General features: G+C 43.9%; 3 protein-coding genes across 3 annotated transcripts; all 3 read right to left on the reverse strand.

Annotated features, from left to right (window-relative positions):
• Window positions 1–17,610: 17,610 nt before the first annotated feature.
• Window positions 17,611–18,501, reverse strand: LOC132570067 (taste receptor type 2 member 8-like). The gene has a single exon (XM_060236508.1). It carries the CDS (start codon window positions 18,499–18,501, stop codon window positions 17,611–17,613), a length of 891 nt encoding a protein of 296 aa, XP_060092491.1.
• A 1,714-nt stretch (window positions 18,502–20,215) lies between these two features.
• On the reverse strand, window positions 20,216–28,904 carry LOC132570068 (taste receptor type 2 member 140-like). Its single transcript, XM_060236509.1, has 3 exons — window positions 28,710–28,904; window positions 20,641–21,094; window positions 20,216–20,586 (listed from the first exon to the last, which is right to left on the reverse strand). The coding sequence occupies exons 1-3, from the start codon at window positions 28,902–28,904 to the stop codon at window positions 20,216–20,218; spliced, it is 1,020 nt and encodes a 339-aa protein (XP_060092492.1).
• An 11,158-nt stretch (window positions 28,905–40,062) lies between these two features.
• Window positions 40,063–40,956, reverse strand: LOC132570069 (taste receptor type 2 member 8-like). Its single transcript, XM_060236510.1, has one exon. The coding sequence runs from the start codon at window positions 40,954–40,956 to the stop codon at window positions 40,063–40,065; it is 894 nt and encodes a 297-aa protein (XP_060092493.1).
• Window positions 40,957–72,089: the final 31,133 nt, after the last annotated feature.

The following is a 72,089-nucleotide window of genomic DNA, read 5'->3' on the forward strand; positions in this document are numbered from 1 at the left end:
AGAAGGCAATGGGAGCTGCCAAACACAGCATTATTAAAGCAATAATGAAGATAGTGGATGAAAAAATAACTAATTTAGCTGAGGCCGTTGAAGCTATGGCAGAGACTGTGAATAGTGCATGGGAAATGGCGCAGCTAAATGAGAAGAAAATTAACTTGTTGCAAAAACAGTCCAGACAGTTGGAAAAGCAAAATAAATACTTTAAAGATAAACTGATGGACTTGGAAAATCGGGCCAGAAAGTCAAATTTGCGGTTGAAAAATATTCCAGAAACGGAGGATATGGATAATGTGATTAAATGGATGGCTGAAATGCTCCCAGACTTAGAAATTTCAAGGGAAGTTTTGGACCGTATTCATCGAGTTGGGAAGCAGACAGCTGAGTGGAGGTGGCCGAGAGATGTGGTAATGTGCTTTGGAAAATATATATTAAAGGAGCAGGTGCTTAAAGGCATGAAGGCCTTGGATAGGCAAGATAAGTTACTGTATAATGATAAAAAAGTGTTGGTTTTTGAAGATTTATCACAGGAAACAATTAACAGGAAGAAAAAGTTAAGAGTGTTTACCAAGGTGCTGCAGGATAAAGGAATGAAATACAGCTGGAGAATGGCACCCTTTGCTCTGAAAATGGTGCATGAAGGAGTAGAGTTGTTTGCAGAAGATCAGAAACAGATGGAGGAGCTATTTAAACGTGTGGGACTGCAGCTGCCTAAGGATTACAAGCATTTCCCTGACCGGGACTCAGAAGGGGAAAATAGTTTGGAAGAGGAAATGGGGAACACTCAGAAACAGAAGAAGGGGGAAAAAAAGGAGGAGGAAAAAAAGACTTGGGACTTCAGGGAAAGGACTAAGACTAAGAAATGATTAAGGGAAGAAGGATTAAGGAAGAAGGAAAGAAGATAGAAGGACCGGAATAGCTCAACATGAACAGTTTTTTTTGGGGGGGGGGTTATTGTTGCTGTTGCTCTTTTTGAGTTTACAGTGTGGGAGAGATGTCTTTTTTCTCCCCCCTCCCCAATATGGATGTCAGTGGTAGCTGGATGTCTGATGTGTTTAGTGGTATGATTGGAAAGAAGATGTGTAGATGGTGGCTGATTGGGATGATGTTGGTATGTTTGGATGGTGTGATTGGGGTATGGATGGATGATTGGGATCTAAGGGGTGAATGGGTCGATTATGAATGGAGTAAGAAGGTGAGTGAATGCATATTGGGTAGAATTTTTTATACAAGAGATATGCCACGAGCATTGGCATATTGCATTTCTCTTGGATGGGTAGAATTGGTGATGGAGGGTAGGTGGAGGGTAGATAAGCAACATCAGGTGGGGCTGGTTAAGGGTTGTTGGGGTTTAGAATTCCAGGCTGGTAGAGAACAGAAGAGATATGGGGAAGAGATATGGTTAGGTATAATATGATAAAAAATGTTAATGTTATATGTACAACTCTTAATGTTAGAGGGCTAGGAAATCCAGTGAAACGGGCAAGAGTTGGGAGATATATTCAAGAATTAAAAGCAGATGTGCTGTTTTTGCAGGAGGTATATAATGGGGGGGAAAGAGAGATGAATTTCCCTGGATTTGGGAAAGGTAAGAAATTTATTGCTCCAGGCTCCTCGAAGAGCAGAGGGGTGGGAATAGTATTTAATTCTAAAATAGATTTTGTTGCAGATAAGGTAATGAGAGATAAGGATGGAAGGTTTATTTTTGTACAGGGTCATTTGGAGGGTGAGCCGGTGGCTTTAGCTTCTTTGTACCTCCCTAATGTGCATCAGTTGAATGTATTGTATAGATTTTTGCAGAAGTTTGAAAAATTTTCACCCTATACTAAAATAATAGGGGGGGATTTTAATATTGATTTGCAGGGGAAAGGCAATGTTAAAAAAAGAAAGGCAGAGAAATTTAAAAGAGTGTGTGGGAAATTTGGTCTGCTAGAATTATGGATGGAAATGTTTCCTAATGATGATGTGTATTCTTTTTACTCTGCCGTGCATGGAACTTATTCAAGATTGGATGGAATCCTAGCCTCTCAAGAAATGAGGAATTGGGTTAAAGATATGGAGATTGGGATGATTAAGATTACTGATCATGCCCCTGTTTCAGCCTTTTTGCAAATAGGTCATTGTAATAGATCTTATAATTGGAAGTTTAATCCATGGTTAGTGGCAGATGAAGAAAGTAAGTGTAATATTAAAAATGCAATGGAAAGATATTTTGAGGAGAATAGGAAATCAGATACTTCATTAACAATAATATGGGAAGCAATGAAAGCCACTATTAGAGGTGTGTGTATACAGAATTTGGTGAGATTGAAGAAAGGTAAAGATAGGAAAATTAAAGAAGTAGAAGAAGAAGTTAGAGTATTGGAGGAGAAATTTAGGAAATCTAAGAAGAAGGAGGATAAAGAACAAGTAGTTAGGAAAAGGGAAGAGTTGAATGTATTGGATGTTAATAGGACTACGTTAAAATTATGGTATAACAGACAGAAGTATTATGAGTTTGAAGGGAAAGGAGGAAGAATTTTAGCAAATAAAATTAAGAATTTTCAGGTTAGGAAAAATATTAAGGCAATCAGGAACGATATAGGGTTTTTGGAAACTGAACCTAAAATGATACTGGAGAATTTTATAGAATTTTATAATAAATTGTACGCAAACAAAGGGATTAAAAAGGAAGATATAGAAAAATTCTGTGAGGGGTTGGAATTTTTAGAATTAAGTGAAGATAGTAGGAAAGAATTAGATAAGGATATAACGGAAGAAGAAGTTAAGGTGGCTATAGATTCTATGAATATGCAATCTGCACCTGGACTGGATGGTTTTAATGCGGTATTTTATAAGCATTTTAAGGATATATTGGTGCCTCATGTGACTGAATTGTTTCAAGGAATTTTGGATGGATCTCCTACACCGCCTACATGGTTGGAGTCGAGATTGGTGTTAATTCCGAAACCTGGGAAAGATCAGACTTTAAGGGATTCTTATAGGCCAATTTCAATTACCAATATGGATTATCGAATATTTGCAAAGGTTATGGCAATGAGACTTAAAAAATGTATAGCACAATTGATAGGGAAAGAGCAATTTGGGTTTATGCCTCAAAAGTATTTAGTAGAGGCAGTTAGGAAGGTGATGGGTATGGTTTATTTAGCTAAAAATAAGGATTTGCCGCTTACGCTTTTGGCGTTGGATATTTATAAGGCCTTTGATTCTGTGGATTGGGCATACATGAAGATCATATTTCAAAAGTATAGGATTGGGGAGAAATTTCAAAATATGATTGAGGCAATATATTCTAAATCTAAGGCGTTGATAGGAGTTGGTGGATCAGTAGAGGGTTATGTTCAGGTAATGAGTGGTACGAAGCAGGGATGCCCTTTATCCCCTATGTTATTTATTTTAGCATTGGAACCGTTAGTGAATAAATTAAAAAAGGACAAAAGAATTATAGGCTTTGAAGTTCCAGGGAAAGGGAAAATAGATGGGAATCTCTTAACAATGTATGCAGATGACATGATGGTGACAATTAAGGATGTGGAGCCCGCAGTGGCACCTTTAAAAAAGATACTACAGGAATTTGAGGAAGTGTCAGGGTTAAAAGTGAATTTTTCAAAATCTTCGATGATGTGTGTTAATGTAAAACCAGGGTTACAATTAGCAGCTTCAAAAATTTTGGGTATTCCCATAGCAAATAAAATGGTGAAATATTTAGGGGTTAATATTCCTAGGAATATTAAAAAAATGTTTGAGTATAATTATAAAAGAATCTGGAGTGGAATTCAAGTTAAAATGAGAGACTGGAGGAAGAGGAAAGAGTCAATTAGTACAAGGAATGCTATGGTTAAAATGTTTCTAGTTCCTAGGTTGACTTATTTATTTTATGTATTGCCTTGGCATATACCAGAATACGTACTGAAGAGATGGCAAGGAGATATAGATAGATTTGTTTTTGCATCAAAGAAACCAAGGACAGCTAATAGGTATAGATATTATGGTATTAAAGATGGGGGATGGGGGATTCCCAATATAATTTACTATTATGATGCATATCAATTAAGGCACTTAATGATTTGGTTGGAGGGAGAATTAGGAGAAGAGCTGAACGGGATAGAAAAGGAAAATTTAGAGGTAGTAGGAGGAAAGGAAAGTTTATTTGAGAGAACGAAAAGGAGGAAGAAGGTAGGTGATAAATTATCAACCTTTATGGGGCCCAGTAGGGTATGGGGGAAGTGGAAAAAAGAACTCGCTCCGGAGATATCATCTATTACTAAAATGTGGTATTATGATAAATTTGCTCCATTAAGGGGATCGCTGTCAAAGGAAGTAGGAGATAAACTGAAGAGGATTACGATTCGAGAATTGAAAGAGGTTTGGGGTACTGATGGGGTGAAGAAAGAGGAGTATAATATTTTGAATAATATTAATTGGTTGTTAAAAAGTCAAATCTCCTCATTGCTGAAGGAGGAAGAACTTAAAAATATTGGTAAAAGAATTAATACTCCCTTTGAAAACTTGGTGAAAGAGTATAGCGAAGATAAGTCAAAAATAGTTTCAAAATTGTATAAGATTTTATTAGGTACAGGGAAATCCCCGAGAGAATTTTTGAAGGAACATTGGGAAACAGATATTGGAGATAAAATTTTAAATGAAGATTGGGAGAGGATGTTTAGATTACCTCCCTTTGTTACAACATCTAGGTTAGTGCAGGAGCAGGGATTGAAGATGATACAGAAATGGTATTATACACCCATTAAGATGTATTATATCTCTAAATCAGGGAGTAAAAATTGTTGGAGGAAATGTGGAGAAATTGGAACTTTCAGTCACATGTGCTGGGATTGTCCCTTAGTGAAAAAATTCTGGTTGCAGGTTGGCATAGAGATGACAAAGATTATGGGATGGAAAATAAGTATATCTAAAGCAATGGCAATTATTAATTTGGATGGTGTGGGATTAAGATCAAAAGAGGATAGTAAATGGATTAATTTGATGTTAGTAGCAGCAAGACAAGTGATAGCAAGGAATTGGAAAGAAGCTGAGGAATTGACAATTAATCACTGGAGGGATAAAATGAATTATATAATTATTTTGGAGTATTTAACGATGAAGATACGAAGAATGAATGGATTAAAGGTTAGGGAAAAGGAGGAGGGGTGGTTTAGGAAGATGGTGAGATATTTGGAAAAGTTTAAACAATTTAAGACGATTGGTTGGTTAATAAGAAAATGAATGGATAAGATGTTTAAATAGAGTGATGGAGTTGTATTTGGATGAAATGTTAATAGTTATAAATTTATGGAATATTATAATGTATCTATGGCCTGGGACTCTCACAGAGGTGGATTGGTGTTGGACTATATAACAATAAAAATTAAAAAAAAAAAGATTAACTAATGCTATAGAAAATAGTTTTACATAAAAACAGTCTTTATTCCGCACTTTCTAAAGGAATAAAACTGTCTTACAAATAATTTCCTTGACTGCAAAAGAGGGGGGGAAATTAAAGTTTTCATTGGTGTTTCCCCAAATGTCCATTTTTTTTCCTTTAGAAATTGGGGGAAGAATGTCCTCTGGGAAAAAAAAATATATTTTCCCAAATATATATATTTCAAAAATATTTTCCAAATAGTTTTAATTGCAATTGAAAATATATATTGCTTTGTCCAGACCTTCATACCTCCAGCTGGGGGTGATTCATAACCCACCTGGATGGTGCTTTGAGCAGTCAATACCTCGTCTTCATCATTAACTCACAACGGCTATACCTGTCTTCACCTGCTCCACTGAGCCTCGCGATCTGCAGGAGAAGAACTGAAGAGGTGGGCAGAGAGGGACCCCAGGGAAGGAGTGGCCATTGTTCCTCCAGTTGTTCATTTGCATTTGGTTTGTTGCCTATGTGAGGTCTGCTTATAAAGGTAGGAAGTCTACCAACTATATCACTCCATGATGAACCCTAGTAAGAAATCCCTCTTTATGCACAAATTAATATTTTGCATTAAGTAGTCAACTAACAAGAAGAACTTTCCACACAAAGTCAAGAACTTCATTGAAGTAATCCACTGAGAGTCTTTTCAACCTCATTGAACAAAAGCTAATAAGAATATTGAATTGGGAAGAGGCTGTGACTCAGTGGTAGAGCCACTGTTTGGCATTCGGAAGATGCCCGGTTCAATCCCTGGCATCGCCAGTTCGAAGGATCAGGAAGCCAGTGATGTGAAAGACCTCTGCCTGAGACCCTGGAGAACTGCTGCCAGTCTGAGTAGACAATACTGACGCTGGTGGATTAAGGGTCTGATTCTATATAAAGCAGCTTCCTGTGTCCAATAGATGGAACGTCAAAAATATTCCAAGTCAACAAATCTCTCAAGAATACCACATCAACATATCTGACAGCAAATGCAAAGATCATGTTTACCATCACTGCAGCATATGCAAAGATGACATTTCAGAAGAGGGTATGGGTTTACAGTGCAATCCTAAAAAGAGTTACTCCCATCAAAATCCATTAAAGACAGTGGGCTTAGAGAAGTAGAACTCACCTGAGGATTGTTGTGCTAGTAATCAAGTTCTTCCTGATAACATTTGCATCTCCATATGATCAGCAACGCTTGAAAATAGCTCCAGCCTCTGCAGATTTTTTCCCCCTGTTTCTAAACAGAAGGCTGATGTGTTGTACTCCGTGGTGCTAGCATTACTGAAAGAACAGCGCTGGGAAACACATGAACATCACACACTTTCCTTTGGCGCTCAGAAAGATGGCTACCCTATTCATAATACTCTGCTTTGTACTTCTGGTTCTGGAAATCCTCATTGGGATGGTGGCGAATGGATCTATTTTCCTCATTAATTTTATTGACTGGTTCAGAAGCAGGAAATTGTCCCCGACAGACCTGATCCTGATCTGTTTTGCCTTATCCAGACTTTTGCTGCAGGCAACAGTGATTCTTCAGGTAACTCTATTTATTTTGCTTAACAATACACTGGGCAACGCACCATATATTCTGACGGGCATATGGATATTTGTGAACATTGTGAACCTTTGGTTTGCTGCCTGCCTCAGTGTTTTCTACTTAGCCAAGATCGCCATCTTCTCCCACCCTCTTTTTCTCCAAGTCAAGCGACGGTTCTCTGGGCTGGTACCCTGGCTCCTTCTGGGCTCAGTGATCTCCTCAGCTGTCAAGACTATTATTCTTACTACAAGCTGGAACTATGGCATCTATACCTGCAATCCCCTCGTATCACTTTCAAACAACAGGAGCAATGCAGAAATGAACATCCCATATGAATGTAGGAATGCCATTGCTCTATTAGGTTTCTTCTATTTTATCCCCTTAGTGGTGTTTCTGTCATCATCCATCTTGTTAATAAGTTCTCTGTGGAAGCACATGAGAAGAGTTCGATGCAATGGAACTGGAACGGGGGATCTCAACACACAGGCACATTTGAGTGCCATCAAAGCTCTGGCTTCCTTTGTAGTTCTCTACCTGATCAGTTTGGCAGCGTTTGCTTTACAAATAATACTGGTCTGGAGCAACAAATACACCTCGACAGCTCTGCTCTTTAATGTGAGTGCTCTGTATCCCTCCGGACATGCCATAATCTTGATATTAATTAATCCTAAATTGAAACAAGCATGGGTCAGGATGATACAGCACTTAAAATGTTGTGTGGGTAAAGTGCCATTTTAAAACCAACCAACCTATCTTTGGGAGAGGACATTCTCTCCTGCAAGATGGAGCTTGATGTACTCTTGGGGAATGATACACTGAGGAATTCTTCGGGCAAGCACCATTGAATTATGACAGTGGATCTCCTCATAAGCAAATGATTGTGGTCATCAGTAGAAATTAGATTTTTTAGCTGGAGAAGGTCTGGATTTTTTATTAATATAGTTAAAAATGTACTTTTCCCCAAAGTACTAAGGAATTGTGCATTGTACTTTTACTTTTTTCCCTTTTTTCACAGTAAGAGAATGCATGGACATTCAATGAAATTGCTGAGCAGTCGGGTTAGAACTGATAAAAGGAAGTACTTCTTCACCCAAAGGGTGAATTCACTGCCACAGGAGGTGGTGGCAGCTACAAACATAGACAGCTTCAAGAGGGGATTGGAAAAAACATATGGAGCAGAGGTCCATGAGTGGCTATTAGCCACAACGTATTGTAGGAACTCTCTGTCTGGGGCAGTGATGCTCTGTATTCTGCGTGCTTGGGGGGGGGCACAGTGGGAGGGCTTCTAGCAGTCCTGGCCGCACTGGTGGACCTCCTGACGGGACTTGGTTTTTTCGGCCACTGTGTGACACAGTGTTGGACTGGATGGGCCATTGGCCTGATCCAACATAAATTATAAATTTATGGAATATTATAATGTATCTATGGCCTGGGACTCTCACAGAGGTGGATTGGTGTTGGAATATATAACAATAAAAAAATTAAAAAAAATTTTTAAAAAAATAGAGGGAACATTCGTCTTTGAGCATCTAGGTGCTGCAGACTGCTCATTCTTGACTTCGTGAAAGGAAACAAATAACAGCCCACAACAAGGAAATGTCAAGAAAGGGTTTCTTGCCAATGATATTGTATCGGCTGATCTCTAATGATGATATCTGATTCTGGAAATATGCAATATGATTTTGTATTTTCTAATATCATTCGCTGTTCTGTTATGATTTTACTTTCCTTGTTATGCTTGGTGTTCAACACATGTAATTAGAGCTGCCAATCAACAGGTGGGGGCAGGGGATCCCCCGGTTTGGAGGCCCTCCCCCTGCTTCACAGTCATCAGAAAGCACGGGGGGGGGGAATATCTGCCGGACACTCCATTATTCCCTATGGAGACCAATTCCCATAGGGTATAATGAAGAATTGGTGTGTGGTATCTAGGACTCTGGGGACTCCTAGACACAAAATTTGTGGGCAGAGACACAAAATTTGTGGCATAGCTTCCAGTGCTTCTCCACAAAACACCTTCCAAGTTTCCAAAAGATTGGACCAAGATGTCCAATTCTGAGACCCAAAAGAAGGTGCTCCTATCCTTCATTATTTCCAATGGAGGGAAAGCATTTAACATGTGTATGGTCCCTTTCAATGTGATGGCCAGAACTCCCTTTGGAGTTCAATTATGCTTGTCACGACCTTGCTCCAATGTCTCCTGGTTCCACTCCCAAAGTCCCCAAATATTTCTGGAATTGGATCTGGCAACCCTAGTGTGTGTGAAATGATAACAAATCCCTCTCCAGTCCAGTTGCAGTTCTCAGAGACATGAACCCTCCGGAGTCTATGGGTAGAAGGCCCTACTTCTGCAGGGGAATTCCTCATTCTGCAAACCATTGACAAGCCAAAAAGGCGCTGTTCTTCTTCAGTTGTTGCCATCTGTTCTTGCTGTATGTGAGTCAACTAGCCAAGTGACAAAGATTCATAATTGCAGTAAAGCTAAAAAGGGCATCTAGAAGTGAAGTCACATGAGCAAAAAGAATTGAACTCCCCAGCAGCTATTGCTGTTATCCTGCCAGGATACTAGTGAACTATTAAGCAAGCAGAGGAGGTATCATCTGGGTGGAAAATGGATGGCCTCAAGGCACAACACATGGGGAAATACTCATAAGAAGATCCACTATCAAAGCTCAACAGGGATTACACAGAGAATTTCTGTAATCAAGTCGTTGCTGGACTTGATCTGCCAGTTTTGTGTAGTAGTTAAGTGTGCGGACTCTTATCTGGGAGAACCGGGTTTGATTCCCCACTCCTCCACTTGCACCTGCTGGGAATGTCCTTGGGTCAGCCATAGCTCTCGCAGGAGTTGTCCTTGAAAGGGCAGCTTCTGGGAGAGCTCTGATGTGTCTGTTGTGGGGGATGAAGGGAAAGGAGATTGTGACCGATCTGAGATTCAGAGTGAAGGGCAGGATATAAATCCAATAACATCATCATCACCACCATCATCACTACCACCACCTCCTCCTTCTATGAATTTTTCCCCAGGAGTAACTCAGCATCCTTCTTGCAGAAGAGAATGTCCTCTCCCTAAGATAGTTTGGTAGGTTTTAAGATGGCACTTTATTCAAATGGTATTTGATGTGATGTATCATCCTGACCCATGCCTGTTTCAGTTTGGGATTCATTAATATCAGGATGATGCCATGACCAGAGGCGTACACAGCACTCACATTAAAGAGCACAATCGCCGCAGTGTCTCGGTTGCTCCAGGACAGCACAGATTCTGCAGTGAGCACTGCAAAACTGATCAGGTGCAGAACTCCAGAAGAAGCCAGAGCTTTGATGGCACTCAAGTGTGCTCAAGTGCCGCCCTGAGCCATTTGGTGGGAAGGGCGGGATATAAATCATAAATAAACTAAACTAAAAACTAAACTTGTGTGTTGAGATCCCTGGTGCCAGTTCCATTACATCGAACTCTTCTCATGTGCTTCCACAGAGAACTTATTAACAAGAGGGACGATGACAGAAACACCAAAAAGGGAATAAATCAAAGGTAGCAATTAGAGCAATGATATCCATACATATGTGTGGAATGTTCATTTCTGCATTGCTCCCATTGCTTGAATGTGATCTGTAGGGATTGCAGGTAGACAAGCCATAGCTCCAAATGGTGAGGACAATCATCATCACAACAGCAGAGAAGGCCACTGAGCCCAGAAGCAACCAGGATACCATCTCAGAGAATCGTCTCTTGACTTGGAGGAAAAGAGGGTGAGAGAAGATGTTGATCTTGGCTATGTAGAAAACACTGAGGCAGGCAGTAAGCCAAAGGTTCACAGTGTTGATAAATAGCCATATGCCAGTCAACATGACCACAATGTCATTCAGTTTATTCTTTTGCAAATTAAATGCAGTTACCGCCAGAATCACTACTGCCAGATGCAATAGTCTGGAGAAGCCAAGAGAGATCAGGATGAGGTCTATCGAGGACAGTTTCCCTCTTCTGAACCAGTCAACAAAATTAATGTATACAATGGATCCATTTGCCGCCATTCCGATCAGAGTTTCTATGACCAGCAATGGAAAGCAGATTATTGTTAATAAAGTAGCCATCTTCCTGGGCACAAAAGGAAAGTGCGCTTTCTGCAGTGATGTTCACACTTTTTCCAATGCTGTCCTTTCAGTGATACTAACACCACTACACCTTAAGCCTTTTGTTTTGGAACAGAAAAATCTTCTGGAGAGGCTGGAGCTATTTTCAAGTGTTGTTCATATGGAGATGCAAATGTTACCAGGAAGGGCTTGATTACCAACCCAACAATCCTCAGGTGAGTTCCACTTGTCTAAGCCCATTTCCTTTAATGGATTTTGATGGGACTAATTCTGTTTAGAATTGCTCTGTAAATCTATATCTTGTTCTAAAATGTCATCTTTGCATATGCTGCAGTGATGCTAAATATGATTTTTGCATCTTTCCTCAGACATGATGATGTGGTATGCTTAAGAGATTTGTTGACTTTTGTTGATGTTTATGTAGCTGGCGGAAGGTGGGTTCAGGTAGCTGGGTCATGGTTGATTTAGGCTGATTCCACACTCATCTTTCTCCGGGGCAGGCTTCCGTTTCTGGGTGGAGCAAGCTGGCAATATCACACCAGTTGCTCCGTGCCGCCATTTTGCGTGGGGCAAACCTGCGATTTGCTGCACCACAGTGTAAACCTGTTTTGGGTTTACACTTTGGGTTTACACTTTGGTGTGACAAATTGTGGGTTTGCCCTGCTCAAAATGGCAGCATGGAGCAACCAGTGCGAAATCGCCAGCTTGCTCTGCCCAGAAACGGAAGCCTGCCCCAGAGGAAGGTGAGTGTGGAATCAGTCTCAGCCTTCCATCCTTCCCCAAGGTCAGTAAAATGAGTACCTAGCTTGCTGGGGGTAAAGTATAAATGACTGGGGAAGGCTATGGCAAACTGCCCCATAAAAAAAGTCTGCCATGAAAACGTTGTGAAAGCAACGTCACCCCAGAGTCGGAAATGACTGGTGCTTGCACTGGGGACTACCTTGACCTTTATGTTAATATTTTTCCAGTTCCATCTATTGGACACTTGAAGCTGCCTTATACAGAATCAGACCCTTGGTTTATCAAGGTCAGTAGTGTCTACTCAGACTGGCAGCGGCTCTCCAGGGTTTCAGGCAGAGGTCTTCGACATTATCTCCTACCTGATCCTTTTAACTGGAGATGCCAGGGATTGACCTTCTGGGATCTTCTTCAGTCCAAGCAGTCGCTCTACCACTGAGCCACAGCCTCTCCCCCAATCAATATTATTATTGGTTATTATTTCATGAGGTTGAAATGCCTGTCTGTCGATTGCTCTAATAAAATTCTTGACTTTGTGGGGATGGTTGTTCTTGTTTGTTACCTACTTAATTTGAAATGTTAATTTGTGCATAAAAATAAAAGAGGGTGATCTTACTAGAGTTCATGATAGACTGAAGAAGCTGGGCAGACTTCTTCCCCTTAAAACAGGCCTTGAATATGTAACAAGCTAATCGCAAATGGACAACTGGGAGAACAAGGAACACTTCTTCCCTGGGGTCCCTCTCTGCCCACCTCTTCAGTTCACTTAACCATTACACCACTTCAGTTCACTTAACCATTACACCAAACTGGCTCTCCATGAAAGCCAGAACTGACGTAAATGAGACCTTGTTGGGCCGGTCCGTGTTGGGTTGGGCCGGGTCAGGCCCTGTTGGGCTTGGTCATGTCAGGCCAGGCCATGTGTGTGCCCAAGTAGTCTTTGCTGACTTCTGGGCTTGCAAGGAAAATATGGAATGGATTTTCCATTGAGGTCTCTGCACCCACAGATCTTAATGGAAAATCCATTCCATGTTTACCTTGCAACTTTGTGCTGCAATGTATTTCAGTGGATTGGAGCTAATGCTGGGTTTTGCAGTTTTTTGCAGCATTTATGGCCAGTTGAAGCTCCTTGAAAATAAAGGGTTGCTCCTTTGAGCCAGCTTATCTCTGATGAATGAACTGATGCTTAGTGAGTACTCTAACCTGGGAACCCACATCCAAAGGGGGATATTATATTGGAGAGAGCCATTGCTAATCTGAGTAGACCTGGGGGGTGGGGGAGAAGCTTGCAATACCTAACCATTTCATGTTTTCTCAGGCTCACAGCATTTTATATTGTTAGTTTATATTTTTAGTTTCTGCTGTGATTTTTGTGCCTTTTCTTCATGTTTTAATTTAAAAATGCATTGCCTAACCCCACTATTCCTCCACCTTTCCATTTTAAACAAAATATAACAAGAGTTTTAAGCATGTTTGTATTTTATGTTAAAAATGATATCTTTAATTGTGTTAATCTGTATCCTTTATAAAGTTTATATCTCCACTACCTGGCAATGCATTTTATGACACACATGGATCAGCCTCAAAAAGTCTCCTTTGTGTCAAATCTGGCCCATGTAACAAATGAATTCAACACCCCTGCTTTAATGCTCCCCCCTCCATTGGAAATAATGTAGAATGGGGGCACCATATTTTTGGGCTCATAGAATTGAACCCACTATTGCGATCTTTTTAAAACTTGGGGATTGTTTTGATGAAAGGCACCAGCAGCTTTGCTGCAAATTTGGTGACTCTACCTCAGCAAATAACCCCCCAGAGTCCCAGATGTCCCCAGACTGATTCTCCATTATAGCCTGGGGGGGACCATTGACTATAGGCAGGGCTTTTTCGTAGCAGGAACTCCTTTGCATATTAGGCCACACACCCCTGATGTAGCCAATCCTCCAAGAGCTAACAGTAGGCTCTGTAAGAAGAGGCTACATCAAATGGGTGTGGTCTAATATGCAATGTGTTCCTGCTACAAAAAAGCCCTGACTATAGGGTATCATGGAGCCCCCCAAAAATTGGCTATCTCAATTCTTTCCTGAATTTGAATACCATACCAATATTGGAATTCGAGAATATCAGGGAAAATTGTATTTTTGGGGTTCAATATAAACAAGTACCCAAAAAGTATATACCTGTCCTTGGGCAATTCTAAGTGTTAACTAAAAATAATTTTTGCCCAGGACCAGAAGGCAGTTTTGGAAAATCGCTAAAGGTCATGGTCAGACGCACCATTAAACCTACCGGTGCCCTTATTCTAAACGCAGTTGTTTGATCACTTATCCGGACAGTCATCTGCCTTGCTGTGTGCTTGTCCTGTCATTGAATGATCAGATGGCCCAGCCCAGCAGCAGTGTTGTATTTTTTAAATTCCTTTGCACAAGTGCAGAAATGGATCAAAGGATCACATGGAGCAGCATCAATGACTGATTGGCTCCCCCATGTAGGGACAATTTTCTTTTTGTGAGGACTAGTCAATGACTAGGAAACTCCATCATTTCAACCCCACAAAATAAATGAAAGCTTTTGTGGTTGTCTGAAATGCTTTTTCTAGCGCTATTCAAGGCGACAGCATGCCTCTGTTGCATTTTGCCAAATATGTGTTTATGCGCACATTGCTATCTTTTTAAAAACATGGCGCTGAATGAAGCATGACCGGAACACCAGTTGCGGCAGCATAATAACGCTGGGTTGATCAGACATGGAAAATCCATTCATGTCCCATCAACAACCATTTTGGACCAGATTTCGCGCGCGCTGTCAAATTAGTCTGGAAATAAGTCGGGGCAAGATGGGCTGCCTGTGACTTGACGTCCATTCCCAGATGTTGCTCTCTGGAGGTGCGCTCAAAATCCAACATGTATCTATGGCTATGTTGGATGTAAATGCACGTCTAGCAGCTTGATTGGGCCCTTCCAACCCTCTACCTAGTATTCATTTCCCTGGACCAGAACAGGGCAATGGGGGTAGGAACAGCATTTTAGTTTCCTAAGGGGACAAAAATACATGTTCTTATAACATCCCCAGTAATTCCCAAATTATTGCCCTTTCATTTTTATTGCCTTGTTTGTTTAAAACATTTGTATGCTGCCTTTCTGCTATAGTAGGGAAAAAATAAGTCCCCAAACCATTAAAAAAAACCCCAACTCCCCTGTTCCTTTGAATCAGAGAGGATTGAAGGCTTTGGATGTCTTTGTAACATTCGTTTTATTTATATGCAAGATGAACTTCAGTGGAGGCATATGGGAGGTGGGCATATAGAGGCAAGGTTCAAATCTTGCTTGCCATGAATGAGAGGATCTTGGATCAGTCAGCCTCTAATCTACCTCACAGGGTTGTTGTGAAGATAAGACGAAGGAGGAAAAAACAATGTACACCATTGTAGTTCCTTTGTTGAAGGTACACGTGTTAGCTATATTATGAATAAACAATCCAGACCTACTCCAGCTAAAATATCTAATTTCTCCTGGTGACCACAATCATGTCCTCATGAGAAGAGCCACTGACAACTCAACAGGGATTGCGCATATAATTTCTCAACAATCACAACAATCTCCAGGTAAATTCTATGTATCTAAGCCCATTTTCTTTAATGGGTTTCGATGGGACTAACTCTGTTAGGATTGCAGTGTAAATCTGTATCTTCTAAAATGTCATGTTTGCATAGTCTGCAGTGATACTATATATGACCACAGTAAATCTATATCCTCTTCTCAAGTGACAGGTTTGCATATGCTACATTGATGTTAAATATGAGCTTTGCATCTGTCCTCAGATATGGCAATATGGTATTCCTGAGGGATTTGTTGACTTAGAATATTTTCTCAGTTCCATCTATTGGACGCACAAAGCTGCCCTATACTGAACCAGACCCTCAGTTCATCAAAGTCAGTATTGTCTACTCAGACTGGCAGCGGCTCTTCAGGATTTCAGGTCATTCACATCACCTGCTTCGTGATCCATTTAACTGGAGATGTCAGTTTAATTTTATTCTTTTATATTTTTATTTTATTTTTGGGATTTCTATCCTGCCCATCCTACCAAGCCAGGTTCAGGGCAGGTCACAAGAAAAATAAAATACAATATACCAGTACAAACAGACTATAAAAATAAGATTCCTCAATATAAAGCAATGTACATCGCAATGTAGAACAACAAGATGGTGATAACTTCTTCGTCTGCTCATTGATTTTTAAGATTTAATTCAGTTCAATTCCATCATTCATGAGCAGGTAAAAGGGGTCTGGGCTAATAATGGCAGGAGGGAGCAATCTATCAAAATCTAAAAGCTTGGCAAAAGAGCTCTCTCTTACAGATCCTGCAGAGCTATAGCAAGTCCACACTGCTTCTCTTTCATGCATACAGGGGAAACAAAGGATTCTCCATAATGCAAAACCCAGGAATGGTTAACGTCTGAACTAACCTTTCATTTTTCCATACCTGCTTTGTATATGCTATGTATAGATACATCTTATGTTGTTAAAGATGTAAAATAAGTTAATGTTGAAAACACAGCAAAAATTGGATGGATTTCAAGTTTCTTTGCCCCTCCCCTCAAAAAAAAAATTATTTCCCCCACCACCCTTTTTTGGCAAGGGTTTAAAATGTCCAGAAATTTTATACCTTGAGCCACAATGTTTTCAAGCGCCAACATGCCTCTGCTTTGTTGGCATCGTTTCCTATAATTTTGGCTAGTGCCTAGCCAGGCCTACCCTTGGCAAAGACACGATCCTGTGTTAGGTTTTACCCATAGGGAATAATAGCAATGTGCTGGCACAAGGAATACAAAGCTCTGTTGTCCACTCTCAGCATGACTAAATCTGAGTCTTCTGTGACAAGGGTTGGTTTATCAAAGCAGGAGATGTTACGCACAGGGGTGGAATTCTAGCAGGAGCTCCTTTGCATATTAGGCCACACACCCCTGATGTAGCCAATCCTCCAAGAACTTTCAAAAAAGAGCCTTGTAAGCTCTTGGAGGATTGGCTACATCAGGGGTGTGTGGCCTAATAGGCAAAGGAGCTCCTGCTAGAATTCCACCCTTGGTTACGCAGAGTCCTGGAACACTGATTCAACCCAGTTGGACCAAGGCACCATGCCTATCATGATCAACAGTATGACCTCATCAAGCAATCAAAGTTTGGTAAGAACCCAGTCAAAAAGACACAGGCAATGATTTTAATTGAAACGACTTGAGTGGTTTAGAGAGGGTACAAAACTACAAAGAAGCAGAGGACTGAGAAGAGCAGAAGTACACATGGATATACAAAATTGGACTTTTCTTATCTCTATAAATGCCAATATGTGCAATCTTATCTAAACTAAATTACAAAAATATTCTAAGCCTATAAAGCATCAACACCATAGTTACCAGTTCAGAGGCCTCAGTTAAGGCAGCCAAGTTCACCCTGGGAGATTTCTGGAAATTTTGTGGAGGTTTCTGAGGAAGGCAGATTTTGGGGGAGAGGAGGATACTCAGGCAGGATCTGATTCCATAGAATCTACCATCCAAATCAGCCATTTTTCCCCCAGATAAGCCAATCTCTGTAATCTAGAGATCTTCAGGCTGCATCCTGGGAGATATCAATGCCACACAAGGAGGTTGGCAACTCTATACCCTCAGGAAATCTGATTTCTACTGGTGACCACAATCATTTGCTCACGAAGAAATCCCCTGATAGAACTCCATGGAGCTTTCACAGAGAATTCCTCCATGGATCATTCCCCAAGAGTAGTTCAGGATCCTCCTTGCAGAAGAGAATGTCCTCTCCCTATGATAGTTTGGTAGGTTTTAAGATGGTACTTTGCTCAAACAGCATTTGAAGTGATGTATCATCCTGACCCATGCCTGTTTCAATTTGGGATTAATTAATATCAGGATGATGGCATGTCCAGAGGGATAAACAGCATGGACAGTAAAGAGTACAGTCGCCCAAGTGGATTGGTTGTTCAAGACCAGTACTGATTGTGAAGCGGCTGTTGCAACGTTGATCAGGTAGAGAACTGCAAAGGAAGCCAGAGCTTTGATGGCACTCAAGTATGCTTGTGTGTTGAGATCCCTGGTCGCAGTTCCATTGCATTGAACTCTTCTCATGTGCCTCCACAGAGAACTTATTAACAAGAGGGATGATGACAGAAACACCATTAAGGGGATAAAATCAAAGGGAGCAATTAAAGTAGTGATATGCTTACACACGGGTGGCATGTTCCCGTCTGCATTGCTCCTGTTGCTTAAAAGTGATTTGAAGGGATTGCAGGTAGAAAAGCCATAGCTCCAAATGATGAGAACAATAATAGTCACGACAGTAGAGAAGACCACAGAGCCCAGAAGCAGCCAGGGTACCAGCCCAGAGAGTCGTCTCTTGACTTGGAGAAAAACAGGGTGGGAGAAGATCGCAATCTTGACTAAGTAGAAAACACTGAGGCAGGCAGTAAACCAAAGGTTCAAAGCATTTGTAAACAGCCATACACTGCTGAATATGAAGAATGCTTTGCTAAATATATTCTTAAACCAAATAGCTATAGCTACCTCCAGAATCACTAGTGCCAGCTGCAAAAGTCTGGATAAGCCAAGGCAGGAAAGGATCAGATCTGTTGGAGACAGTTTCTTCCTTCTGAACCAGTCCATGAAATTAATAAGGAGAATAGATCCATTTGCTACCATTCCAATGAGAGCTTCCATAACCAGAAATATGAAGGAGGCTATTTTTAATAAAGCAGCCATCCTTTTGAGCACCAAAGGGAAAAGTACGTTTTCTGTGGTGATGTTCACACTTTCCCCAGTGCTTCCTTTCTGTTACACTAACACTGCAGAGTACAACAGAGTACATCTTCTGTGTAGGAATGTGGGGGAGGGGCATCTGCAGAGGCTGGAGCTATTTTCAAATGTTGAACATATTGAGATATAAATCTTACCAGGAAGGACTTGATTACTAACACAACAATCCTCAGGTGTCTTCTAGCTATCCATTTCTAATGGATTTTGAATGGGACTCGCTCTTTTAAGGATTGCACTTTAAATTTATATCCTCTTCTAAAATGTCATGTTTCCATATGCTGCAGTGATGTGCGATATGGGTGCAGCGCATTTTGAAAACTACTTATCGATTTCTTATAGCAATATCATGTCAGTATTAGCAGAAATGGCAAAACACAGAATATAGAGTCTAGAGTAAAAAGCACACTTTAAAATATTTTCCTCGTAGAAGTTTGAGCAAGCTTGGAAAATGAAACCGCATTCCATCCTTGCAGATAGTCCTTTGTTGTGAAGATAAGATGAAGAGGGGAAGAACAATGTACACCCTTAGTTCCTTTGAAGAAACGTATAAATGTTAACTATATTAAAAAAAATAATAATCCAGACCTCCTACAGCTAAATCCAGTTGTTGTTGTTGTTTTAAAAAACCCTAATTCCTATCTGTGACCCCAATCATTTGTTCATGAGGAGATCCACTGACACAACTAAATAGATATTGCACAGAAAGTTTCTCAATGAATTGTTCCCCAGGAATAGCTCAGGATCCTTTTTGCAGAAGAGAATGCTCTCGCCGTAAAATAGGTTGATAGTGTAAAGAGCCTATCCCGGACTGTATCCTCTTATCATGTAACCACTTGTCATTATTATAAGAATGACCCTGAGTAAATTGTACTGTGGAAGGGAGGGGGTCTGTACTCTAAACTGAAACATATGCTTGCTGCTTTGCTTTTATTGCTTCCGCTTTTGCTAGATGGCGCATCCTCAACAGTTATCTTTGCAGCTTGTTAACATGGCAACCAAGATTGTGCTGGAGGAGACCAGGAGAAATAGATAGGGCACCTGGACTGGAACAAGGGGAGGGGAAAGAGGGATGTGGAATGCCCGCCAAATGTACCCGCTGCTTTTTACTGCACTTTGCTTGAATTGATAATGGCCCACTGAGGGTACATAGGTGGCACCTCAGTTTCAGCAACTTCTTGTATTGCTTCAAGATGCTTGTAATAAACGTCTGAATTAACCATCTGTGTGTTCCTTGACTCTGGGGTCTGAAATATTGCTGAACCTCCCACATTATCCCAGGCTGCCTGACCATGGCTGATGAGCAGGATGAAGCCACGGGAACAACCATGACTACTGCAACCGGGGACAAGGAGCCTAAGCCAGAGGGGCCTAAGATGACTCCATCCACTGTAACGGTCAGGAGAAAGGAGGGGGCGCAATAGATTTCCGGGAGAGTATTATCAGAGATTTCCACAGTGATGCTCCCTCACAGTTCTGTACCTTGGGCCTACAGCGATCCCCTCGACCGTGGAGGTTCCAAGGCGAGGATGACAGCCTGGATCACTCCCAAAGAAGTGGGTTTGGGGACAGCTCAACCAAGTGGGTGCAAATGGCATTTTATGTGATGTATCATCCTGACTTATGCCTGTTTCAGTTTGGGATTGATTAATATCAGGATGATGGCATGTCCAGAGGGGTACACAGCACTCACATTAAAGAGCAGTGGTGCCCAATGAATCTGGTTGTTCCAGGTCAGTACTAATTGTGAAATGTCCACTGCAAAACTGATGAGGTAGAGAACTGCAAAGGAAGCCAGAGCTTTAATGGCACTCAAGTGCGCTTGTGTGTTGAGATCCCTGCTTCCAGCTCCATTGCATTGAACTCTTCTCATGTGCATCCATAGAGAACTTATTAATAAGGTGGATGATAACAGAAACACTGTAAAGGGAATAAAAGCAAAGGGAGCAATTAGAGCAATAATATTCCTACATGCATGTGGCATGTTTCCTTCTGCATTGCTCCCATTGTTTGAAAGTAATATTAAGGGATTGCAGGTAGAAAAGCCATAGCTCCAAATGGTGAGAACAATAATAGTCACGACAGCAGAGAAGATCACGGAGCCCAGAAGCAGCCAGGGTACCAGCCCAGAGAATCGTCTCTTGACTTGGAGAAAAAGGGGGTGGAAGAAGATGGCGATCTTTGCTAAGTAGAAGACACTGAGGCAGGCAGCAAACCAAAGGCTCACAGTGTTCACAAATATCCACATGCCATTCAGCATGAATGGTGCATTGCTCAGTATGCTGGTAAAGAAAGAAGATACATTCAGAATTGTTAATACCAGCTGCAGAAGTCTGGACCAGCTAAGACAGTTCAGGATAAGGTCTGTCGGAGATAATCTCCCCCTTCTGAACCACTCAGTGAAATTAATGAGAAAAATAGATCCATTGGCCACCATTCCAATCAGGGTTTCTATAACCAGAAATACAAAGCAGACTATTGTGTTAAGGTAGCCATCTTTCTGAGCACCGAAAGAAAATGTGTTTTAGGTGGAGATGTTCACAGTTTCCCCAGTGCTGTCCTTTCAGTTATTCTAACACTGCAGAATACAACAATTTAGCCTTCTGTTTTAGGAAAAGAGGGAAAAAAAACATCTGCAGAGGCTGGAGCTATTTTCAAGTGTTGATCATATCGAGATGCAAATGTTAGCTACAATCCTCAGGTGAGCAACTAACACAACAATCCTCAGGTGAGATCTATCTATCTAAGCCCATTTTCTTTAATGGGTTTTGATGGGACTAACTCTGTTTGGGATTGCAGTGTAAATCCACATCTTCTAAAATGTCATGTTTGCATATTCCGCAGTGTTGCTATATATGACCACGTAAAATCTGTATCCTCTTCTCAAGTGGCATGTTTGCATGTGCTGCATTGATGCTAAATATGACCTTTGCATCTGTCCTCAGATATGGCGGTATGGTATTTCTGAGTGATTTGTTGACTTAGGATATTTTGTCATTTCCTTGTATTGGACACAGGAAGCTGCCTTATACTGAACCAGACCATCAGTCCATCAAAGTCAGTATTGTCTACTCAGACTGGCAGCGGCTCTTCCGAATCTCAGGTCATTCACCTCATCTTCTTCCTGAACCATTTAACTGGAGATGCCAGTTAAATTTTTATTGTTTTATATTTTATTTATGGGATTTCTATCCTGCCCATCCTGCAGATAATTTGCAATGTATTTCAAAGGAAACAGTTTCAAGAGGGGACTGGACAAGCATATGGAGCAGAGGTCCATCAGTGGCTATTGGAACTCTCCGTCTGGGGCAGTAATACTCTGTATTCTTGGTGCTTGGGTGGGGCACAGTGGGAGGGCTTCTAGCTCTACTGATGGACCTCCTGATGGCACTTGGGGGTTTTTTGGCCAATATGTGACACAGAGTGTTGGACTGGATGTGCCATTGGGCTGATCCAACATGGCTTCTCTTATGTGCTTATGTAAACCTGAAGAGCTTATGCTGGGGAACAGGAGCTGGGAAAGTTCATCAGCCTCACCCTCTGCTTCTTGTGCACAGGGGCAGCTGGAGCTTGTATTCCAAAAGGACAGGCAGGAGAGTGGACGGGGCAGAGAAGAAAGCTGCAGGCCGGATTAAAGCCCTCGGCAGGCCAATATTGGATATCTATTTCTATATACCAAAAAATCAGCTTTCTTATTGATTAGACAAAGATTGGTTGATATTGAATTGCTAGTTCTCAAAAGCCTTGCTAAAGGCAGATGTTCACCCTTGAGTTTGGGGTTTTCACTTCCTGGGTATAGGGCTGAATATCTCACCTGCCTAACTGCCCCTTGGCAACACAGAGCCTATTGGCAAGCTAGGTTCAATGTGCTACCATCTGCGATACTTCTTGGAAGATTCCATAAAATCCCCTATGCTAGCAGATGGTGCACTTGTGCATGTCCAGAGATAGAAACTTTAGAACATGTGTTCTTAAACTGTACTTTTTACTCTGACCTGCGCTCCATACTCATGGACCCCTGTTTGAGTGAGCAAACAGAGAAGCCCGACAAATATAAAATTGTCTTCTTGTCGTCAACTCGGGGAACCAACTGGTAATTGAAACTGTTGCATACTTTTTATATCTAGCATCTAGAAGGCGCTTAATGCATTTGCAAACTGTCAAGCATAGTAAAATTCCATTGGTAATGGATTGTTTTAGGGTCCTCCATAAAACTGGTCTGTGAAATATCATTGAGGACCAAGGTCTGTTAGCTCTGTTATTCTTTCCCTTTATTGCTTGCAAAGTAGAAGTAGAGAGAAACGAAACTAACTTGAGAAAAAGTAATCAGCACCTTCCCATACATTCCTGTTCAGGAGTGCGACACATCTGGGGAAAGCAAGGACGGAGTCCTGATAACACCATGAGAATGTCGACATTTATGATAGTTTATGTGTGAGAGCGCATCCCTCGCCCCCACCTTTTGGAATCCTTTTGAAGTTAGCCTTAAAAGTATTGTATAAATGTATCTTTAGCATCACTCTCAAGAATCTGTTACACTGAAAGTATCGGTCTATCAATAAACGTAGTTTTGTATCAAACCCGACTCGTCATTGAAACCGCATGCTTGACACAAACTGCCATTGGATGGATTGGCTCGCTGTTATGTTCGTTGTTATGTTAATAAAGGTTATTGATTGACTGAAGTCCTGCGCGGGCTGATTCTGGCCAATGAGTCATGTTTGACACCCCTGCTCTATAGTAATAGTGAAGGATTCTTCTGTGAGCCAAAATACAAGCACAATATGGTTTCAAGAATATGTTTATTATTAAATATGACTAATCTTGTCCACAAATAATATGCTACGCTTTGTAAGGTAAGAACATACTATTAAACATTTCAGTGTTTTCAATGTTATAAATGTTTGATAGCCAGATGTGCTGCTATTCATAGAATGACCGTATGAGATTAGAGCATCTATCCAGATAACACTCTTTTATTATGTACAAAACATGCTTTCTGTTTTCAAATTTAATTTTTCCTCATTCCAAGTAGCCAAAGTTCGGAGCCAAAGGAGATGTGATGGTGCCATTGCAGCTTAATCCCAATCTGGGCCACAGTACAGCAGACTGAGGCAATTGTGTTTCCACCCCACCCCCTACCCCATGAAGTGACAAAACTGATGCTCCTCTGCAGTGACTATTCCAGCATTTGAAAATTCATGGGGGTGGGCAGGGGGACTCCATCACTGTGCTGCAGGCCTGATCAGGATAGGACCCACCAGGCATTTTTAAATAATTTTGAAATGGGGATGATGTGATCATGATGACCACGAGGATGGTGTCTTGACTTGTATGGCCCAAAGATGCATGTGATAAGGTAATACAAGGTGCAGCAGTTTGCAGTGCTGTCTCCAACTTTTGTCTTTCTCTCTCCCTCTCTCTTGGCTTTTCTGCACTTTCATTTCATCACTTCTGTGACTGTACTGTTTTTTTTTGTTTTTGTTTGGGGGGGGGGGCTTTTCCACATGTGCTTTGCACCCTCTAGTGGTTGATTCAATACTTCATCATCATATGTTCAGCATATTTCCCTGCCATTTAAACCTGCAGAAAAAAATATGCTGGATGTACAGCAATGTAATATCAATTCACCCACCAGAGGGAGACAAATGCATGCTGGAAAGGAGGGAAAACCTGAAGCAACAGAGACACACAAGTAATGAAAATGAGAGCGCGGAATACCATTCTGTCTGTCTGTGTCACCAATTTCCCACTCGCCTCTCTGACGTTCCTCTTCTCAGCAGGGCTTCCTTCTAATTTCAAACTATCTGCCGTTAGCATTTTCATGCAGCAAACAGAAACCTCTAAAAACCAGTTTCTGTTTGCCGTGCAAAAACACCAACATTACTTGCAGCCCCGGAGCAGATAGTGTGAAATTGGAAGGAAGCCCTGAAGAAGAGGAACGTTAGAGCGGCGTAAGGTGAGTGGGAAATCAGTCTGTCTCTCTCACTCTCTTTTTCATACACACACACACACACAGAGGTGTACATATTCATTAGATATATTTACTCTATTGCTCGTAGACAATGAGCAGTGCCATCCTAAGAAGAGTTAAACCCATCTTCGTGCATTGAAATTAATAGGCTTAGAACAGTTTAGCTCTGTTTAGAATTGCACCGTGAGGCATTTCCACTTTACAAATCCATGAATACACCAAACACTGGATATGCTATGCACTGACATATTTTATATTGTTAAAGCAGTAAACTAAGGTTGATAGAGTGTTTTTTCCTCCTCAAGATTTTCATTCCCCCCCCCCCCCACCAACTTCCCCTGGTCCCTTTTTGGCATTGGTTTAAAATCTACAGAATTTTTACATTTTTATCCTTAATGTTTGCCAAAACAAATATGCCTCTGTTTGGTTGTCATAATTTCCTATGGTGATGGAAAGTGCTGTCAAGTTGTCGCCGGTTTATGGCAACCATGTAGGAGTTTCGAGGCAAGAGAGGAACAGAGGTGGTTTTCCATTGGCTGCCCCTCCAAGAGTCTGAAGAACTGGAAGAGTGGACGCTTGGGATGGCAGTTGGGCACCTTCCGTTCCTCTCCTAAATTCTTCTGCTTCCTAATAGTTTTGTACTCTCTGGGCATCTTCGCACTTACCTTAAGCCGGAGCGACGTCCCTCTTCACCGCGCAGCGTCTGCACGGTTTTCACACTAATTGCTCCGGAGCACCTGCTGCCTGTGTTTGTGCCCGGGCCCGGGCCGGCAGCAGTGGCGCTGGTGTTGCTGCTGTGGTGGCGGCCCTGTGAGGGGGAAACGCCGTCCCTCCCCCTGCTTCCAGATTTTTGGAGAGCGGGAAAGGAGGCTGCAAAACCGGGGGTCCCCCGCCAGGGCGGGGGATTTGGGAAGCCTAATGCAGAGTGACCCATGGGGGGGGGTAAAGTTGGAAAAAACACCTACTTGTTAAGTAGAGTTGTCACTTTGGAAGTGTAAAGATTTTGTTTTAAAGATGTACTGGAGAAAGTGAAAGCATAGAAACAGTCGGGAGTTCTTCTTTTCCTGCTGGTATGCCAGCTTTCGTAGCTGTGGAGCTTCAGGCATCCATGACGAGCATAGGAGGCAGTTGCTGCTGACCCCCTCCCCCCCCCGTGAGGTCCCATGCCGAAGAAAAAGCCCTCCAGGCTTTCCCTATGGGGGCATCACTTCTGTGACGTCTCTCCAACGGCCAGATTCAGAGTTGCCACAAAGAGACGATCTGCAGGCAACTCTGAAGCCAATATGACGAATCCCGGAAGTCGATATTGCAGCACTGAAGGGTGGACTCTATGGCATCACATTCCTGTTGAGCTCCCTCCTGTCCTCAAATTCCACCCTTCCTGGGCTCTACTAGCAAATTGTCCAAGCTGGAGATGGCAGCTATACTCACAGGGCTGTAGTGGAGATAAGATGGAGAAGGAAAGAAAGTGTGAGCCAACCTGACCGGCCTCCTGGAGGAAAGTTGGGATTAAAATGTACTGGTGTGTGTGTGAAATGATAATAAATCCCTCTCCAGTCCGGTTGCAGTTCTCAGAGACATGAACCCATTGGAATCTATGGGTAGAAGGCCCCACATCTGCAGAATCACTCATTCTGCAAACCATTGACAAGCCAAAGAGATGCTGTTCTTAGGTTTTTTAAATTCAGAATAATTTTATTTCAGAAATCATATACAAGGTAACAAATATACAAAGCCAAAATCGACAGTCTACAAATAGATTGTTACATGTTAATATATACAGGGGTTGCCAACAGCAGCTCTCCAGATGTTTTTTGCCTACAACTCCCATCAGCCCCAGCCATTGGCCAGCCATTGGCCACCCCTGCAATGTAAGATAGAAAAATAATTGGTACTTATTAATGCCAAGCCAGTAAACTAGAATTAGACGCACCCTGTCCAAAAATACCACAAGCAAAATAATCTAGAAAAGGGGACCACTTAAGAAGAAGGGTAGACCTGCAACCTGGTCTCATCCTACCACCTAGATTGTGAGCAATTTTATCCAAGGTAAAATATTCCCAGCCCTAACTCAGTAATAAAATAAGTTTCAATGATGACTTGAGACCAAAAAAGGAGGATTATCGGGCATGTCCACCACATATGAAAATAAACCCCTTTTTCTTCACATCCCTTCCAATATGATGAAGTAAAAATGCCTTTAGCTGAATGTGATAACTGGGCAGGTGTTAGGTACCAGCAAGACAAAACTTGCCCAGATGTTTAAAGAATTAATTAAAAAGAGAGAAGTGGACCAGATTTCCCTTCAGATTCCATGGGAGGGATCTCTCTGCCAAGCTTTTGGGTAAGGTAGCTCTTTCTGTGAGCTAAGTAATCTAATCAGTATATACATTTTAGAAGTAATTACCTTTACAGATTAGGCATCACAGAGAAGCAACTTTTCAAAAAGAGGTAAATGCCGCATGGATAGGGAATTTTGATAGCCAACATTCCAGCTGCAAGTATTCAAGAAGAAGAAGAAGAAGAAGATATTGGATTTATATCCCGCCCTCCACTCTGAAGAGTCTCAGAGTGGCTCACAATCTCCTTTACCTTCCTCCCCCACAACAGACACCCTGTGAGGTAGGTGGGGCTGGAGAGGGCTCTCACAGCAGCTGCCCTTTCAAGGACAACCTCTGCCAGAGCTATGGCTGACCCAAGGCCATTCCAGCAGGTGCAAGTGGAGGAGTGGGGAATCAAACCCGGTTCTCCCAGATAAGAGTCCGCACACTTAACCACTACACCAAACCCACTCACCATTGAAGATGTACCATGTGCTCCTTTTCCAATGACAACTTTCTCCTTAAATGACCCTCAGAGCAGACATCAATAAATCTAGTTAGCTTGCTGTCCCTCCATCTTGAGAAGACTCTATTGTGGAGACCAGGTTGAAACCACGTCTGACCCAGAAACGTATTAAGTGGAGAAGTGCCAGGGGAAAGATGTTCAATTATCCTCTGAAGAGCGGTTGGACGTGGCAGAGATGGTGTTCTTATTCTTCTGTTGTCACCATCTGTACTTGTTCTATGTGAGTAAGCTAGCCAAGTGGCAAAGAATTATAATTTCAATAAAGTTAAGAAGGAAAACTGGAGGAGAAGTTACAAGAGTGAAAAGAATTGACCTCCCCAGCAACCGTTGCAGTTAGACTGGAGAATGCTGGTGAACTATTAAGCAAGCAGAGGAAGTATCATTGGGGTAGAAAATGGATGACCTCAAGGCACAACACACAGAGAACTATACGTGAGAAGATCCACATCTCAATGGGGATCGCGTAGAGAATTTGTCAAGGAATTGTTCCCCAGGAGTAGCTCAGCATCCTTCTTGCAGAAGTGAAAGTCCTCTCCCTAAGATGATCTGATAAGTTTTAAGATGGCACTTTATTCAAACGGCATTTTAAGAGATGTACCATCCTGACCCATGCCTGTTTCAGTTTGGGATTCATTAATATCAGGATGATGCCATGACCGGAGGGGTACACAGCACTCACATTAAAGAGCACAGTTGTCCAAGTGAGTTGTTTGTTCCAGGACAGTACTGATTCTGCAGTGAGCGCTGCAAAACTGGTTAGGTGCAGAACTCCAGAAGAAGCCAGAGCTTTGATGGCACTCAAGTGCGCTTGTGTGTTGAGATCCCTGGTGCCAGTTCCATTACATCGAACTCTTCTCATGTGCTTCCACAGAGAACTTATTAACAAGAGGGACGATGACAAAAACACCAAAAAGGGAATAAAATTAAAGATAGCAATTAGAACAATGATATACCTACATTTGTGTGAAATGTTCATTTCTGCATTGCTCCTGTTGCTTGAAAGTAATATTAAGGGGTTGCAGGTAGAAAAGCCATAGCTCCAACTGGTGAGAACAATAATAGTCACAACAGCAGAGAAGACCACGGAGCCCAGAAGCAGCCAGGGTACCAGCCCAGAGAATCGTCTCTTGACTTGGAGGAAAAGAGGGTGGGAGAAAATGGCAATCTTTGCTAAGTAGAAAACACTGAGGCAGGCAGCAAACCAAAGGCTCACAGTGTTCATAAATATCCATGTGCCAACCAGTATGTACATTTTATCACTCAATTTATTCTTTTGCCAAGCAAATAGGGATACCTCCACAATCACTACTGCCTGCAGCAGAAGTCTGGATAAGCCAAGAGAGATCAGGATGAGGTCTGTTGAGGTCAGTGTCCCTCTTCTGAACCAGTCAATGAAATTAATGAGGACAATAGATCCATTTGCCACCATTCCAATGAGAGTTTCCAGAACCAGAAATGGAAAGCAGACGATTGTTAAGAAGGTAGCCATCTTTCTGAGCACCAAGGAAAGTGGGTCTTCTGCAGTGATGTTCCCACTTTCCCCAGTACTGTTCTTCCAGTGATACTAACACCATGAAGTACAACCTTCTGGTTAGGAACAGACAAATAAAATCTGCAGAGGCTGGAGCTATTTTCAAGTGTTGATCATATGGAGATGCAAATGTTACTAGGAAGGGCTTGATTACCAACACAACAATCCTCAGGTGAGTTCTACCTCTCTAAGCCCACTGTCTTTAATAGATTTTGATGGGACTAACTCTGTTTTGGATTGCTCTGTAAATCTATGTCCTGTTCTAAAATGTCATCTTTGCATATGCTGCAGTGATGCTAAACATGATCTTTGCATCTCTCCTCGGATATGATGATGTGGTATGCTTAAGAGACTTGTTGACTTTTGTTGATATTTATGTTGATATTTGTGGACGTTTTCCCACTTCCATCTGCTGGACAGATGAAGCTGCCTTATAGAGAATCAGACCCTTGGTCAATATTGTCTACTCAGACTGGTAGCACCTCTCCAGGGTCTCTGTCAGAGGTCTTTCATTCACAACACCTGCTTCCTGATTCTTTTAACTGAACATGCCAGGGATTGAACCTGGGACCTTCTGTATGCCAAGCAGTTGCTCTACCATTGAGCTGCAGCCCTTCCCTGAATCAGTATTCTTATTGGTTATTATTTAAAGAGGTTGAAAACACTATCTGTTGATCGCTCTAATGAAGTGCTTGACTTTGGTTGTGGAAAGTTGTTCTTGTTAGTTGGCGACTTAATGCAACATGTTAATTTGTGCATAAAAGAGGAATGTCTTACTAAAGTTCATCATAGACTGAAGAAGTTGGAAAGCTTCTTACCCTTCCAAGGAGGCCTTGCATAGGCAACAAACCGATTGCAAATGGACAGCTGGGGGAACAATGGCCACTCCTTCCCTGGGTCCCTTCCTGCCCACTTCTTCAGTTGTCCTACTGAAGATCAAGGGACTCCATGGACTGCTCAGAGCACCATCCAGGTGGGTGAGGAATCATCTCCCAACTGGAAAAATTGGACATTTGGGGAAGCGCCGATGAAAACTCCAATACAAAGAAAATTGTCTTTGGAAGTGACGGAAATGATAGGTAAGGCAAACTTTTACTTATTTAAAATATGTAGTATGAACATTTTCTGTAAGACTATCTGTAGTATTGGTCATTCCTGTGAAAGCCACAATATGTTTACATTATATTTTCAAGAATATATTTATTATTTAAATGTGACTAATCTTGTCCACACATAATATGCTATAATATATAGGATGTCGTGACAGGCTATCGGGACCACAGAGGAACTATTACAAGCACAACAGAAAACCTCTCTCCGTACAAAAAAATCAAAGGCAACTAGACCAGTATATATCAGGGGTGGCCAACGGTAGCTCTCCAGATATTTTTTGCCTACAACTCCCATCAACCCCAGCCATTGGTTATGCTGGCTGGGGCTGATGGGAGTTGTAGGCAAAAAACATCTGGAGAGCTACCGTTGGCCACCCCTGGTAGATATATCAACACTCTGTATTTAGTATTAATTCAAAATTCAATATAAATAATGTGTCCATACAAATAATGCAAACATTTAAGATCCACATGTAAGAGCTTAAAATCTACACTAGTTAAATATCTCTAAAATTTAGAATCTAAGCATAAAATTTCATGCTGAACTCTACAGGCTGCTGAAAATTTTTTAGCACAGCTAATAGTGACCTGTGGGTTCACGCCCATCAAAAGCTTCTTTAAAATATCATCAGAACAACCTAGGTAATTATTAAGCAGAGGAGAAATTACATTCGATCGAACTTCCTGATAGAAATGACAAGAAGACAGTACATGTTCTACAGATTCTACCTCTTCAGTGCCACATGGACAGGTTCTCTCCTAAAATTGCCGATGGAAGGGCTCACCATGTCACCAAGGTGAAAGCCCTCTGTTGACGGGGTACCCCCAGAATGGAGAGGTAGGATGCTGGGGCAACAATATATTTTAGTTTCTCGGAATTAGGAAATATGGTGTATTGTTGATATCACCGGTGCTCTATATCAAGCAATCTTTGTTTGATCATTGATTTTGCTTGATCATAACCCATTTGTAACATGAATTCTAAAGAAAAGCCCATATTCTGCGGTTTAGAGTAAGTGGCAAGTTTCTTTGTAACATTTATTTACATACAAGCAGAATTTCAGCAGAGGCATACAGGCACTGGGCATACAGAAGCAAGGTTCAAATCCTTGCTTACCATGAAAGTTTTGGGAGATCTTGGATCAATCAGTATCTAATCTACCTCACAAAGTTGTTGTGAAGATATAATGAAGACAAGAAAAACAACACCCACCACCATAGTTTCTTTGAAGAAAGGTACATATTAACTATATTAAGAATAAATAATCCAGACCTACTCCAGCTAAATAATCTAATTTCCACTGTTCACCATGATTATTTCCTCATGAGGAGATCCACTGTCACAATTTAATGGAGCTTGCACAGAGAATTCCTCAATGGAGTAGCTCAGCAGCCTTCTGATGCTCCCTAAGATAGTTTGGTAGTTTTTAAGATGGTGCTGTATTCACACAGCATTTTAAACGATGTATCATCCTGACCCATGCCTCTTTCAGTTTGGGATTAATTACTATCAGGATAATGGCATGTCCAGATGAGTACACAGCACTCACATTAAAGACCACAGTTGCACAAGTGAGTTGGTTGTTCCAGGCCAGCATTGTTTGTGAAGTGGCCGCTGCAAAACTGATCAGGTAGAGAACTGCAAAGGAAGCCAGAATTTTGATGGCAGTCAAGTGAACTTGAATGTTGAGATCCCTGATGCCAGCTCCATTGCACTGAACTCTTCTCATGTGCCTCCACAGAGAACTTATTAACAAGAGGGACGATGACAGAAAAACCATAAAGGGAATAAAATCAAAGGCAGCAACTAGAGCAATGATATTCCTACACACCTGTGGCATGTTCATTTCTGCACTGCTCCTGTTGCGTGGAAGTAATATGAAGAGATTGCAGATATAGAAGCCATAGTTCCAGCTTGTAGTAACAATAATAGTCTTGACCGCTGAGGAGATCACTGTGCCCAGAAGAAGCCATGGCACCAGTTCAGACAATCGTCTTTTGACTTGGGCAAAAATAGGGTGGGAGAAAATGGCGATCTTTGCTAAGTAGAAAACACTGAGGCAGGCAGCAAACCAAAAGTTCACAGTGTTTGTAAATATCCATACACTGCTCAGCATGGACTATATGTCACTCAGTGTATCGTTAAACAAAGTAAAGAGAGTTACATTCCCAATCTCTATTGCCTGCTACAAAAGTCTGGATAAGGCAAGACAGATCAGGATCAGGTCTGTCGGGTAGAGTTTCCCACTTCTGAACCAGTCAATGAAATGAATGAGGACAATGGATCCATTTGCCAGCTCTCCAATGAGGGTTTCCATAACCAGAAATGGAAAGCAGACTATTGCTATTAGGCAGCCATCTTTCTGAGCAGCAAAGGAAAGTGTGTCTTCTGCGGTGATGTTGACACTTTCCCCAGTGCTGTCCTTTCAGTGAGTCTAACAGTCTACAACACTTCAACTTTCTGATTAGGGTGTTACTGAGAGGCTCTGCCTGATAAAAATGGAGTACCCCAGTGCAAATAAAGAGAGAGGATCTCCTATTTCTGGTAAACAAAATGGAGTCTGACCAAATACAGGCCAAGAAAACACTCCATCTAAACAGGTGGAGTGGACTGAGTAGAGAGCTTGTTTTGGTTGGTGCCTGAAGTCTGTATCTCAGCACAGTCTCACCCATTCCCCCTCCAGCGTCGCCACCCAAACGGGATGCATAATAACATGGGAACTGTGGGTAAGTACTACTCTCACTCTGATCTTCTGTGATCTGCCAATTGTCTCTTCCTCCAGCCTATCACCTCTACCTTGCTAACTCCAATCAGATGCATAACTTGATTGATCCTACTCTTAAAGGTCTTTGATCTCTTTCCGAGTGTCAGCCAAATCCCGGTAACAAATTATTCAACCGTTTCGAGCTTATCATCCTAGCAAAATGTGCGAAGTTTCCCAACATAGCGATTCAAGCCATCTATGAAAACATCAAAGCCCCTTTGGTAACTAACGACCCCCATCCGTCAAACCCCTATATAGTGTGTGTCAAAACCCACCTTGGTGTGCATTCTGTAGGGTGCCATTTGCAATTTGTACCACTCATTACTCCTGTAATTGGGTCTATAGGGCACTTTATGCTGGTCGTGCACATTCGTCTCCGTGTACCTTCCATTGGATGGACGTCTCCTCTTCTGGATCAGGTGAATATTACCCGCTTCAACAACCCTTGAATTCCTCTATTGATAACCTCTATTTTCTTAGTCTCTTGATTGCTTGTATATAAATCTGCAAATGTGTGTAAATCCTCTTGCTACATATTCTAAGTAAACATTATAAAAGATACAATTGCTTGGACTATTCTTGGCTGAAAACCTGAACTCTCTATCATTGAAAGAAAAGATCTTTGCTCCTAATTCGCTCTACCAAGTCTCTTAGCTAATTTCCCCATCAAAATAAGAGACTTAAAAGCATTGCCTATAACAAGGGACAGAAAAAAAAATCCTGCAGAGGCTGGAGCTATTTTTAAGTGTTGGTCATATGGAGATGCAAATGTTACCAAGGATTCAATTACTAACACAGCAATCCGCAGGTGAGTTCTATCTTTCTAAGCCCATTGCCTGTAATGGATTTTGATGGGAGTAACTCTGTTTAGAATGGCACTGTAAATCCATATCTTCTAAAATATCATGTTTGCATATTCTGCAGTGATGATAAATATTAACTTAGCATCTGTCTTCCACTGTGAAGATGTAGAACAAAGCAGGAATTAATTTGCACCTTTAAGACCAACCAATTTTTATTCAGAACATAAGCTTTCATGCGCTCTCTTAAGCCCACTTCATCAGACAAAGGGATCAGGTATTGTGAGCTGAAATACAAACAGTCTGACAACTAACTGGTCACATGGTCACATAAAACAGTGTGGCTAGACCATTTGGTCACATGGATCTGAGGTTCATTGAGGGATCTGATGACTTAGAATATTTTCTCAGTTCCATCTATTGGACACAGGAAGCTGCTTTATACAGAACCAGACCCATGGTCCATCAGGGCCAGTATTGTCTACTCAGACTGGAAGTGGCTCTCCAGAATCTCAGACAGAGGTCTTCCCCAACACCTGCTTCCTGATGCTTTTAACTGAAGATGCCAGGGATTGAACCTGGGACCTTCTACATGCCAAGCAGTTGCTCTGCCACTGAGCCACAGCCCACCCTTGAATCAATATTATTATTGAATATTATTTCATGAGCTTGAAAAGCCGATCTGTTGATCGTTCTAATGAAGTTCTTGACTTTGCATGGAAAGTTGTTCTTGCTAGTTGGATACTTGATGCAAAACGTTAATTTGTGCCTAAACATAAAGAGAAATGTCTTACTAGAGTTCATCATAGACTGGAGAAGTTGGGAGGCTTCTTACCCTTCCAAGCAGGTCTTGCATAGGCAACAAATGAATTGCAAATTGACAACTGGGGGAACAATGAACACTCCTCCTCTGGGGTCCCTCCCTGCCCATCTCTTCAGTTCTTCTACTGCAGATCCAGGGGTTCTGTGGAGCAGGATGAAGACAGGTATAGCACTGAGGAGTAAATGATGGAATAGACTATTCTGGTAAAGTATTGACTGCTCAAAGCACCATCTAAGGGTGAGGGTCAGAGTAATTAATCATCCCCCAACTAGAGGGACTAATACCTGGACAAGACAAAACAAAATTGTTTTTCCCCCAAGGGGACTTTCTTTCTCCATTTCCTAATGGAAAATTGGACATTTTGGAGAACATGGATGAAAACTCCTATAAAAATGTTTGTTTGTTTATTATTTAATTTCTATCCCACCCTTCCCTCAAACAGGCTCAGGGCAGGTTACAACAGTAGATTAAAATAATAAATCAGACATTTTAAATTTATAAATACAAAATTTATAAAACCATCACCCTATCAAAAAGTTCAAAAAATTGTGTCTCAATGGTCTTTAACATAGATACCCTGCTCTTGGCCAAGTCATCATCTAACGTCTTCAGATCACCTTGTAATGGTGACAGATAATAGATAACAGGAAGGGTCAGAAGTTATTTGATAGTTGAAGCCCATAGCCTCACACAGTTTGGTGTGTGGACTTTTATTTGGGAGAACTGCTTTTGATTCTCCACTCCTTCACATGCACCTGTGGATGTGACCTTGGTCAGTCACAAGTTCTCACAGATCTGTTCCTCTCAAGAGCAGTTTCTGTCAGAGCTATCACAGGGTGTCTGTTGTGGGAGGGAAAGGAGATTGTGAGCCACTCTGACTCCCTTGGATAGTGAAGGTCGGGGTATAATCCAAAAGTATATCAAATGGTCTTCAATATTCATAAGGCTAAGTTCACTACTGTAAAAACCTTTGGTTGCATTCCAGCTATATTAAAATGAACTGTAAGTGGACTGTGGCCTTCAGCACAGGTTTCCTGCACAGCTATTTGATTAATTCTGAGTGCTAAAGGAAAGTGCACCTTCTATGGTGATGGTCACACTTTTCCCAGTGCTGTCATTTCAGTGATTCTAAGACCAGAGAGTACAATACTTTAGCCTTTTGTTTAGGAACAGAAAAATCTTCTGGAGAGGCTGGAGCTATTTTCAAGCGTGGGTCATATTGAGATGCAAAAGTTACCAGGAAGGACTTGATTACTAACACAACAATCCTCAGGTGAGTTCTACCTCTATGTAAGACCACTGTGTTTAATAGATTTTTATTTGACTAACTCTGTTTAGGATTGCTCTGTAAATCCATAACCTCTTCTGAAGTGTCACATTTGCATATGCTGCAGTGATGCTAAATATGAGTTTTGCATTTGTCCTCAGATATGGTATTCTTGTGAGATTTGTTGACTTAAAAATATTTTCTCAGTTCCATCTATTGGACATCTGAAGCTGCCTTATACAGAATCTACCCCAGGGTGCTTTTTTTTGTAGAAAAAGCCTAGCAGGAGCTCATTTGCATATTAGGTCACACCCCGTGACACCAAGCCAGCTAGAACTGCATTCCTGCTCAAAAAAAGCCCTGATGGCTGATAGCAGACAGCCGCTTTGGGGTGGCTTGAAGCTACCCCGAATACAACTGGCCAGAAATAGAGCACCCTGGAGCTTCCGGATGGTGCCTGCAGAAAGGGGTGGGCTGTGGGCCATTTACAGTGCAATTTACAGATTGACTGTAAATCTATAACCTGCAGTGATGCTAAATATGACCTCTGTATCTGTCCTCCAATATGATGAGGTGATATTCTTGAGAGATTTGTTGATTTGGAATATTTTCTCTGTTCCATGCATTGGACACATGAAGCTGCAGCTGCTATAGACCAGTGGTGGCCAAACTGCAGCCTGGGAGCCACATGCAGCTCTTTCACACATATTGTGCAGCTTCTGGAGGTCAAGGAGGTATTTAATGCGGGCTTACTCTCAAGTAAGTGTGCTTAGCATCATCAGAACCTAAGTCAGCCTCTGAGCGCCGACCCACAGTTAGGTGACTATTTCTTGTGTGAACTGAGGAAGGAGGGGGGAATAGGCTTGCAAGCTCTTCTCCTCCACCCCAGAGACTGCGCAAAGACCTAGAGTGGGGAAAGAGAGTGCAAGAGCTGAGGGAACCACTAGAAAGTGTCAGACATTGTAACTTGACTGTCTAAATGTGCTTTACCCATTCATGTCCCCTTGCCCTTACTAACTCCATCTTGAATGCTGCCACTAACCCTGAGAATAAAAGTTTGCATTTCAAACGCTTTTGGTAACAGCAACTAACCCCCCTTGAGGAATTCCGTGCATAGTGTTAATAAATGTAGCAAGTCTTTGAAGATAGCAAGTCCCAAGGTAACCAGCAGGGTTCCTTCCTTGGGAAAGAGATAAGGAAGTATGGGAACCGGCAATTGTCTCCCAAAAGTGTGAGAATGATTTTATTGTTTTGCTTTGATGCTAGAGGTTAAAATAGTGTGTCCCGCTCTCAACTGTATCAATCTCAACCTGCTTCTATCCCAGACCACTAGTTCTCAAATAAATGGATTAAATTTTGCAACAAATGATGGTCCGTTTTACTTTGAAGTTCCAAGTCTGATAGAAAGAGGGATGGAATTAAAGAGGGTGGTGCTGGGTTCCCTCTTAGTATCATAGCTTTTGTAGGACCTGTATTTACTAACCTTGATGTCAAGGCAAAGAGAGATGCATAATAATGTAAATAGTGGTTCGTGTTTTACATGGTACATGTGTGTTTCCTTCTTCCACTGGAGTAAAAAATAATTCCCTAACCTTTCCCTGTGCTGATCTTATGGAGACTGTTATTTCCACCTTTTTTTAAAAAGTCTTCTTCCAGCATGGTCGTGTTGTAAAGTACATACATATTTTTTCTTTCTGTGCAAAGAAAGTATTAAGAGTTTTAATAAAGATGTCCTTTTAAAAGGACCGTGTTCCCTTTAAATGTTTTTCCACCTCCATTGGAAATAATGCAGGATGGGCACACTTTCTTTTGGGGTTCATCCCCTGGTATGATCTTTTTGAAATTTGGGGCCTTTTTTTTCATGAGAGGCACCAGCAGCTTTGTTGCAAATTTGGTAGCAACTCCCTCAAAAAACAACCCACTGGAGTCCCAGATATCCCCGGATTAATTCTCCATTATAGCCTCTGCAGACCATTGACTATAGGGTATAAAAGAGTCCAAAAAAAATAGTTATATTGATTTATTTCCCAAATCTGAATACCATATTAAAATTGGGATTTGGGAAATATGATATTTTCCAGGTTCAATATAACAGAACACACACACACAAAATATTTTTTTGCACACTCAACTCAATGTGACCAAAGTAGCATGCCTATCATGTTCTACATTTTGGCCTCATCAAGAAATCAGTGTATAGTAAGAAACCTGTCAAAAAGACACAGACTCCATAGTTTTAACTGAAACAACTTTAGCAGTTTATTGAAAGAGAGAGGACAAAACTACAAGGAAGCAGAGAAAGAACTTAGGAGAGGAACAGAAGTACATGATGACATGAAAATGCAATTGAATTGGACCTACAGTTCTGTTTTTATATCCATAAATGTCAACCTTCATAAATGCCAATTCCAGGGGTCATTTTGTAGAAAAATAGGTGGTGGAGCTCATCCAGGGATTGTTATGCAGCTGCACATACTATTCAATGACAAGGAGATGGAACTCTCAGAAGAAGGAGGTGGAACTCTCAGAAAGGTTCAGGCACAGCTCCCATTGAATCTGAGGCCTGGCCAATTCTAATCTAAAGCTAAGTTGCAATATTATTCTAAGTCCAGAGCTTTTCTTGAGCAGGAACACACAGGAATGCAGCTCCAGCTGGCTTGATGTCAGGGGGGGGGGGTATGCAAATGAGTTCCTGCTGGGCTTTTTCTACAAAAAAAGCACTGTCTAAGCCTATATAAGAGCCCTGTGGTGCAGAGTGGTAAACTGCAATACTACAGTCCAAGCTTTGCTCACGACCTGAGTTTGATCCTGGTGGAAGCTGGGTTCAGATAGCCAACTCATGGTTGACTCAGCCTTCCATCCTTCTGAGGTCGGTAAAATGAATACCCAGCTTGCTGGGGGGGGGAAATGACTGGGGAAGGCAATGGCAAACCATCTTGTAAAAAGTCTGCCATGAAAATGTCGTGATGCAAAGTCACTCCAGAGTCGGAAATGACTGGTGCTTGCCAGGGGACTACCTTTACCCTTAAACCTATAAAGCATAGGTGACCATAGTTACCCATTCAAAAGCCTCATTTAAGGTAGCCAAGTTCAGCCTGAGAAAATCCTGGAGATTTTGTGGAAGAGTTTGCGGAAGGCAGAGTTTGGAAGAGGGGAGGATACTCAGGAGGAATGCAATTCCATAGGATCTACCCTCCAAAGCTGCCATTTTGTCCAGAGGAACTGATCCCTGTAATCTGGAGATCTCCAGGCCACATTCTGTGAGATCTCTATGCCACAAATGGAGGCTGGCAACTCTAGGCCATCCGTAGAAGACCAGGACTTCAGGATCTCTCCAGAGGATCTTCAATGCAGGTTATCCTAGCAGCTTCATTGGGCCCTTCCTACTCTACATTTTATTCATTTCCCTGGACCACGTCTGGGCATACAGGTGTGAACAGCATTTTAGAAGATAGAAGATAGAAGAAGATAGAAGAAGAAGATATTGGCTTTATATCCCGCCCTCCACTCCGAAGAGTCTCAGAGCGGATCACAATCTCCTTTACCTTCCTCCCCCACAACAGACACCCTGTGAGGTGTGTGGGGCTGAGAGGGCTCTCACAGCAGCTGCCCTTTCAAGGACAACCTCTGCCAGAGCTATGGCTGTCCCAAGGCCATTCCAGCAGGTGCAAGTGGAGGAGTGGGGAATCAAACCCAGTTCTCCCAGATAAGAGTCCGCACACTTAACCACTACACCAAACTGGCTCTCCATTTTAGCTTCCTAGGGGGACAAAAATACATAACATCCCTCTGTGGTTTCCAAAGTATTGCCCTCTATCACCTCTCATTTTCGTTAGCTTGTTTGTTTAAAACATTTGTATGTAGGGCAGAAACAAGTCCGTAAACAATCTTAAAAACCTTCAGTTTCTTTTGAATCAGAGAGGATTGGAGGCTTTGGGTGTCTTTGTAACAATTACTTCATTTATATACAAGGAGATCTTCAGGGGAGGCATACAGGCTCTAGGTATACAGAGGCAAGGTTCAAATCCTTGCTTGCCATGAATGTGGTGGGAAGATCTTGGATCAGTCACCCTCTAATCTACCTCACAGGGTTGTTGTGAAAATAAGATGAAAAAGAGAAGAACAATGTACACCATTTTAGTTCCTTTGTATAAATTTTAACGATATTAAAAATAATTAATCCAGAACTCCTACAGCTAACTCCAGTTTAAAAAATCCGTGACCACAATCATTAGCTCCTGAGGAGATCCACAGACACCACTCAATGAAGCTTGCATAGCAAATTTTCTCAATGAATTGTTCCCCAGGAATAGCTCAGGATCCTCCTTGCAGAAGAGAATGCTCTCTCCCTAAGATGAATTGGTAGATTTTAAAGATGGTGCTTTATTCAAACAGCATTTAAAGGGATGCATCATCCTGACCCATGCCTGCTTCAATTTGGGATTAATTAATATCAAGATAATGGCATGTCCAGAGGGATACACAGCAGACACATTAAAGAGCAGAGATGCCAAAGTGCGCTGGTTGGTCCAGGTCAGTACTAATTGTGAAGTATGCACAGCAAAACTGAGGAGGTAGAGAACTGCAAACGAAGCCAGAGCTTTGATGGCACTCAGGTGCGCTTGTGTGTTAAGATCCCTGATGCCAGTTCCATTGTTTCGAACTCTTCTCACGTGCATCCACAAAGAACTTATTAACAAGACGGATGAGGACAGAAACACCATCAAGGGAATAAAATTAAATGGAGTAATTAGAGCAATGACATTCCTACACACCTGTAGCATATTCATTTCTGCATTGCTCCTATTGCCTGGAAGTGATTTAAAGGGACTGCAGCCAGACAAGCCATATTTCCAGCTTGTGAGAACAATAATAGTCACGATGGAAGAGAAGACCACGGAGCCCAGAAGCAGCCACGGCACCAGCCCAGACAATTGTCGCTTGAATTGGAGAAAGACGGGGTGGGAGAAGATGGCAATCTTTGCTAAATAGAAAACACTGAGGCAGGCAGCAAACCAAAGGTTCACAGCATTCGTGAATATCCACACGCCAGTCAGCAGGAATAGTACGTTGCTCCATTTATTGTTAAGCAAAGAAAATAGAATTGCATCCAGAATTGCTAGTGCCTGCTGCAAGACTCTGGATAAGGCAAGAGAGATCAAGATGAGGTCTGTCGGGGACAGCTTCCTTCTTCTGAACCAGTCCATGAAATTAATCAGGACAATGAATCCGTTTGCCACCATTCCGATGAGTATTTCCAGAACCAGAAATACAAAGAAGACTATTGTTAATAAGGCAACCATCTTTCTGAGCACCAAAAGACAGTGTGTCTTCTCTGGTGATGTCTACACTTCCCCCAGCGTTGTCCTTGCAGTGATTCTAACAGCAGAGAGTATAATGCTTTAGCCTTTTCTTTAGAAACGGTGGGGTGGGGGGGACACATCAGAGCTGGAGCTATTTTCAAGTGTTGGTCATATGGAGATGCAAATGATATCAGGAAGGACTTGATTCCTAACACCACAATCCTCAGGTGCGCTCCACCTGTCTAATCTTTAATAGATTTTGATGGGAGTAACTCTGTTCAGGATTGCACTGTAAATCCATGCCCTCTTCTAAAATGTCATGCTTGCATATTCTGCAGTGATGCTAAATATGATCTTTGTCCTCCGATATGGTGATGTGGTATTCTTGAGGGATTTGTTAGAATATTTTCTCAGTTCCATCTACAGGACAGACGATGCTGCTTTATATAGAATCAGACCCTTGGTCCATCAGAGTCAGTATTGTCTACTCAGACTGGCAGTGGCTCTCCAGGGTCTCAAGCAGAGGTCTTTCACATGACCTCCTTCCTGATCCTTTTAACTAGAGGTGCCAGGGATTGAACCCTGAGACCTTCTGTATGCCAAGCAGTTGCTCCAGGGCTCTCTTAATGCATGGGCCTGATGGGCACTTGCCCGTGTGCCCCACGAGCATAGGGGCCCCATACTAATCTGTGTGTGATGCAGTATTAATGTTTGTTATAATAAGAAATTTGCAGTAATTTCATACTGTGACATCTAATCTGCATGGCTCACTGAGTATTACTGTAGATAGATCCAAGTGGGCAGCCATGTTGACCTGAAGCAATAGAATAAAGCAGTAGACAAGTGTAGCTTTAAGACCAACAAAGTTTTATTCAGAATGTAAGCTTTCGTATGCTCTAAGCAAACTTCATCAGACAAAAAAAGCCATCTTTAAATATAGAGAAAGTGGGCGGTGAGTTGGTATGCAGAGTCATGGGAATGTTTTAGAAGATTAAAAGAATAACAAATTGGGGGGTCTATGTTTGTTTGTTAATATTGTTAACTGGGCTGTAACAACAGTGGAGGGTGATAAAAAGCAGACATGTCATAGGTATTATTGTGTTTTTCAAGCCTTGTGTATTGTTCAAATGTTTATCATGTTGATTAGTCGTTGCTGCACGGCATGTATTTAATGTTTCAACACCGATTTTGTTGGAAGTGCCAATAAAATAAATATATATTTAATTTTATCGACCATTTACATTTTTATTCCTGTGAGTAGTTGTCATAGGGACCCAGTACACAGCTTTGCCCGGGGCCCATAATGCTGTTAAGAGGACCCTGAGTTGCTCTACCGCTGAGCCACAGCCTCTCCTCGAATCAATATTCTTATTGGCTGTTATTTAATTAGGTTGAAAAACCTATCTGTTGATTGCTGTAATGAGGTTCTTGACTTCATGTGTAGAAAGTCGTTCTTGTTAACTGGCTACTTAATGCAAAACAGGGCTTTTTTGTAGCAGGAACTCCTTTGCATATTAGGCCACACACCCTTCATATAGCCAATCCTCCTAGAGCTTACAGGGCTCTTAGTACAGAGCCTACTGTAAGCTCCAAGAGGCTGGGCTACATCAGGTGGGTGTGGCCTAATATGCAAAGGAGTTCCTGCTACAAAAAAAAAAGCCCTGACACAAAATTTTAAATTGTGCATAGAAATAAGTTAAACAAAGGGCGTTTTCGCACAGGGCTTACCCCGGAGCGACATCCCTCTTCACCGCGCAGCGTCTGCGCGGATTTCGCACCAACTGCTCTGCAGAGCCACAAAGAGCCGCGGCTTTTGCGTCACAAATGTAAACTGGTTTTTGGTGGTTTACATCTGCGAGGCAAAAGCCGCGGCTCTTCGCGGCTCTGAGGAGCAGTTGGTGCGAAATCCGCGCAGATGCTGCGCGGTGAAGAGGGACGTCGCTCCGGGGTAAGCCCTGTGCGAAAACGGCCAAAGTAAATAGAGTTACCATCAGAATCATTACTGCCTGCTGTAAAAGTCTGAATAATGCAACACAGATCAGGATCAGGTCCATTGGGGAGAGTTTCCCACTTCTGAACCAGTCAAGGAAATCAATGAGGACAATGGATCCATTTGCCACCATTCCAATCAGGGTTTCTATAACCAGGAATGGAAAGCAGACTATTGTGAATAATGGAGCTATCTTTCTGAGCACGAAAGGAAAGCATGTCTTCTGTGATGATGTTCACACTTTCCCCAGTGCTGTCCTTTCAGAGATGCTAACACCTCAGAGTACAACCTTCTGTTTAGGAACAGGGGGGAAGACATCTGCAGAGGCTGGAGCTATTTTCATCATATTGAGATGCAAATGTTGCCAGGAAGGACTTAATTACTAACATAACAAGCTTCAGGTGAGTTCTACCGATCTTTATTGCATTTTGAAGGGAGTAACTCTGTTTTGAATTGCACTGTAAATCCATATCCTCTTCTAAAATATCATATTTGTGTATTCTGCAGTAATGCTAAACATGATCTTTGCATCCTTCCTCAGATATAGCAAGGAGTGGAAGTCTAGCAGGAACTCCTATTAGGTCACACACCCCTAATGTAGCCAATCCTCCAAGAGTTTACAAGGCAAGCTCTTGGAGGATTGCCTACTTCAGGGGTGTGTGGCCTAATATGCAAAGGAGCTCCTGCTAGAATTCCACCCCTGGATATATAGCAATGTTATATTCTTTAGGAATTTGTTATATTTTCCCAGTTCCATCTATTGGACACATGGAGCAATGTTGTAGAGAATCAGACCCTTGGTCCATCAAGGTCAGTCTTGTCTACTCAGACTGGCAGTGGCTTTCCAGAATCTCAGGTAGCGGTCTTTCCCATCACCTGCTTCCTGATCCTTTTAGCTGGAGGTGACTGGGATTGAACCTGTATGCCAAGCGGTCACTCTACCACTGAACCACAATCCCTCCCCGAATCAATATTCTTATTGACTATTATCTACAGGTAATACCCTGTGCAAGCACCAGTCATTTCTGACTCTGGGGTGATGTCACATCACGACGTTTAAAAGCCTATCTGTTAATTTTGCTAATGAAGTTCTTGACTTTGTGTGGAAAGTTGTTCTGATTGCTTGGATACTTAATGCAAACTGTAAATTTGTGTATAAAAATATTGAGGGAGAACTTATGAGAGTTCAGCATAGACTGAAGAAGTTGGAAGCCTTTTTACCCTCCCAAGCAGGTCTTGCATATGCAACAAACAAAATGGACAAAAGAAGGAACAATGGCCACTCCTTCTCCGGAGTCTCTCCTTGCCCACCTGTTCAGTTCTTCTACTGAAGAGCAGGATAAGGGACAGATAGAGCACTGAGGGATAAATAATGGAACTGACCATTTTTGAAGCAGGAGCTCCTTTGCAGATTAGGCCACACCCCTCTGATGTAGCCAATCCTCCTGGAGCTTACAGTCAGCCCTGTACTAAGAGCCCTGTAAGCTCTTGGAGGATTGGCTATATCAGGGGTGTGTGGCCAGTTTGGTGTAGTGGTTAAGTGTGCAGACTTTTATCTGGGAGAACTGGATTTGATTCCCCACTCCTCCACTTACAGCTGTTGGAATGACCTTGGGGCAGCCATAGCTCCCACAAAGTTGTCCTTTAAAGGGCAGCTTCTATGAGAGCTCTCTCAGCGCCACCCACCTCAGAGGGTGTCTGTTGTGGGGGAAAGAAGATAAAGGAGATTGTTTGCTCTGAGATTCAGAGTGAAGGGTGGGGTATAAATCCAATACAGTCTTCTTTTTCTTCTTCGAATATTCAAAGGAGTTCCTGCTACAAAATAAAGCCCTGGGTTTATTGAGGCAGAAGTTAATGTATGCATAGACCTGGAACTCTGACTCTGCCAGTGTGACCAAAGTACCATGCCTCTCATGCCAGGATGAATTCAGGCCGTGAGCAGAGCTTGGACTGCAATACTACAGCTTTACCACTCTGTGCCATAGGGCTCCTTATTATAACATCCCTAGTGGTTCCCAAAAGATTGCCCTCCATCTCCTCTCATTTTTTTTTCTTAGCTTCTTTGTTTAAAATATTTGTATGCTGCTTTTCTGCAGTGCTAGTCAGAAACAAAGTCCACAGACAATTTTAAAAACCCTCCATTTCCCATGAATCAGAGAGTATTAAAGACTTTGGATGTCTTTGTAAAATTTACTTTATTTACATACAAGTAGAATTTACATACAGTTATACAGGCAATGGGCATACAGAGGCAAGGTTCAAATCCCTGCTTGCTAAGAAACTGGTGGGAACATCTTATATACCTCATAGGGCTGGTATGAAGATTCAATGAAAGAGGGAAGTACACTACTTTAGTTCACTTGAAGGAAGGCATATGTGTTAACTATGTTAGTGTTAAATAATCCAAACCTACTACAGCTAACGCCACCTAAAAAAAAAAAATTCTAATTCTTATCTGGGAGAACCGGGTTAGATTCCCCACTCCTCCACTTGCACCTGCTAGCATGGCCTTGGGTCAACCTGGCAGAGGTTGTCCTTGAAAGGGCAGCTGCTGTGAGAGCCCTCTCCAGCCCCGCCCACCTCACAGGGTGTCTGTTGTGGGGGAGGAAGGGAAAGGAGATTGTGAGCCGCTCTGAGACTATTCAGAGTGGAGGGTGGGATATAAATCCAATATCTTCTTCTTAATTTCTGCCGGTGACCACAATCATCTGCTCATGAGGAGATCCACTGGCACAACACATTGGATCTTGCACAGCAGATATCTCATTGGAGCATTCCTCAAGAGTAATTCAGGATCCTCCTTGCAGAAGAGAATGTCCTCTCCCTAAGATAGCTTGGTAGGTTTTAAGATGGCCCTTCACTCCAGTGGCATTTGAAATGATGTAGCATCCTGACCCATGCCTGTTTCAGTTTGGGATTAATTAGTATGAGGACAATGGCATGTCCAGATGGGTACAGAGCACTCACATTAAAGAGCAGAGGTGCCCAAGTTGTTTGGTTTTTCCAGACCAGTACTTTTTTTGACATGACTGCTGCAAAGCTGATGAGGTACAGAACTTCAAAGGAAACCAGAGCTTTGATGGCACTCAAGTGTGCTTGTGTGTTGAGATTCCTGGTGCCAGTTCCATTGCACTGAACTCTTCTCATGTGCCTCCACAGAGAACTTATTAACAAGGCAGATAATGACACAAACACCATAAAGGGAATACAATCGAAGACAGTAGTTAGACCAATGATATACCAACAGTCCTTCATTTTGTCATTGCTCCTGTTGTTCAAAAGTGATTTGTAGAGACTGCAGGTGTGACCAAGGCACCATGCCTCTCATGTCAGGTTAGAATTCAGGCCGTGAACAGAGCGTGGACTGCAGTACTGCAGCTTAGCATTCTGCACCACGGGGGCTCCTTATTATAACATCCCTAGTGGTTCCCAAAACACTGCCTTCCACCTCCTCTCATTTTTTTTCTTAGCTTGTTTGTTTAGAACATTTGCATGCTGCTTTTCTGCAGTGCTAGGCAGAAACAAAGTCCACAGACAATTTCAAAAACCCTCCATTTCCCATGAATCAGAGAGGATTGGAGGCTTTGGATGTCTTTGTAAAATTTACTTTATTTACATACAAGTAGAACTTACATACAAGTATACAGGCAGTGGGCATACAGAAGCAAGGTTCAAATCCCTGCTTGCTGAGTAACTGGTGGGAATATCTGATCTATCTCATAGATAGATTAGTGAATCTTCATAGAGTTGGTGTGAAGATTCAATGAAAGAGGGACGTACACTACCTTAGTTCACTTGAAGGAAGGCATATGTATTAACTATATTATTGTTAAATAACCCAGACCTACTACAAATAACTCCACCTAAAAAAAAAAATCTAATTTCTACCAGTGACCACAATCATTTGCTCATGAGCAGACCCACTGGCACAACTCATTGGAGCGCGCACAGAGAATTTCTCATTGGATCATTCCTCAAGAGCAGATCAGGATCCTCCTTGCAGAAGAGAATGTCCTCTCCCTTAGACAGCTCGGTAGGTTTTAAGATTGTATTTTACTCCAGTGGAATTTGAAGTGATGTAGCATCCTGACCCATGCCTGTTTCAGTTTGGGATTAATTAATATCAGGATGATGGCATGTCCAGAGGGATAAACAGCATGAACATTAAAGAGCACAGTTACCCAAGTGAGTTGGTTGTTTGAGACCAGTACTGATTGTGAAGTGACTGCTGCAAAACTGATCAGGTAGAGAACTGCAAAGGAAGCCAGAGCTTTGATGCCACTCAGGTGTGCTTGTGTGTTGAGATCCCTTGTGCCGTTCTGTTGCATCGAACTCTTATGTGCCTCCACAGAAAACTTATTAACAAAATGGATGATGACGGAAACACCATAAAGGGAATAAAATCAAAGACAGTAGTTAGAGCAATGATATACCAACAGTCGTATGGCATGTTAATTTCTTCATTGCTCCTGTTGTTTAAAAATGATTTGTAGGAATTGCAGGCAGACAAACTATTGCCTCGATCTGTGGTAGCAACAATAGTCCTGACAGCTGAGGAGACCACTGAGCCCAGAAGCAGCCATGGCACCAGCCCAGACAATCATTGCTTGAATTGGAGAAAAACGGGATGGGAGAAGATGGCAATCTTAGCTAAGTAGAAAGCATTAAGGCAGCAAACCAAAAGTTCATAACATTTGTAAACGTACATACTTCAATCAGCATGAGTGGTATGCTTCTCAGTGTGCAGTTAAACAAAGTAAATAGAGTTACCACCGGAATCATTACTGCCTGCTGTAAAAGTCTGGATAATGCAACACAGATCAGGATCAGGTCCATCAAGGAGAGTTTCCCACTTCTGAACCAGTCAAGGAAATCAATGAGGACAATGGATCCATTTGCCACCATTCCAAAGAGGGTTTCCATAACCAGGAATGGAAAGCAGACTATTGTGAATAAGGTAGCCACGTTTCTGAGCACCAAAGGAAAGTGCGTTTTCCGCGGTGATGTTCACCCTTTCCCCAGTGCTGTCCTTTCAGTGATACCAACACCACAGAGTACAACCTTCTGTTTAGGAACAGGGGAGAAGACATCTGCAGAGGCTGGAGCTGTTTTCATCATATCGAGATGCAAATGTTGCCAGGAAATACTTGATTACCAACACAACAACCTTCAGGTGAGTTCTACCGGTCTAAACCCATTGTCTTTAATGCATTTTGATGGGAGTAACTCTGTTTAGGATTGCACTGTAAATCCATATCCTTTTCTAAAATGTCATGCTTGTGTATTCTGCTGTGATGCTAAACATAATCTTTGCATCTGTCCTTAGATATAGTGATGTCATATTCTTTAGGAATATGTTAGAATATTTTCTCAGTTCCATATATTGGATACGTGAAGTTGCTTTATATGGAATCAGCCCCTCGGTCCATCAGAGTCAGTATTGTCTACTCGAACTGGAAGCGGCTGTCCAAAATCTCCTCAAGAGGTATTTCCCATCACCAGCTTCCTGATCCTTTTAACTGGAGATGCCAGGGATTGAACCTGGGAAAGTCTGTATGCCAAGTAGTTGCTCTACAACTGAGCCACAGCCCCTCGCTGAATCAATATTCTTACTGGCTATTATTTAGTGAGGTTGAAAAGCCCATCTGTTGATTGCTCAAATGAAGTCCTTGACTTTGTGTGGAAAGTTGTTCTGATTGGTTGGAACTTAATGCAACATGTAAATTTGTGCATAAAAATACTGAGGGAGAACTTTAGTAAGTTCAGCATAGACTGAAGAAGTTTGAAGCCTTTTTACCCTCCCAAGCAGGTCTTCCATATGCAACAACGAATTGAAAATGGACAACAGAACAACGACCACTCCTTCGCTGAAGTCTCACCTTGCCCACCTGTTCATTTCTTCTACTGCAGAGCAGGATAAGGACAGATGGAGCACTGGGGGGTAAGTAATGGAACCGACCATTTTTGTAGCAGGAGCTCCTTTGCATATTAGGCCACACCCCTCTGTTGTAGCCAGTCCTCCTGGAGCTTACAGTTGGGTACAATTTCCCTCTCCTGAACCAGTCAATGAAATGAATGAGGACAATGGATCTATTTGCCACCATTCCAATGAGGGTTTCCATAACCAGGAATGGAAAGCAGACGATTGTTAATAAGGTAGCCATCTTTCAGAGCACCAAAGGAAAGTGCATCTTCTGTGGTGATGTTCCCACTTTCCCCAGTGCTGTCCTTTCAGTGAGTCTAACACCACAGAGTACAACCTTCTGTTTAGGAACTGGAAAAAAAAATCTGCAGTGGTTGGAGCTATTTACAAGGTTTGATCATATGGAGATGTTACCAGGAAGGGCTTCATTACTAACACAACAACCTTCAGGTGAGTTCTACCAGTCTAAGCCCACTGTCTTTAATGGATTTTGAGGGGAGTAACTCTCTTTAGGATGGTACTGTAAATCCATATCCTCTTCTAAAATGTCATGTTTGCATATTCTGCAGTGATGCAAAATATGATCTTTGCATCTGTTCTTAGATATAGTGATGTCATATTCTTTAGGAATTTGTTACAATATTTTCTCAGTTTCATCTATTGGGCACATGAAGCTCTTTTGTATAGAATCAGACCCTTGGTCCATCAATGCCAATATTGTCTACTCAGACTGGCAGCAGCTCTCCAGAATCTCCAGCAGAGGTCTTTCCTATCACCTGCTTCCCGATCCTTTTAACTGGAGTTTCCAGGGATTGAACCTGGCACCTTCTGTATGCCAAGCAGATGCTCTACCACTGAACCACAGCCCCTCCCCGAATCAATATTCTTATTGGCTATTATTTAAAGGTGGTCTCCTGTGGCAACACCAGTCATTTCCAATTCTGGGGTGACATCACATCACAACGTTTAAAAGCCTATCTGTTAATTGCCCTAATGAAGTTCTTGACTTTGTGTGGAAAGTTGTTCTGATTAGTTGGGTACTTAATGCCAACTGTAAATTTGTGCATAAAAATACTGAGGGAGAACTTACTAGCATTCAGCATAGACTGAAGAAGTTGGAAGCCTTTTTACCTTTCCAAGCAAGCCTTGCATATGCAACAATTGAAAATGGACAACTGGGAGAACAATAACTTTCTATTTTGCTTTGGTATCATAATCGTTCCATGTATTTGGCCCACGTCCGACTCTTCCACTAGGCAAACTAGGCGGTTGTCTAGGGCACCAGCAGGGTGGGGGTGCCAAATTTGGCCCTCCTCGTGCCATAGACAAAACACTAGTTTGCCTCTTCTTCCACCCATCCACCCGTTCCCCTCCTCCTTGCTTGCCTCTTCTCATCCTCCGCTCATCCGCCCTGCCTCCTCCCTGTTGATTCCCTTCATCCTCTCACCTGTCCCTTCTCATCCTCCACTTGCCCGCTTCGCCTCCTTCCACCAATTCCCTTTGTCCTCCCACCCACCCTGCCTCCTCTCTGTCCCTTCTCATCCTCTACTTGCCCACCCCGTCTCTTCCCTGCTGATTCCCTTTGTCCTCCTGCCCATCCCAGCTTTTCCCCGTCCTCCGCTCGCCCGTCCTGCCTCTTTCTCGCTGATTCGTGAGTCTGCTCACAAGTAGGCGCAGCTGTGGGTCTTCTCATGAGTAAGTGACAGGCCAGGGGACTCAGGGGCGGGGGTGGAGCTGTGCTGCCTTGGGCACCAGAAGGGTTCGGGCCAGCCCTGATTTGGCCCTTCATATTCACATCCTCCAGTGTTGCGCAAATCCTTACAAATATTTGGAAACATATCTGGAACATCAAGAAGACCATGGCAGGCACCGGTGAACCCAACCTTAAAGCACACTGGAATGCCACTGGAACCTTGACAGCTCTCCTGGTCCTCTATCTTTATTACAACCTCTTATGGGCTGTGATCATTTTCAATATCTTCCCATATTCCAGCAGCTGGTGTATACCAAAGTGTCCCATTTCAACCTCTGCACAAGAGATCTTTGTCATAACATGCTTCACACTGCTTGTCTTTTGTGCATGCAGAACTAAAAGGGATTATCCAAAATGCAAACCCTAGAAATGCTAACTGAATTAACGCTTCATTTTCTGCAGCTGTATAAAGTTTGAGATTGTAGCATCTGTATATTGAATTTTCAAAGAGGCACATTCTATCTGGGGTTTTAGCAAAATAAGATTTATTTAATCTTATGTGCTTGTTTATTACATTAAACTCGTCGCATTTAATCCACTAGAAGGCCTCTGAAGCTGCTATAAAGCGAACAAAACTTTTAAGTGTGATAATTAGCCACAACTGAATTAAGTAATTCTGTGTCTTTCAAAAAAGGATGTGTATCTATAAACAATATAACTCACATTCTGTAACAAGTCCCTCTGGAGTTTCTTATTGTTGATTATGCAGCACTGTGTAATGGTTAGAAATGCCGGCTCTCTAATTGAATCCTTTGTGGCTTATTACCAAAGCACACTAGGACTTTTCCTCAGGAGGTCTGTGCTGGTGTTAATGAGGATAGCAGAACACCAGAAAGCCCTAATATACAAAGAAGAGTCTACTTTTAGGTTCCATTTGTTCACCTGAGTGTTATGGACCGCTGCCAATCAATAGCCTTCCTTTAAAACCTGTATCATGCCATCTTCAGCCATGTTCTCATGCAGCCATTTTGAAGCACCATTCTCATCCCTCATTCAAGCAGGATGAAGCTTTCTTTGGCACAGCTTCAACACAAATAAATAAACAGATGGATTCACTGCCAGTGGCTTGAGAAGGGGATTAGGTAGATTCATAGAGTCCGTCAATGACTACAAGCCATGGTAACTAAAGGGAACCTCCATATTCAGAGGCAGTAAGCCTCTGAATGCCGGTACTAGAAGGCAACATCAGGACAAGGCCTTGACCTCAATGCCCTCGTTGCTCTCCAGTGCTGCTACGAGACCAAATACTTGAGGGACATCCGCTTAGCCTCAACAAGGACCAGGCAGGGCTCACTTTGCAGCAGGAACTCCATTGCATATTAGGCCACACACCTCTGATGTAGCCAATCCTCCAAGAGCTTACAGGGCTCTTAGTACAGGACCTACTGTAAGCTCTTGGAGGATTGGCTATTTGTGTTTCTTCCCATAAGAATTAAAAACAGAGCTCTATAATGGCTCAGCCTGCCATACTTGCCTTATTATGAGCTGCACCTGTTGGTTGGTAGTACCTCCAGTCCATCACCTGAAGCTGTTGTGCATTTACTGAAAGTCGAACATCAAGGAAGGCAGGGGCAGCACAACGCCCCATGGTGCGCTAGGCAGACTCACTGCCTGGCACCCCCCAAGCACCCCTGCACCTCCCCCTCCCCGTCGTGCCTCCTCCCTCCCTTCGGACCCTTTCCCACCCACCCCATGCCAATTTCAACGCCGGAACTGGCTCTAGTGCCACGTTCCGGCTCTCTAAAGCCCCACCTCCCCAGCTGAACACTCGAATCGTGGATAAAATCATGCCACGGGGCCGGGATGCATTCACCATCTCTCAGGAACAGCGTCCTGAAAGGGTGACCACCACTGCCGCTGACTCCTCCCCTCCCCACTTCCTGGATGAGAGAGGAGGCAGTGGGGGTCACCCTTTCAGGACGCTGTTCCTGAGAGATGGTGAGCACATCCCAGCCCCGTGGCGCAGTTTTACCCGCGATTCGAGTGTTTAGCCGGGGAGGTGGGACTTTAGAGAGCTGGAACGCGGTGCTAGAGCCAGTTCCGGCATTGAAATTGGCACGGGGTGGGTGGGAAAGGGTCCAAAGGGAGGAAGGAGGTGCAGCGGGGAGGGGGAGGTGTGGGGGGCATGGAGCTGCGGCGCAGAGGAGGGAGGCACAGGGCAGCAGAGCTGTGAGGGGGAGGCAAAGGGAGGGAAGGGAATGAAGGGGCTGGCAACGGCAGCAGTGGTGGTGGGCAGCTGTAGCGGCAGGGGGGCAGGGGAGGCAGGCAAACTAGGTGCTTGCCTGGGGCACCGGGAGAGGGGTGGGGAGCCCAATTTGGCACTCCCAGCACCCTAGGCAACCGCCTGGTTTGCCTAGTGGAAGAGCCGACCCTGAAGGAAGGAGAAAGTAATCGAGGTATTTAGGTGATTGCTCTAAGCTGTTAATATGTTGATCACCGGAAGGGATGTGGCAAGTGGCTGGAAGAATGGGTCTTCGTCATCTGTAGCATCTCCTCTAAATGACTGCAGCTTTGTCCAGGGAATGCTGTTAGGGCTGCTATTTAGACTTATACTTTACCTTTCTTTTCCCCATCACTTTATTATCAGGCTATTTGTGTTGGGGAAATGGAACAGTGAGCTAACCTCTGGCTGTAATCCACTCTTACTCCTTACTCTCATAGCTGGTTTGGAGTCCTTCAAAAATGCCAGGATTAGCCCACTGGTGTAGTGGTTAAGTGGCAGATTCTTATCTGGGAGAACTGGGTTTGCTTCCCTTCTGCTCCACATGTGGAGTGACCTTAGGTCAGTCATAACTCTCTCAGAGCTGTTCTTTCAAGGGTAGTTCTTGAAGAGGTCTCTCAGCTGCACCTACCTCCAGGGCCATTTCATAGAAAAAGAGGTGCCAGAGCACATTAGCATGACATTGTGACATTGGCCGCGATTGGTTGTGGTGAAAGATATCGTAGAATGGTTGATGCGGTCTATTCGAAACAGACAGCGAAAGTGACATTTAACGGAGTGATGTCTGATTCAATAGAAATTGAACAGGGAACCAGACAAGGTTGTCCGCTATCTCCCTTGCTTTTTATTTTGACGTTAGAACCTTTAATTAAGAAGATTAGAGAGGACACCCAAATTCAAGGGACCAGAATAAACAATGTAGAATTCAAGACTTTGGCGTTCGCGGATGATTTAGTGTTTATTTTGGAACAGCCTATTTCTTCAATAGCTCTTCTGAAGCAAAGATTGAGAGACTTTGGAGACATATCTGGTTTTAAACTGAATGTTTCTAAGACAAAAATTTTAACAAAAAATATGGAGGAAGCTCAAATTGAAACTCTTCAGCAGCTTTCAGGATTCAAGCATGAAGTAAAGATAAAATATCTCGGAATTTACTTGACAAGTGACTTAAAGACTTTGTATAGAGACAACTATGAAAAAATATTGAAAGGAATTCGTAATGATTTAATTACTTGGAAAGACCTTCAAATTTCGTTCCTAGGTAGAATTGCTACAATAAAAATGAATGTTCTTCCAAGAATCTTATTTCTCTTCCAAACAATCCCCATTATGCTACCCAAATTATTTTTTCAACAACTCAATTCTATGACTAAGACGTTTATTTGGCAAGGCAAGAAGCCCAGAATAAAATTGAAGGTTTTACAAGATAGTAAACTAAGAGGTGGTCTAGCCCTCCCAGATCAGACTCTGTACTACAAGGCTTGCTGTATTGCATGGTTGAGAGCTTGGTGTAAGCTAGACAATAAAAGACTATTGACCATTGAGGGTGCGGGCCTAGGAGAAGGCTGGCATAATTATATGTGGTATCGTACTCCTGTAAAAACTGGCCGTTTTTTTAGACATGAAATAAGAAGATCTTTGTACAAGACCTGGGCGGAAATTAAAGCGCACTATCCTTATACCCCAAAGTGGCTATCCCCGATAGAAGCGTTTACTCATCCTAATTTGTATAATTGGGACAATCCGCAAGATTATGCTTATCTACTGAATAACCAGAATGAACTGATTGAGGAAGAGCTCTCCAAATTAAATTGGTGGCTACAGTGTCAACTTAAATCATGTTTTCAGAAAGACAAGGAAAAGGGTTTCTCGAATAAACCAATTGAATTAGATCTTATTTTAGAATCTAAACAGAAGATAATCTCTAAAGTGTATGATTGGCTATTACAAGTTAAAATGCAAGATGAAGTTGTGAAAGAAACATGGATCCGTTGGCTGAAAGATTTTGGCTATAACATAGACCTGGATGAATGGGAAAAACTATGGAAACAGAACTTAAAATTAATAAAACCGGCGGACCTTAAAGAAAATCTATATAAAATGGTGTATAGATGGTATCTTACACCGGACAGATTGGCTAGAATTTATCCCACATATTCTAATAAATGTTGGAAGTGCCAAGAAGCTAAAGGCTCGCTGTTTCATATATGGTGGCAATGCAAACGTGCTAGAAAATATTGGGCCCAAGTCAATACTTGGGCCCAAAAAATCTTGAAAATACAAATTAATCATGTTCCAGATGTATACCTTTTAAATATCTGCAGACAAAACCTTCCTATGACAAAGCTGAAACTTTTATTGTATATAGTTACTATCGCTAGAATACTTTATGCCAAGTATTGGAAGAATGACAAAACCCCTCATAGAGACGAATTTATCAACAAGCTGCTAGATGTCGCAGAATCTGACTTAATGTCCACAAGATTAAGAGACGGTAATGTGCAAAAATGTCAGGAGGAATGGGACCCTATCTATGAATGGGTTAAAAGTAAAGGTTTTGGTATGGAGTAATAGTACTGTTTTTTCCTTTTCAAAATCCTCTTCATCTCCCTGTGTGTATGGTGGGTGGTTGTAGTAGGTGGTATGGTTGTATCCTGTTGTACCTCACATAGATCTGTTTAGAAAGTATTGTGATTTTTGGAATGTATCATGTACGAGGTGCTTGGGAGTGTATTTGGCAAGTTTGTGGGGTTGATTGTATTTGTGTTTGTTTGTACTTGTTTCTTAATAAAAACTTTTTCTGGGAAAAAAAAAGGATGATTGGCTACATCAGGAGTGTGTGGCCTAATATGCAAAGGAGTTCCTGCTACAAAGTGAGCCCTGGACCAGGGCTTTTTCTGCCCTTTCTCCAGCCTGGTGGAACATGCTCCTGCATGAGAGCAGGGCCTTGTGGGAGCTTTTATCATTCTGCTTGGCCTGTAAAACAGAGATGTTCCATCAGGCCTTTGGCTGAGGCAGTGGGCGTCCAATAAAATAGCTGGCCTCCCCTGCTGAAGACACCACTTTTATGTGGTCTGGATTAAAAAAAAACATTAGAGTCCAGAGCCATCAGTTTCTGAAGATTGTGTGCACTACAAAGGATGCAATCATTTTAAACTTTTAATGAAATGTATTTTAATTACTTATGGACTGTTCATGTGTGTGAAATGGACAAATTATTCTCTGTGATCTGCCCTGAGCCCACTTGCGGGGAAGGCAGAATACAAATCTGAAAAACAAATAAAATAAAAAATAAACTAGGTAGCCCACTGGTTTGATCCACCAAGGAGAGGGAAGGGATGGTGGCTCAGTGGTAGAGCATTTGCTTGGTAACCAGAAGGTCCCAGGTTCAATCCCTGGCATCTCCAAAAAAGGGTCCCGGCAAATAGACATGAAAAACCTCAGCTTGAGACTCTGGAGAGCCGCTGCCAGTCTGAGTAGACAGTACTGACTTTAATGGACTGAGGGTCTGATTCAGTAGAAGGAAGCTTCATATGTTCTTCATATGTTCATATGATCCTCATGTTCTTATGCTCTTATAACTCCATGTTCTTATAGTTCCAAGTGCATTACCCTTTTCTCATGAATAGCCAAAGGCATAACCAATGCAAATACAGTGCTGTCTCTGCTGTAACAATCATGGTGGACACTTTAATGTGAGAAAATGACCCCTCTGTCACAAGCAAGGTTGCCAGGGCGCCTGGAGAAGCAAGCTTGCATCCGCCTGGCCAGTGAATGCGAGTTAAGCTACCCAGGAACTACATAAGACTCCAGTGTACCTATTAACAAGTATATGAGCGCTTGAGTCAGGCACAGAGTGTCTGCAGCCGCGTTCTAACTTTTCCCCGCCATCGCGTGGAACCCGCCATGGCAAGGAGGAGGCTACGCCGCCACGGAGCCGTCCAGGCGAACGGTGTGAAGCGTTAAGCATGGAAACCACTGTGTTTTGCTTACACCACATGTAGCCATCTTCCTGCCTGGTTGGGCTTCATTCCTTCTATGTGGGAACCTCACGTACACACCTTGAGTCATTCCTAGCCCGCAAGCAACCCACTTAGTTTATGAATGGATTAATGGCTCCACTATTAATCCTGATTGCCCAGTGGTTTCCTAAACAACTGTCTTCACCCCGGAGAGTTGAGAAAGAGGAAGAATCCCTCCTGATACCATCAAGCCTTTTTGTCTACACCGGAATACCTAGGTGCATATCGGATTCTCTATTGTCCCTTTCCCAGTTAATCCCATCTCCTCCCAATCACCCAGTCATTCCCACATTGATACCAACGGAGCCGCCCCAGGCCCTGTCGCAACCTGGAAGTTTCCAGGATGCCCAGGATGAAGGTGATGTTCATTGGTTGAAGTACACACCCAATCAGGTGTCGCCATTGACCCACCATTGGTCCAGCCGATGTCCAGCCTTCTTGGTCATCAGCAGAACCTCCCATTACCACTCCCAGTCACCTCCCATCCCCTCAGGACTAAGGTGACTCTATATAACCTGTGGACTAGCTACCCACAGGTGTGCCTTCTACTCAGTAAACCCCCATTCCCGCTGGGTAGTAACACCCCCGATTCCTGATCAGTTTCGGGACCTTTCCCCCATTTCCTCATTCGTCGCCATCGGAGCCTTCCATTGGAGTCTGCGAGAGGTAGTATTGCCCTGTATGTCCATTCCTTTATGTTCCCCTATCGATCTCTCTATTTTTCCTAGACCTGTATGAATGTGTGATTGATTTTATACCTTGTGTGAACGAACTATTGTTTCAAATAAACCACAATTGATTTTATTAAATTAGAGTCCTTTATTGAGCATTGACTCTCTGAACGGTTGAGCCTGGTATACAATTGATAACAAAGATTCCTTTTTGGGGCTAACTGTCTCTCAGCCTAATTCCCCAACTTTATTTTGAGAGCGGTTTCCCTAACAGAAATTGGTGGAGAAAGCTTGGGCATTATCCTGTTTGTATGAACGCACGCGAGTCGACACGCGTGTCTTCATACAGACAGACGTAAGGTTGCACCGTTCAGAAAATCGTGCTAGTGAGGCTATTGCGTGAGTGATTGAGTGAATGAGTTCTGTGTGAACGGCTCTAGCGAGCATTTCTATAATTTGTGGGTCGGGCTGCTCCCCTTTCTATCATTCAGCGTTGGACTTCTCAGCCGCCCCGAGGAGGCCAGACACCTCGCAAGAGGACTGAGCCCGATCGAACGCAAGGGGGAAGTCCCGTGAAGTCCGGCCGCCGTCCCGAGGCCTTCTAAACGCGTCTATCGTGGGAGGGAATGTCAGGACAGGCTAGGATTGTTTAAGATCTGGATAGAGCACCCTTCCCTTCTCCTTTTCTTTTAGAGCTTAGTGCACACACGCACACACACTACATACACATACACCTACACACGCACACCCAAGTCCTTACACGAGTCTAGGCCAAGGCTAGTCTAAGGCACCCGACAGTCAAGAAGGCAAGCGGGTCACAGGACCGTTGCAATCTGACTGCTGGGGAACTTTTATTTTGTTTTGTTTGCCCGAGACGCGATCGTTGGGTCGGCTCGCGGCGCCCTTTTCTGGCTGAGACGCGATCGTTGGGTCGGCTCTTGCCTAAAACTCTGCCCGGTGACGCGATCGTTGGGTCGGCCCGTGGCTCCCTTTTCACCCGAGACGCGATCGTTGGGTCGGCTCGTGGATTTCCCTTGGTGGCCGAGACGCAATCATAGGATTGGCTCGTTGCCTACAACTTTGCCCGGAGACGCGATCGTTGGGTCGGCCCGTGGCTCCCTTTTCACCCGAGACGCGATCGTTGGGTCGGCTCGTGGATTTTCCCTTTGGCTGAGACGCAATCATAGGATTGGCTCGTTGCCTACAACTTTGCCCGGAGACGCGATCGTTGGGTCGGCCCGCGGCTCCCTTTTTTTTTTCACCCGAGACGCGATCGTTGGGTCGGCTCGTGGATTTCCCTTGGTGGCCGAGACGCAATCATAGGATTGGCTCGTTGCCTACAACTTTGCCCGGAGACGCGATCGTTGGGTCGGCCCGTGGCTCCCTTTTCACCTGAGACGCGATCGTTGGGTCGGCTCGGTGCCCCGTAACTTTAGCTGAAACACCACCTGAGGTTGGCAGTAAGCGAAATATAAGTAGAACTAAAAAGAGAAATCCCCGCACGCCACAATGGATATTCTTGCCAAGAAGGAAGAGATCCCCAAATTGGATAAGTGGCTGATAAAGAAGGGAGATAATCCCTGGAAAAAGGGACTCTTTAATCAAGGCTCTGATCCCCTCCAATCCCTCAGAGACATTTTTGAAGAGGGTTGTAGCAACAAAACAATTAGCGCCGGCAAAAGAGATCTTTTTGCCGCGTGGGGCTTGTTTGAAGCCCTACGAGATAGCACTACCCTGAATAAGCAGCTCAAGGAACAGCTTGCCCAGAGGGAAGGGCAAATAGAGCAGCAAGAGGTGCAGATGGAAAGAAAGGAAAAAGAATTAGAGGCAAGCCTTAAGAAACATGCAGAGGTGCTGGAGGACGAGTTCCGGAAGCATACAGTAGAAAAGGAACTCTTGCTCCAGACCCATGCAGCAGAGACGGAGAAAATTCGGCAAAGCCATGAGGCAGAAAAGGCGGAATTACATAGGACATACGCCGCAGAAATAAATAGACTAGCGGGAGAAAATAATAGCTTGGACCTCGACCTGCAGCAGGCAAGTCGAACCATAGAAGAGGTCAAGATAGAGAAAAACACCCTGGCCTTAATACACCAAGATACCATAACAGCTCTAAAGAAAGCCCAAACGCAAATAAAAGCATTGAGCAAGGAGCTGGAGCAAACTAAAAACCGGAATGACAAACTGCAACATGCCGTTGAGATAGCCACAGAAACGGTGAAGAAAACCAAAGAGGCAGCTAATCATGAGGCGTGTAAAAAAGAAATTGCCTCATTGCAGCAGAAGTTAGACCGTAAAAATGCTCTTATAGCAACGGTCTCCCCATCCACCTTCTATGCTTTTTCGGACGAGGAAAGTGAGGATGAGGGAGAAATACAACCAGTTTCCCGGGTTTCGGAGCCATGGGGGATTACACCCGCCCCAATATACCCGGTGGTCACCCGACAAACCACCACTAAACAAGGGGGCGACACAGAAACTGTACAAATAACTAAGGAAGTTCAAGATTGGAAGATCGAGAACGTTAAAATGGCTTTTCAAATCCTCGGTCCATATAATAAAGAGACATCGGTACAATGGATGATGCAACTGAAACGGGAATACCCGGACATCACCATCAAGGAATTAAATCAGGTTCTGCGACTGGCCGCAGCGGGCCCAAATGCAGAAAAAGTAAGGGCCCAATTGGTGATCCCATACCCAGATACACTCACCACCCGGGAATGGATAGCTGAAATATTAGCAGTCACCTGGGAGGAAGAGAGCATTAAATATGTTTACAACCAGCTTGTACAGGGTCTGGATGAGGACCCCCTAATTTATCTATCAAAAAAACAGTTCCTAGCCGTAATTGCAGATGTAGTCATAGTAGATGAGGGAAAACCGCCCGATTATAATGACGAGGATTTTGTCCTTGATGTCATCCAAGGTCTTAATAGGACCACCAGACAGATGTTAGGACCCACCCATGCACACAACCCCGAGTGGGATCTCCTTCATTCTAACCTCAAGAATATCAGTAGATATATAGGTAAATATGGGCCTGATAAAAGGGGTAACAAGAAGGACCGCGCTAAGGAAGCCGTTAACACGGTTACTTATGCCAACAATGGGCCTCACTCTCAGTACCAGAAGAGGGAAGTTAATCCGGACCCCTATAACCCATTGCAGCCTCCAGTCAATCCTCCAACAGGACAAAATAAGCACACCCAAGGGCGGAACAACGGGAAACCGGCCAGGCAGAAGCCAGGAGCGGGGGGGGGAAACCCTAACTATCAACCAAGAGTCCCCCCTCCACCGGTGCAACCCACGGCCCCTTTTCCTCCTCCCGCAGTGCAACCGCACCCGGCCCCACAGCCTAACACAATGACGGGCCCTTATGGGGAGGCATATCAAGATTTACAGAATCAGAGTCGAGGGTACAAGCCTTCCTTTAACGGAAAGGCCGAGCGGACTCGTTTTTGGAATTCGCTATCGCCCGTAGAACAGACTCAGCGGAAAGCGCTCTGGAACTTTTTACTCCGTGCAGGGTGCGATATGACCAATATGGATCTAGCACCCACTGCACTTTTGATGGAAAGGCAACAACAAGTGATACAGGGGTGGGGAAATCAGCAGCCGTCTGCTCCCCCACCTTCGCCAACCCAATCTCATTTTGCGGCACCTCAAGGGTATGCACCGCCCGTAGCTGCAGTAGTTCAACATCCACCCCCTCCAATGCACCCCACTGTTCAGCTATATCCGGCTCCGATAGCCGCGGTCCAGCAGCAAACGGTCGTTAACAGTCCGGAATATGAGGAACAGGGTCTGCGCTAGGGGTGCCCGGGGCCCACTAATCTCCCCGAAGGAGTAGTGGCTAGACTTAAGCCAGACACTTGGGGGAGACCAATGGTAAAGGCGGGCATTGGGGCTCCAGGGAATATTAAACCTGCCACTCTACTAGTAGACACAGGAGCATCGATTAGTGTGCTCCATCCAACGCTAGTTACTCAAGGAACCCAGACAGATAACACTCTGGAACTGGCTGGGTATGCGGGAGGAAGCCATCTCTCCCACATCTGGAAAAAGATTCCAATCACAGTAGGGAGACTCAAAGCCACCATGAGAGCCTGTAATAATGCAGGAGAAGACGATGGGATGATTGGGGCTCCCTTCTTAAAGAAAAACCATTTAACGGTAGATTTAGCCAACGGACTCCTGTGGCACATCCCGGGAGGCCCGGACTTTATTAATGCTATACACCGATGTGCAGCTTTAAAGGCTCCCTTCCCTGTGTGTTCAGTAACGGGAGATCTATGGACCCTAAAGTTTCCCGGGGTATGGATTACTGACAAGGCGGAGTGTGGGACTGTGAGAAACGCTTGTGTTCTCATAGAAGGCAAAGATCCTCCTCCCCAGCGTCAGTACAAATACCCCGCGGAAGCGGAAACAGGGATAGGAAAAACAATTGAGGGTCTGTTGAAGTGGGACGTCATCCTCCCAATGCAGTCCATCTGCAATGCCCCCTTGTGGCCGGTCTTAAAGGCAGATGGAGTAACTTGGAGGATGACAGTGGATTTCAGAGCCCTCAATGCAGTGACTCCCCCGGTGGCCCCGGTGGTCGCCAAGTACAACGAGATAGTGGCAGCCATTGCAGCGGGATCTAAATTTTACAGCGTGGTGGACTTGGCCAACGCGTTCCACTCGATCCGCCTGCACGAATCTTGTTGGTATAAATTTGCATTTACCTTCCGCGGCCAACAATACGTGTTCAAGCGGACACCGCAGGGCTTCCATTCTAGCCCAAGCATTTGTCACGCGCATGTTGTACAGATGTGGGACCGACTGCTGCCCGGATCAAAGGATTGCGTGCTCAGTTATGTAGATGACGTGCTGATCCACGCAGAGACAGAGGAGAAGGTCCGGGAGGTCACGGAGGAGGTCCTCAACCTCATCCAAGAAACGGGCTTCAGAGCAAGCAGGGAGAAAGCCCAGCTAGTAAAGACCGAGGTGAAGTACCTCGGCATCACACTAGGAGCAGAAGGGAGAACACCGGACTCACAGAGAGTGGAAGTGATTTCCAAACTCCCTGCCCCCACAGACCCCCACTCACTAAGAGCTTTGTTAGGCACCTTTAACTTTTCCCGGGATTTCATCGAGATGTTCTCCGAGAAAGCCCGACCTCTTTATGAGCTCCTGAAGAAGGATGTGCAGTGGTATTGGGGACCGGAGCAGCAAAAGGCTTTTGCAGAGCTCAAAAATGACCTCGCAAAGGCTCCGGCGCTTGCCCATCCCGACGTTACCCAGCCGTTTTTCATTCAGCTGGCTATCTCGGAGCACAGTCTGGGGGCTACTCTGATCCAGAGACGAGCGGGATCGCAGAGGGTGGTGGCTTACGCCTCCAGGAACCTTACTTCCGTGGAGGAAAAATTCTCCCCCTGCGAGAAGGTCTGCCTCGCTCTGGTTTGGAGTTTAACCCATTGGGAGTTTATAATAGGAGGAGCAAGGGTGGTAGTTCAAACCACTCATTCCCCTCTTAAGTATATTCTCTCCGGGAAAGTTAAAGATGGGCAAGTTTCGAACCAAAGGATCGCCCAATGGACGCTGGCGTTAACTAATAGAGGGGTCGATTTCCAGAAGGAACAAAAGGAACCGCCCTCGCCCTATGGCCTTGTAGTTGAAGGGGAAGAGCATGAGTGTCCGCTGCCAGTGGTACAACATATACCCTGGCCAGTTAATGGAGGAATAACCCTAGCGGAAGCCCGACAACAAGAGCTTGTTTGTTGGTTTTGCGATGGGTCTTCTTTCCATGTAAATGGCTCAGCTCGAACCGGCTACGGCGCCATTAGAGTGCAGGATTCCCTAGTCCTTAAAGGAACCGTCCGCCCTCATTCTAGCCAAGCCGCAGAAGTGGAAGCAGTGCTAGCAATCCTCCAGTTCGAGCCTCTGGATGTTCCCCTAGCCATTTTTACAGATTCTCATTGGACGGTGCAGGCGATCACGGCCTGGCTGCCCATTTGGAAGAAACAGAATTGGCAGAATAGCGAGGGGAAAACAGTCGCGCATTCTCAGAAATGGCTGCAAATAGCGGAAAGAATAGAGGCGCGAACTGACTCCACCTACGTGACTCATGTTAAGGGACATCAGAGACAATATACAGAGGAAGGGATGTGGAACAATAGAGTAGACGCTATTGCCAAAGAAGCTGCATTCGCAGACAGCAATCCTTTCCGCTCACCCCCCACCTTTCCTTTACACCCGGTCACCACCCGGAACCAGAGCAAAGGGAGGGAAATCCTAATGGATCTGGGCGAGCTCCAGAAAGACGACCCAGAGATCCTGGAGCTTGCCAAAGCCCAAAAGGATGAAACGGGGAAATATACCATCATTCAGAAAGAGGGCATTTACTGGGCAGTAGATAGTCAGGGGGAGCAACACTGGATTGTACCCCTGCAGGTCAGAGGGGATTTAATCAAGTTTGTGCACGAGCAGGGACACCGCGGTGCAAATCTAACTTTGGAGCGGGTAAAGGAGACGGGCTGGTGGCCGGGCATGCGCCAGGAAGTAGCACAGTGGGTCAATAATTGCCTTGCGTGCGCTATGGTTAATGCCGACACATCAGGACCCAAAGCTCCCATCCAGCACCAAAGAATAGAGGGACCCTGGGCTCGTATACAAATCGATTTTATCGGCCCCCTTCCCCGCACAGCAAGAGGGAATCGATACTGCCTCACGGTGATCGATCCCTTCAGCAAATGGGTGGAGGCCTTCCCGTGTAAATATAATACTGCCGCTACTACTGCTAAAATTTTATTTAACCACCTATGGACGAGGTGGGGAATCCCGAGGGTCATGGACTCGGATTTGGGGTCACACTTCATCGGGGAGGTCACAAAGGAATTATGCAAAGCCTTGGGGGTGGAACAGCGGTTTCACATCGCCGGACACCCCCAAGCTTCAGGGGCAATTGAGAGGACTAACCGGACTATCAAGGAAGCCCTACGGAAAGTAGTGAAGTCCACAGGCAGGGATTGGGATGAAAAGCTACCCATTATCCTGATGGCGCTGAGGGGTACTACTGCAGTCCATGGTCACACACCGCATATGGTCATGACAGGAAGGAAAATGGTGTTGCCAGAAGCCTTCTGGCTCAAAACACAACTTCCATCTGACTGGATGCCGGTGGTTGTGAACGACGCATGGGTGCAATCGCTAGTCACGGAGGTCCACAATATTCACCTGGAGGTAGCTAAACAACTAGGAAAAACACAGCAAGCGATGGATCAGAGATTAGGATGGGTTAAAAACCCTCGAGTGTGGGATCCAGGCCAGCTGGTGCTATATAGGAGATTCTCGCAAAACGAGCACTCCCTAGAAGCCAAATGGTTAGGTCCAGTCCCGATAACATTGAGGATCAGCCCGGCAGTATACCAAGTAGAAATTCAGAAAAAGAACGGAGAAACCTGGCGAAAGTACTTCCATTGTTCCCAACTCAAGGAATGGAAGGGGACTGCGCCAGCTAACCCTAATCAGATCCAGCAACCTGAAGGGGCGACGCCGCAGAGAAGAGCCGAAATCCGACAAATCTCTGTCATGCCCTGCCCTGAACCGGTGGATTTTCCCTTAAGTGACACATTCCTCACCCTTGGTGTAACTTGAACAAGTCCAAGCATAGGAATAAGATTCCTGAGACAGACCTGTCCACAGTAATCTAGGGGGGGGGGAGTGCAGGAGAAAAAGAACTCAGAACACAAACATGTAATTTTAGAACTACAACAGTTTTTTTTTCTTTTCTTCTCTCCTGTGAAAATTGCTCCTTCCCTTTCCCCCTCTTCCCCAACCGTGTCTTAGTACTTTGACTCCTTCAAGCTTATAGATATAGCAAGAAGGGTCTACAGCGCAATCTTATCTTTTATTTTCAGGTACACAATATGGATTACCAGAATGTGAAGGTGAGATTTGTACAAACAATGATGTATGCGATGTATTTAGTGTTGATGTTAAGGCAGGAGGAATGTACAGCTGATAGAGCAGTATTGCCCACTATAGTCCCATTCTCTCATTGGAGATGTAAAACAAGCCTATATCCCAAGGAAATCATGCTGTGCAAAGTTATAAAGTCTAATTATGGGGGAAATGACAGCAGACTCCCCAGAAGCAGCTATGACTTTCGCAGCTGTGATGAAGAGTGGGTCAGACCACCTAATATGATTTTGTTATGTGCTGGGACCAGAATGTTAACGCAGGAACTGTACTGTTTTTCTCATGAGGACACCATGAGACCTCTAGTGCCAATGCATTGTGTTTATGTCCCAAAGGGCCCACGGAGATTAACAACAACTCCCACAATAACTCCTAGCGCTACTCCAGCCTCTAAAGGGTTTACTGAGGACATGGGGCCATACTGTGAAATTGCAATCGTGTCGACCGCAGTGTGGAGCGCAAAGAATCCTTTCAAATTTATATTATCAATTGGCTCTAGGATAGAAAAGCCGCTTGCGTTCTCAATACAGACACCTAGTGGAGAGACGCATCACTACCAGCTAACTGCATGGTCAAATAAAAATTGGATTGTTACTGATTCGGAGTTAGGGACACAGGGACCTCCTGACTGGTTTATAGTAATAGACCCTCTATGCCAGCGGGAGTCCGCGATGGGAATGAAATTCACCAAATTGGGCACCTTCAACACGGAGCTTCCATCGGAGGAAGGAAACTACACCCTCACAATAGGGAATTTTACCCAGCTCCAATTCAACCCTCTCATTCCAGACGCTGAGAGCACATTAAGTGCCAACTCTCACATAATTGGCTCCCATGTGATTAAGCGGGATATTAGGGAACAAGTTTTAATTCGGCCACAGATGGTATTAAAGGAAATCAGGGTCAGCCTGACGGGATTAAATACCATCGAAAAATTGCCACAATGTGCTCCCTACTTGGAGCCCAGTAAAAAGGGTTGGGAGGCTTGGCTGCAGTTATGGGTGGGGAACACGCCTCGCAGATTGAAACGATCTGTAGGAGACTGGGTTGCACCAGTTGCTGGAGGAGTAGCGGTTTTAGATTCTATAAATATAGAAACCCTCGCAAATAAATTTGCCTACGCTACCTCCTATATTTCCCAGCTGGGAAAACCCATTAATGACTCTTTCCACACCATCTCTGAAGTCCAGCATTCCATCAGCTCCATTTTAGTAAATTGGGAAAACCAAATTGAAAGAGATTTTGCCTTGCTGCTGAGAGGCACTCAATCACTACAATTGAATATTTCTTTAGCGCTGGCATGCACCCAGGCTCAAGCTATGAATTTAGCAGTAACCATGGGCATGATCAGACAAGCCACGGAGGGAAATATCCCCCTGGAAATCAAGCAGTTAATTAAGCCAGAAATTCCCACCCCGCAATTGGAATTGGAAGCCTGGTGGACTCTGGTGAATACATCTTTCTCAGTGGACAGGCAGGAATTGAGACTTCTCATCCTGATGCCCACTGCACAAAGGTTCTTTTATGTACACCCCGTTGTGCCACTGGGGCTGCAAGTGGGACCAACCGAAGTTCTGTATTCCTTGGACTCAGATAAATGGGCCAGGAATGAAAACGGAAGTTGGGAAGCTGTGGGTCTACAGGCATGTGTACACAAAGACAACCTGGGATTTATTTGTGATGAGCAGACTCTACAAACTCACCACCCCTGCGTGAACCCCTTAAGGGACTCCCCTCAAGAATGCAAATATGCGCTTAGGCAAGAGAACGCCTCCGCTTTTGTGTACTTGGGAAGAGGGTGTGCTTGCGTGAGGACGAATTGTGAGTACCTCATCATAAATACTTTCCACATCCAACCCATGCTCCCAGATGTAAACAGATGCTTCTGTAACTTATCTTCCATTGTGGGATGCGATATAGAATTCACAGTCCCCATATGGACTAGGGAAGAAATCCTGCTGGCCCCGAGTCTGTTCAAATTCATCCAGCCAGTTTTTCTGGGCATGGGGCTGCGGGCGATTAGATCCCTGCTGTCCCATCCCCTTTTAAAACAGACCTTGCAGGAAATTAAGAGGAGCGGAGACACAGCGTCCATGGTGGTTAAACATGATGGACAGGAAATCTCCGGGCTACTGACACAGATCAAGGACACGGGAAAGCATTCGTTCCTTGACGCGCTCCTTGGCTGGAGCCCTACTGGGTCAGCGATCCTTAACGTAGCCCTGCACCCTATTGTAGTCATTTTGGTCTTCCAGATTATACTCTGCATTGCAATAATTGTCTTGGGGTGCTGGCTGAGAAAGCAGCTCAAGAAGGTGGACGAGCTCCAAACCATGTGGAGATATCGTCCCCTCGTCATAGAAAAGCCCTAAGTACCGCCTTGAATCCCTTCCCCACTTGTGCGAGGGGGGGGGGAGCTCCCTTTCTTTGTTCCTTTTTCCAAGATCTTTCTTTTACTTGTAAGGGAGGGCTGTATAGCCCAAGGGAAAGGGAGAGGGGAGAAAGGCGACGAAACCGAACCGTGGAGTGAGGACCAGCAGTGGCAAGGTAGAGCTTGCAAGGGCTGCCATCCGAGGGTTCAGAAGTCTTCATTGGAAGACTCCCATCGGGTGCGTGCCCTGCTTTGCCACTTCAGGCTCCCATCTGAACCGGATCGCGCCAGGCGCGTCAGTTCAACAGGCCCACTGGGACCCCCGGTTTTGCAGCCCCACATGTTTAACAACAGCGGGGACCGGTCGGGTCACAGGCTAAAGCCGTCGGATCATCCCCCTCTGATGCCTCGATTCCACCAAGTAGCTAAAGGGTCACAACGAGTCAAATGAAAGCTCGGCCCAATATACGTTTTAATTCCCTACACCCTGTGTATGGGTTTGGAAAACTTCCCCCTCCTTGCTCACCCCTGGACAAGGCTTTAAGGGTAAAGACCCCACTGCCCCGTCGCTCCCAGATCACCCTGTATTTGGGGCATTTGCATAGATCTCTTCGGCACATGCTCCAACTTTCGGGATGGGAAACAGAGGACGATGGGAAGTGTAGTCCCCACAGCCCGTTTTTACATTATGCATGTCGGTATATGTCAGCCCCTCGCTCTGTTCCCATGGGGAGTTCTATCTTTTACCAAGTAAAGGGTGGGCTCGTTGGCCCAGGGGGAAGGGGTGAGAGGAAGCCCAAATTGAGCAGAACAAACTCAGGGCATTCTTGCAAGTGTTGGATCGCTTCTTGATGGTCTAGATAACAGTCCCACCAAGTGATCCATCACTACAAGGCCCAAAGTGACTCTGGGACAGAACCTGTTCTGACCCAGAGAGACTCCCAGCAGTCCAGTGTTTGAGCTCTGTGACTCTTCCGGCGCTCCGTGATCCTGAAGGAACACAGGGAACGGAGAGGGGAAGAAGTTGCAGACGCTCAAAGCATCAGGAACCTGGCGCAGCCACTGTTCTGACCCATTGGGACGCCTGAGCGTGCAGCCCTTACCCACATAACTGTGGAAGGGACTCAGGCTGTGCATGGGCACCCGAACCGAGGAGCTTAGGAAAGGCCACCTCCCCCGGGCACCCTGGGTCCGCCAGCTACCTTTTTAGATTAAAAAGGCAACGCGGGCGAAGAGCAATCTTGGAGCCAATACACCTGAATTATGGCCCGTTCACAAGCCACTATTCCCACAAGGAGCGGACCGAACCCAGGTCCATATATTTGATAAATGTTTTATAATATCCTACTCCCAACATGCCTTAGGCTTAGTTCATCTGCATAAATAAACCATGCGCATGCACTAACCAAAAATGCTGGATTGGGGACATCTGGGACTTAGAGTTCTAACACCCCATGTGGGTAAGGAATTATTGCTATTAAGATTTGTCTGTCTTTTACCAGAGAAGGTTGGGCCGCCGAAGCAGCCCGAGGGTTAAAAGAGGGCAGGCACTGACACTTGCCCTCCGGAGCGCGGAGCTCCAGCTAAAAGTTCCGCCCACCTAAGGGTCTCAGGGGGCCAGAACAGACTCTGCACCAGGTGCCATACTTGCAGGGGCACCCTGAGTTTGTAAAGGCGCACACGAAACCAGGCAGAATGCTTGAACTCGGCCCCCACCGGGAACGCCAAACACACCGAAGCACCTTCAAGTCACGGTGACTCTGGCTTTCCCCCACCAGAAAGGAGTGCCCAATAATAGGAATACCGCTGAAATTAAAACTCAAACCTTTTGGGGTGATTTTGAATAAAGGGGGTGCCCCACAATGGCCCCAGGGACCCATTTCAAGGCAAAAGAGTATTTGCATATGTGCCTCCCACTTGGTTTGCTTAATGAACTGAATATCCTCCTTGCCTGACGCCTCTGTAAACCGCCCTGTCTGCCAGTAGAAGGCAGCGCTCAGCGGAAGACATGACGTGTCAGTCTACCCGTTGTCATCTCCCGGGCGGGAGAAGGGACGGAAGATGGGATTTTGGCCGACCAGCCATGTTTATATGTATGTTTGTAAGATGTTATGAATCTATTTTTGACCAAAAGAAGGGTGCCCACCCTTTTCGGGGGGCTGGGCTCAAAAATTAGAGCAGGCTTTTGGAGAAATTGCGAGGCCGAACCAGGGAGTGTGGAGCTGGAGGGAGCGAGAATCGAGTTAGCCCTTTTACGAGCTATCTCATCAAGCTTTCCCAAGAAGCATCTCCCTGGCGGAAGGCCTCTCCTGGTGGTGTAGGCTCGGAGAAGCCCACCCAAAGGAGTAACTGGCCGCACTCAAAACCCTCCTCACCATGGTTTCCATCGCATGGTCAGGTTAGCGTGAGGGACGGGAAGAAAAAGAAAAACCCCCACGCTGCTTTGCACAGGGTCATTTGCATCTCCCACACCCACCAATAGACTACTGGCACCACATTAAGGGCACGACCCCACAGGAAGTGGGAACCTCCAGGCAACGCAGAACCCTCCCCTGCCAATCCAAACTTTGATTGACAGACAGAGACCCTTAGGTTGAGTGTCAATGGGAACCTAAGTTTTCCTTATGTGTTTGTTTTTGCTTATGTTCTATCTTTTACCAAGTAAAGGGGGAGTCCCCCCCTCCCAGTCAGGGAGGGACTCCAATAGGCCCTAAAAGAGAACCACGCTTAAGCGGGTTCTCCGGAGCCCAAACGGGCTCCCGATTAAAATATGGGAAGCGATCCCTGGGTCTACTTCCCCGAACCTACACACCAGGAGAGGCCTTTCCGTGGCCACACTCCCCGGTTCGGGTTGTAGACCCATGGGTCCGCACGTCCATCGTATACCTTTCCCCCTATGCCAAACCTACAGGGCATGGGAGCGGACTCACTTTAAGATTGAAGAGAGCAGTCCGGAGCCAAACGAGAAAGGGCTGCAAAAGTATAAGGAACTATGACTGTGTATTAGTATTTTGCCTGGAAAGTTTATTATTGTGCTAGAACTGTATAAACTTGGACAAAAGTCTGTAAAAACCTCTCCCAGAACCCTTTGTCCATGACATTTACATAAATATACAGGAAACTCCTTCTGACAGGGTCTCCCCAGTCCATGTGAACGGGCCCCCGACCGGGTCCGAGCAGGATCGGAGGCCTCCGTGTTGGGCATGCTCCATGGGTGACTTGACTTCACTATGGGCAGCCTGGATACAAGGGGGGGGGTGGGATATCCGCCGCAGACTCCTCGGCGCCGCCAGCCTCCTCCCCTCCAGAAGGAGACTACAGACAAGCCAAACGAGAAGGGAAACCTCCCCTTCTCCCCAGCGTGGAAGTTATCGAGGGGGGGAGAAGAAGACCGAAGACCAAAAAGGTCAGACAGATGAATTATGTACTAGCATAGTGATAGGGTTTGTGTTTTATCATATGTATGAAATATAACCCAGTGATTTTTAATGACTTGCCTTGGGAATCCGTGTATAATATGAAATGCTTATTGCCTGTCTAATCAATTATGGCAGCCTAGCCGGTCTAGACTGCACACATGATTTCTGCTTTTAAGTAACCTTTTATTCGAATACCTTGTATTTGGAGATTTACCATGTGTTTTTTTTTTTATGGATTTTAATAATGCTATACTCTGCTTTTAAGTAACCCTTTAAATTTAAATACTTTGTATTATGAGATTTTATTATGTGCCTTTATGAATTTTAATACTGTTATATGAACCCTTGGTTCAGATACTGTGTATTGTGAAATTTTACTATGTGTTTTAATAATGCTATATGAAATATTGAATATGTACAATGTATCCCAGAAGGCCTCCCTGTAAGCACGAACGCCAAGGAAGGATCTGATGGCCCATTGGCATTTTTAAATTATGTTTTTGAGTAGTTTTAAGATAGTGGCTCCAACCTTTTTTTTTAGGTAGCCGGTATTCCCTAGTAGACACCCCACGCTTCAAGGGCTTACCGCCCTCTCACCGAAGCCCCGTTTTGTTTGTTATCAGTTGTACCTACGAGACTTTGCCACTAGACGGTGACGTCAGTCTCGAGGGGGGGAACTGTGAGAAAATGACCCCTCTGTCACAAGCAAGGTTGCCAGGGCGCCTGGAGAAGCAAGCTTGC

The sequence above is a fragment of the Heteronotia binoei genome, chromosome 4 (genome assembly GCF_032191835.1).
Source record: "Heteronotia binoei isolate CCM8104 ecotype False Entrance Well chromosome 4, APGP_CSIRO_Hbin_v1, whole genome shotgun sequence".
Taxonomy (NCBI): domain Eukaryota; kingdom Metazoa; phylum Chordata; class Lepidosauria; order Squamata; family Gekkonidae; genus Heteronotia; species Heteronotia binoei.

Bases quoted from the DNA above. Each gene is read 5' to 3' on its own strand.
- LOC132570067 (XM_060236508.1), bottom strand. From the start codon at position 18,501: ATGGAAGCTCTCATTGGAATGGTAGCAAATGGATCTATTCTCCTTATT.
- LOC132570068 (XM_060236509.1), bottom strand. From the start codon at position 28,904: ATGGCTACCTTCTTAACAATCGTCTGCTTTCCATTTCTGGTTCTGGAA. The intron at 21,095-28,709 runs GTATCCCTATTT...TTCGGTGCTCAG, and splicing joins AGGCAGTAGTGATTGTGGAG to AAAGATGGCTACCTTAACAC. The intron at 20,587-20,640 runs GCTTTTCTACCT...GGAGCAATGCAG, and splicing joins TCTCACCATTTGGAGCTATG to AAGGAAACATGCCACATGCA.
- LOC132570069 (XM_060236510.1), bottom strand. From the start codon at position 40,956: ATGGTGGCAAACGGATTCATTGTCCTGATTAATTTCATGGACTGGTTC.